Genomic DNA, 72,089 nt, shown 5'->3' with positions numbered 1-72,089 from the left:
AGGATAAGTTCAAATCAACTATGCGATAAAGGCTACTTCCTAGTTTTAACGATTGGTGCCAAGGCAAGCTTTTGCTTCCAACGGTAAGCTGCTAATACCACATGCGTCTACCAATCTACTACTCTTTTTATATGAACTCCCGCTAATAATCATGCTATACATAACTTACACATATTATGCAATTTAGTTAACAATTTATCTCGTATGAATTCACAAATTCTCGCTCGCATACTCATCACATTCCACATATCAATTACAACATTTTATCAATTTTTACAATGACATGCCATCAAACATAATCATTAATCTTATATGTACATCATGCATAGGGTTCTTCATTTTTTCAAAATGATTTCACATATGTAGAACATGCATATTATTTACAATCATTCAACACAACTTTTAAAAATGCCAAATTTACATCAAAGAGTTCAAAATATCAATCATGTTTTCAAAACAATAATTTCAATCAATAAATAATTAATATCTAACTATACAAGCTACGCTTCTCTTAGTTACCTCAAACTTTGAAAGATCAAAGATTTACCCTTTAAAAAAAGTTCTTTACTATCAAATGTACCAAACCTTGAATGGTACATAAAATGATTAATTTATAATTAATCATATCAATCATCATTAATATCATTATAAATACTCTTCCAACTTTCATAAATCAATACTTTAATGACTCAAAATTTCAATCTCTTGTACTCAAGCATAACCATTACGTTTATTAACTCTCATTAACTCCATCTAGCTCCCATTAACTTAAATAATTACTAATATAACACCCAATAATCTAAAATCACACTTTCAAGGTCTAAAGTTTGTCCAAATAGATGACCTAAGCTTATAAGCTTGTAAAGACTTCTAAACTATGTGTTAAATGCTTAAACAATTCTCATTAGTCCATTTAGACTAATGGGTTGGAACCTATATTTTTAAATTTGAAAATCATCATCTCCCAACCTTAAATCTCACTTTCAAAATGTGTAGAGGAAAGAATAAGAGATAAAGAAGGCATATATAGGCAAAATCAAGATTTAAACACTTTTAAAACATCCAAATGTTAATGCCTTAACAGACAAAATAGTCACTTATTCAACCCCTTACTGTTTTTGGTCTTACTCTCCATTTTTTTGAATTGATTTTGCGTTTTAAAAAAAAACTAGTTTAAGAAATTATGCTACGGCATTTTTATGTTGCAACATAACACATAATGGGCTATAAATCTAATTTCTCCCTACAATTTGAGCTCGAGTGACCCAATTCACTTTCAAACCTAATCAAAAGGCTAATAGCCGTCTTTAACTATCATTAAATCTAATTATACTTAAATCTACACAATTACCCTTTATTAGATTAATAAATCATGAGAAATTTTTTTTTAGGATGTTATAAGCGGCATTTACAAGACTTATGGCTAGTGGCTGTGAGATCGAAGAAGGAGAATGCTGTAGCGGTTGTAGACCCAAAGGCCAGTGACTGCTAGTGTAACATCCTGATTTTTAGATAATAAAAAAATTATAAAATTTAGGTTTTATTGAGGATAAAAAAATGATAATAATAGAAATTTATATTATTTGAGGTTATTCAAAAATAATAATATAGTTAGGAATTTAATTATAAATTAAAAATTTAGGTTTAAAATTACATAAAAAATATTTAGTTAAGATATAATTTTAAGATTTAGAATATATAAATAATTTTTTGTGTGTGTGTGTAAGTAATAAAAAAAAGAGAGGTGGAAAGCTTTTTTTTTAGGTCCCACATCAGTTAGATGTGGGAAGAGAAAAGGTCTCCTTATGTATAAAAGGAAGAGGACACATATCAAGAAACAAAGAAGTAGCTACGATGCAATTTGGAGAAAATTATAACTAATAGCTCAAGAGTTTGAATAGTTAAATTCAAACCTATAGTCTTTTTTTAATATAATCGGGGGGACCCACATTCCTATTTTTATATTATGTTTTCCAATTTCTCTCTCTCCCTCTCATGTTGCTCTATCCAAGGGTGTTATTTTTTTTTTTCAGGTATGCTCCAAATTTTCTGTTTAGATTAGCATTTAAAAAATTATTTAATTGCAAAATTAATTTTGTAGTTATTTCCTAAATAATATTAAATTTCTAATGATGTGATTATTTTGTAGAATAAAGCAAATATTTTGATTAAATTTTTTTTATAGGATAGTTAATCTGATGATATGATAGATTAAAAATATAGGTTGAAGTTGTTAGAGATATAATAAATATTATATAATACTTTCCTGAGGTTAAAATTCATGTTTAAGAATTTTTGAGTTAGACTCTAGATCTATATGATTGAATTTATATTGAATTTGAGATATAGGAATGAACCTCTAATTATTAAATATTTATTTAAGTATGAATAGGTATTTCTAATACTTTCTAATTCTTTAAATTAGAGTTATTTATCAATTTTAATGACAAACTAATATATAATATTATGGAATAATTATATAGATTGTATTGATAAAGAGAGTGGTGAAAGAGGAGTTGTGAAGGGAAACTTGTTATTCGAGATACAAGGTAAACATTATTAATGTGTTGTGATGGGTGTGTATGTGATTGGTTATGTGTTGTTTTGTTGTTTGAAAAAATTAAATTTTGAATTATTGAAAATAAATACTGTTATATACTTGTTTGAAATTATTTTCAAGTGGGTTAAAAATTTATATTTTTTTATTATGATGAGATATTATTATTTGATTATATTCCTGTTTGGATGTTTAAATGATGCATGACTTGTCAGGGTATTTTAATATATAACATTATTAGGGATTTTTGTCTGGTTAAATATTACCACGTGATAAGCCCTCATTGGACCCAATGAGTGGTGTGTAGCTTAGTCCAATTCACCTTTGACTAGGTGATTTGGTATTTAGGCATGGCGAAAGGAGGATATGAAGTGTAATCATGCAATTAAATACTTATTTGTCTTGTTTGGAAATATTGTTCAGTTAAATATTTTTGTGTGTCTACTTAATAATCGCATGATTAATTATATCCATATGCATCATTACATATTAATTTTTAGTTACTGGAATTTTTAAGTCTCATTCTCCATGGTTAATATTTTTACAAGAGCGAATCCGGCTAAGAAAGCATGAGAGGCATAATTTTGGTGTATGAGACACCATTTTTTACGTTGCCTCTTATTTTAAATTATGCAATGTATATAGTGCCAACTTAGGACATATCTTATTTTATGGAGCATATAGACTTTAATCCTTTTTATTAACTGCATTTATATGACCAGGAGGATCATGTTTGTCCCTTTGATTGTTGACTTGATTTGAATATCATGCCATGAGAATTCTGTATGTTCCTCATAGTTCTAATTGCTTTTTAGAATATTAATAACAAAACCAAATTTACTAAGAAGTATTGAGTATTGATTAAAAAAGTATTCATAATATGAATAAGTGTACATCTGATAATTATATTCTGTGAAGGATAAGTGTTGGATTATGGTAAATGTTATGCAGATCCATTTTGGGTATTGTTGAATTAGTATTCTTTAAAAAGTGTCAGAACTTAGTAGTTAAATAAGACTTGTAGTATATTGTCTTGGATGTATGCTTGGTTCACATAATAACATCAAAAATTTGTATTTAGAAATTGTTTGAGATTCTGCCACCTTAGGACAGGCTTTTGCACCAAATGCTGATTTGGAAATTATTATTTTCTTTGATATGAATTGGTTTACATTGTTTTTCATTGGGTAAAATTTTATTATCAATGTATTTTTAATTATCATAGTAGAGCTTATTCATTATGGTAAATTATTTCTACTATGGTAGGCTTTTTGTAAAATATTTTATTTATATATAAACTCTTTTCTCCCATAGTAGAGTTTTGAAAAGAAGTTTTGTTATTTATTATCATGGTAGATATCATGGTAGAAATTTTTCTATCATGATAAAGGTTCAATGATGTAAAAATGATTTATTGAACTAATAATTTATGAAAAATTGATTTGAAAATTTTAGGATATTACAGCTAAATCGAAGAAGGTGAAAGCTGTGATGTTTGAGAGATACAGAGGCCGGTGGCTGTGAGATCGAAGAAGAAGAAAAAGGCATCGAAGATGAAGGTGGAAGACCAAGAGGGTGTGTACCAAAAATAGAGGGTATTTTGGTCTAAAAAAATTTAATCTCAAGTTTAAATTTTCAATACCATCTCCCCCTATAAATTTCATTAATCTCACCTATGTGGGTTTTATCTAGCTCAAAAATTAAAGAATTTATCATACCAAATATTATATTTTTGAGTTTCTTCAATACCAATCTCAATCTTAACCTTATAATGCTTTCTAATAATCATGGCCTGTATAATTTGACTTTGTGACTCTTTTCCATGTTTTTCGAGACTGACACATGATATTGCAATTATGAGCCCTTTGATGACGTTGTGTTTATTTCTTTTTTCTGACTCAAATAAGTACAAACGTTCCCCATCCCCCTCTCATTACCCAAATTAAGATTTCTGAGTAATTATTATTCTATTTTTAATTGAACCAACAACTAAATCAAAGAATATATTTTAAAATGCAAAAATTGAGTTGATGATAATAGAATTTTAAACGTTAAGTTGATGTTGTTATGGTAAATATTTTAATTTTAAATATTTAAACATGGATTACAAAAATTTCACTTTTGAGAAAAGGTAAAAATGGGCTAAATCGAGCTAGACTTTAACTAAATAAATTTGACCCCATGTGGTAAGTTTGAGGTCTAAAACTTGTATAAGGCTTTTCTCATGGTTTAGGCCTAATCCTATATAAAGCCTAACTTAAAAGTCTAAAAGCATACTTAAAAGTAAACTGTTTAAATAAGCTCACATTTTAATTTTAAACGTTTCAAATATACATCAGAACTATTAATATAAATACATAACAAATAAAAAGACTTACAAACTACAATATAATACAATAATAAAGTATTAACATGAAAATTAATATATAAGTCTAATCTGATTAAAAACATAACTAAAAATAAAAAAGAATAGATTAATTAAAATCAAATGGTGAAATTAATGTGTGTGTGTAAATAGGCCAGCCTATTGAACTTATAGTCAAGGCTTTGAAAAATTAGGCCTAGCCTATTCAACTAAACAAGCCTAATTAAAAGTCTTGAACTTGACCTAAGCTTATTTAATAAATAAGTTGGGCTAAGCCTATAGTAGATCAAAGATCTGCCCTATTTTCACCTCTACTTTTGAGGGCTTTCTACTTATGAGAAATTTTTAGACAAGCTTGATATATCAAGTCATCCAAAGATCCTTCAATAAAATCATACCAATTTAATTAAATAAATTATTACGTGTCATTATTTTTAATAACTTGTTTTAATAATAAAATAACTATTTAATTTCTTACCTTTTAATGTCGTATTTTTATTAAATGAATGATCAATAATGTGTATACCGGACCTATTTAAGAATTTTTCCATCCACGTGGGCTGACAAATTTCATGTCCATGCTGACTTGTTTGTGTTTGTAGTGTAGGTAAGCCGGCCCGGTACGAGAAAATAATTGACGGCAGTGAGGGCAAGAGAACGTGTACAAGAGAGGGACGGTATCACTTGCGCATCCCGGATTTTTCTTGAAACAAAGGAATATAATCTTAACAAATTGTTGAAATATACGGCAGCGAAGTTAAACAGCTTCCGATAGACGTAATTCGTCCAAAAGAAAGAAAGAAAGAAAAAAGCTGGTTCTTCAATCGAAAATCACTCCTAACGAACTGGATCAGAAGGACCGACTATATATATTTGTGTGCGCGATAACCAGCTTCAAAACAGATTCCACGAACTAAGTATAGAAAATCCCATGAGCACCCCGATCATCCACTTTCTAATCAACGAGCTTAGGCCCTTCGATCCGTTGCAGTGGAGCTTGTGGTCATGGTACGTGCACACTTGTTGCTTCCTGCAGATTAAGTGCCCATGAGAAAAAAGTTGATGTTTATTTTTATCGTAGTACAACGAATAGAGCTTCGATATAGATATCTTGTCACTACAAACCTGGAAGAGCAGAAGGCAACGACATAGTCAGGACTCGTGCAGGAGAAAATACTGGTTGGATCGTCGTATGCATAACTATAAGAATTAGGGCATGCTTCCTTGAACTTCTTGGAGTAATACGTAGGTTTGCACGTAATGGGGTTCCCATAATTCCCTCTGCAGCAATACTCATCGGTGTTAAACACGTCGCAGGCGCTCCGGCAAGCCACTACTTTGCCCTTGGATTTCACGGCGAGCTCCGATGGACACTTTGGTCTCATGTCATAGTCGCACCCAACCGTAGTACAGTTTCCTTTTCCATTTATGGGCAGGACCGCCACTGGAACGTTGAAGCCATCAACGAGGCTGACGTCGTAATAATCCGACGCCACGAGGGTAAATTCCGCAAGCGAAGCAGGAGGCTTCCCCGAGGCAGCGCATTTCAAGGACGACCCACAGGCTCCGGTCACGCATGAACCGTTTCCACTGGAGTCGAATTTGCATCCCGTTCGTGCCCATATCCGACCCGACCACCCCACAGGCGCAGTGAACACGCGGGACTGGTGTGGCTTTAGGGAGAAGCCTCCACCGTCGAAGTTGTCCCCCGGCGTGACGGCGGGCCAGATGGTGTCCTTGCAGTTGTTGACTATGGTGAAGACTCTAGCTGACTCGCAGAGGGGCAGCCCTGTCCTCCATTGAAGCAAGCATTAATTAGAAGCGCGAGCAAAAAATGAAATTGAAAAAATATACTATCAACATAATAGTAATGGCATATGGCTATAGGATTTATTACCTGATGAAATGATGGCTAGAATAATGGAGATTGATAAAAATATGTGGAGATGCGATGCCATGGTGCGTTTGGGGTTAGATAGAAGGGGCGGAAATACGGTGATGAATATATACGAGAGGGAGAGAAGGGGATGGATGAGAGAACAAGAGTGGAAAGAAGGTAAGTGAATCAAGGAAGCAAAAGGCTTGCTTTTAGGGGAAAGAAGGGAAGATTCTTTTCCTAGTAGTTATTTGCAAGTTTATGCAGGGTTCTATTCCTCATCACTGTATAGTTGTGGTTGTGGAGCCTGTTTGAGTTCCCAGGGCTTTATCAATTGGATTCTTTTCCTTCGCCTGCTGCAGTTTCTTTAAACGGTAAGAGATTCAAGCTCACTCAGTTTCTTGATCAAGTCAAACTGTACGTTCAAGCCTGCTGCAAACACTAGAGTAATGCCATGGCTTTGAGATACAGACCAGACTTCTGGGCTTAGCATTGTTTATATTCTAGCCAACCCAAACAGCCTCAGCAAGTCAAAAAAACTGTCCGATTCTTCCTGTGATCCAGCTCTGGCCCATTTTTCCTTTTAGCTTCCTGACTCTTGTGTTGGGCTTTGAAAATTCCCTGGCCTGTATTTTTAGTCATTTCAGACTCCCAGGTCACAGTCTACCTATTATTATATTAAAAAAGAAAAAGAAAAAAGAGTTGTGAGTAAGCGCGCATACCTGGCATTGATGATTTACCAACGTCACTGAATGATCACATGAAAAAATTAACGTGCCTGCACTAGGGAACCAAGCCAGTGCGATACTTCATCTCTTTTAAAGCCTTGTATGGGTCCCCTGTATATATATTAAAAATCAAGAATACAAGGCAGTGGCATTCTCATATTCATGTATATCCCCTGCCATGGTGGGGGACTGGGGGTTATAACTTATCCATTCGCCGATTCAAAAGTGACGATTAGGCTATCAATGCCCTGGCCATCAAATTCAAATATCAACCTGGCTTTCCACTGATTGACAATCACCATCCAATTGTTTGATCAATCGTTACCTCATTCAAAAAGAAAAAGAAAAAAGGCTGAACAGTTATTGTTATTATGTAACTATCTAGGCAGCATGTCATGGAAAGCAATGGTCCACGTGGTTTTCGTAGTGTGTTATGTTCAATAATTGTCCATAGGATACGATCCGATTTATTCAGCCTGCGCTACAAGAAATAATAAAGCTGGTTCCTTTTGGTTTATCAGATTAAAGTTGAATCATTCGTCATCTTTTTTGTGACGGATGCATCAAGACTCGTGCTATCATTAAAAGTTCTCCTCTCAATTCATCCTATCCAATCCATCACCATTTGCGACTTTAACCGCGTCTACAATTCAATTATTTATCCTCTAAAGCCATATGTGTTTAAACAGAAAACAAAAGCACTCGCAACAGTTGTATTGTTCATAGTCACAGGCAACGCTTCAGTTTAAGATTTGGGACAGCGATAGCTTCTTGTGGTTGTGGGGTTTCTTCTATGATTGGAGTGCTAAACATTCTTTTATGATTTTTTTCAAATGACGATGAAAAAGAAGAAGGACGTAGAGGGGGGGGGGGGCTTATTGTTTTAAATTTAGAACTGGGCCTCGTGGATCTGTCGAAATTGGGCCATGCTGACCGCAGTTGACCACCTTACCCAACAAGATGCGATATTTGCCTTAAGAAACATAGGGCATGTTTGAAACCTATTTTAAAAATAATTTTCTATTCTTCAAAATGAGAAAAAAAAATTTGTTTAATAATATATTTTTTAAAAAATAAAAAAATAAAATATTATTTTGGAGAATAGAAAAATAAAAATAACTTTTAAGTATTTTTAAGATTATTGTTTTAAAGAATAAGGAAGAATGAAAAGAGAATCTATTTTTATTTTTTTTATTTTAAAATATGTTTTACAAAATATTAATTTTTAAAACAATAAAATAAAAACAACTGGTGTCTATATATTTTTTTTTTCTCTCATCCCCGGTTGACGTTTCTCTTCTTCTGACTACAAGATAAGGATCATCTCATTATTAAAACCGAAAGGATTAGAACTCGAGCTATAATTAATCGTTTTTGTTAAACCCGTGAAAATACTCGCAAGGAACTATGACCAGACGAATGCCTTTGACTCTGCCATTATTAAAGCTCGGAAATACTCAAATGAAAGGAATTTCATTGGGAGACAATGGCAAATATTTTCCCAACTTATCGTGACTTCACAAGGCACTCAGCATCATCATTAGCCCATACTACATCGATGGCCCATACATTCAAAATATTTATGTCGTTTCAGAAAGCAAGTAATGGGGAAACGGAAAGAAATGAATTTTAAACAAGGACGGGTCTCAACTCTCAAAAAAAAAAAAAATATATATATATATATATATATTATATATTTTAAAGCCAGTTGGAACACGTGTGGTAATAATCATGATTAGCACCAACACCCCCTGCGCCCAGGGGAGAGCAATCATTCACTCCATCTTAGTCTCCCCTGCCTAGACGCCAACACTCACACTAACTTTTCCAATCTTCTCGACAGAAAAATTTCTCTTTTTTCTGCTTTTTCTCCATCCATATTCATGATCGATCGGTATGCATGAGCTCTTTCATGCTAAAGGAAAAACTTAAAAAAGAGTTGGCCAGTAAAGGGCCATCCTGCTCGTGCAATGCAGCTAGCCTGGCCACATCGAAACCGCAAGTAACTATTAAACTTAAAAGTAACTAGTGGTTGAAAGTGAAATATCGCCCTCAAAACTGATGCCGAAGCTGCACCTTGGTGATAGAAAAATTACGAAGAAGGTTGACTACATCTTATGGTTACATGTATTACTTAAGCTTGTGGTGAACAAAGCGAGGCCCCCACAAAAGGGTTATTAAGTTTATTGGTGACGAAAAAGTTTATATAAGGAAAGTGGAGCTGCATAGGATGTGAAGGGACAGTGAAAAGAAAACTTCCCCCGTTCTCTCTTTACTCTCAAAGTTCATCTCTTCTTCTCCTTCACACACAGTTCTTGAAGGTACAAACTATGGCTTCCGAGAAGGTAGAGACTGTGGTTGCTGGAAACTACTTAGAAATGGAGACAGAGGGTGAAGATTCTAAGTCAGCTAGGAGCAAGATATCTAGGTTCTTCTGGCATGGTGGCTCGGTCTATGATGCATGGTTTAGCTGTGCTTCTAATCAGGCACTGATTAAACATTATACACCTCAGTTTATTTCATGTTACAGTTCGACAGAAGCAGTGTCTCTATTTTCTTTTTCTTTTTCTTTTTCCCTGTTAACTAATTGTATGTTGTAATGAATGCAGGTTGCACAAGTGCTATTGACATTACCATATTCGTTCTCCCAACTGGGGATGTTATCTGGGATTCTATTTCAGCTTTTTTATGGGTTGATGGGGAGCTGGACGGCTTACCTCATCAGCATCCTTTATGTTGAGTACAGAACCAGAAAAGAAAGAGAAAAAGTTGATTTCAGAAACCATGTGATTCAGGTAATTGTGTTCAGTAGTTTCTTGACTCCTTCATACTCCACGCGGACCCTTTTGTGAATACTAATGGGTTGCTTTAGGTTCTCCTATTTGATCCTGTTTGTTTTGCAGTGGTTTGAAGTTCTTGACGGACTCCTTGGCAAACACTGGAGAAACATAGGTCTCTTTTTCAACTGCACTTTCCTTTTGTTCGGATCAGTGATTCAACTAATTGCCTGCGCAAGGTAGGCCTTTGATTATGACTCTGGATGTTTAAATTTGTTTAGCAACTCTTTATATGATACATAGAAGCTAAAATCTGGGTATTTCGTTTTGCTAATAATAAATGCTTCAGTAACATATACTACATAAACGACAATCTCGACAAAAGAACCTGGACTTATATCTTTGGCGCCTGCTGTGCGACGACAGTGTTTATCCCTTCTTTCCACAATTATAGAATTTGGTCATTCTTGGGCCTCATGATGACCAGTTACACCGCATGGTATCTCACCATAGCTTCCCTTCTCCACGGACAGGTGAGTTCCCATTCACATAAGCATCATCATCATGATTTTGGAGGAAAAAAGAAGGATAAATCGTACCACCATAACCTGGTATTCAATAATTGATTTTCCATATATTGATCATGGGATATACTTTTTGAAGGTTGAGGCGGTGAAGCACTCGGGGCCAACCAAATTGGTTCTCTACTTTACGGGAGCTACTAACATTCTCTACACTTTTGGTGGACATGCTGTCACAGTGTGAGGCCTCGAGATTGGCTTTATCATAAAACACACAGATTTTATTATAACTGTAAAGCATGAACGAACTTGACTCATTATATTGCAGGGAAATTATGCATGCGATGTGGAAGCCACAGAAGTTCAAGCTGATATATCTGTTGGCAACATTATATGTGCTGACTTTGACTTTACCATCAGCAGCAGCAGTGTATTGGGCATTCGGGGACATGCTTCTTACTCATTCCAATGCGCTCTCTTTGCTGCCAAGGACAGGCTTCAGGGATGCCGCTGTTATTCTCATGCTCATTCACCAGGTCTCTCTCATCATCATGATTAATATAAATATCTTCGATCTTCTCAGGTAAGAAAAACTATAGGGGCCGTCTATTAACAATTGAATGGTGGTTTTTGCAGTTCATAACTTTTGGATTTGCCTGCACTCCTCTGTACTTTGTGTGGGAAAAATTCATCGGAGTGCACGAAACCAAGAGCTTGATCAAAAGGGCGTTGGCTAGACTTCCTGTGGTGATTCCAATATGGTTTCTTGCAATTATCTTCCCTTTCTTTGGGCCCATCAACTCAACTGTTGGATCTCTCTTGGTCAGCTTCACTGTTTACATTATTCCGGCCATGGCACACATGGTCACTTTTGCTTCTGCCCCGGCTAGAGAGGTTGGCCACCTTTTAATCACGCTTCATTTAATTTAATTAGTTCTTCTAAATTATACAAAACAACCAATATCTAATCATATATCTGTTTTTGATCTCTTGACAGAATGCTGTGGAGAGACCACCATCGCTCATAGGAGGATGGGTAGGAACGTACTCCATGAACGTGTTTGTGGTGGTATGGGTTTTGGTGGTAGGATTTGGGTTGGGAGGATGGGCAAGCATGCTAAATTTCATACAACAAGTCAACACATTTGGGCTATTTGCTAAGTGTTATCAGTGTCGACCCACTCATAAGGCTTAATTACTACTATATTCACTTCCCTCGTGGCACTCACTGTGTGTAAAGAAGAGATTGGCTTTTGTAACTTTTTCCCCTTTTATTTAATTTCCCCTCTTTCTTTGTTTTTCTTTTCTTTTCTTTTTTTCTTTTTTTCACTGTAAGAGGCCATGGACTACCGTTGATTGTTTCGGCAGAGGGTGTGATGGCAATCACGGCCACCCCCCATGCGGATTTACAGTTACAACTTTGCTGTGTGAGAATTAATTAATCATTTCTTGTTATGCAACTGCCTTGCATTTTTCAGGACCAGCTTTCATTTTTTCTCTCTCTATTTTATAATATATAATAACTGGGGAGGTTATAAGAGGCTTTTCAACAGTTCTCTCATGAACCATTCTTATATAATTTGATTCTGGAGTAAGGAACAACAGGTCATTGTTATATTTAATAGGAAAAGTATGCGAGGTTTATTTTGAAAGGGTAAAGTGCAATTAAAGCTAAATACACAAAGTGGTTGTACTCCCTTTTCCATTTAATTTAACACTAATCAGAATTTCAGATCCACTTTAGTTTTCCAGACAAGATAACCTACTTTGAAAATTTAGGTCTACTGCGATATCTGCGCCCCCATAATTACTGTCATAAGATGTATTAAGGAAAGAAGACAGGAGAGGCTTAAATGGAAGATCCAAGGTGTTGGAACAAGAGCTAGCTGTGAGTTCAATTCTCATGCTGAGGAGGTTTCCATCAACTAATCCTCGAATCTTATCGCAAGTCCTTTGCTTGCAAAGATGGAAAGAGGACTTGACCCTCTCTTTGATGGCTTTCTTCTCACAAGTCGGTTGTCAGCTTGGCTTCGGAAAGTAGAAAGCAAGAACTAATTGCAAAATCTTATTATGGTACGTTGTATGGACCACGGGCCATCTAGTGATACCTATCAACAGACGTACTATTCAATCACTTACCACACAACTAAAATGGATGTCCTCTAATTTGATGTATCTTCTTTGTACGCTATCGCAGACGACAACCATTATGAACATCAGAAGTTTTTGAAGCTTTACCTGCTACTTATTGTCTTCTATCCCCTCTCTTTCTCAATCCATTTATTCATAATTTCTGGAAATGGCTACATTACTTTACGCTCTTATCTGACAGAAATGAATCTAATAGGTGTTAAGAGAGAGAGAGAGATCATAATTCTACCAACCAATAGAAAAGGAAAAAGGGCTTGCAGGTGGGAGAATGGACCCTACCATTTGATCTTTCAAAAATGCAGGAAGAATTATATTTAAAAATCACTCAAGTAAACTATTCCCATATGAGAGCCAACAACGAGTTCTATTAAAAAAAAAAGTCACATTTTATTTTAACAACAATCGATTTTATATCAGTTTTTATTTAGAAATAAATTTTTTAAATGGTTTTGGAAATGGTTCTCTCTAAAAGCTAAACTATGATGCTGGAAAAGAAAAATCGTTACAGCTTACAACGTAAATAGCACCTGATAGCAATCACATGGGGATGCTCAGTGCCTCAGTTGAAGTCTACGAAGCTAATCAAGAAAGCTCCCTTCCAGTTCTCCACATGACTACACCTAACACACAAAAAGACTTGAAGGGTATGCCTAATCTCGCAAGCAGAGGTGGCTGGGAAAAGAGAAAGAAAAGTTCCAATAAAGGTAGAGTTTTATTATTGAGAGTGAAATATAGCAAACACGAAACTTGTGCATCATTGAAAGGCAAATGGAGGAAGTAATGGGCGAAAGCAAATCTAGTAACATGTGGTAGGGTACAAAACCACAAATACTCGTTTTCTCAAGAACCTTCCATCCAGGATTGTCTTGCAGTTTTTCACAGAGATGTCTCAATTATTTCTCTTGGGGATCATTGAACCTGACGATCCGTTGAGACTTGGTGCTTTTTGACCAGCCATCCAATCTCCAATAAACAAAAGGGATGACCCCACTACACTTCAATTGCCAGCCAAAAAAGTCACTTTCGAAAAGGAAAAATATACAGTTCGTTGTTCTAGATTAAATTGTCAGAACACAGATCGATAAAGTAAAATAAGTAAAGATCAGCACAGTCAGCAGCAGCAAGTGAGAAAAGTTTCGCAATATTGACACAATGAACTTCAAACAATATCAGACTGACAACTTCATGAATAATCAAAATCCAAATATAAAATCTTGTTTAGGCAAGAAAATTAATATAAAATTTATGACAAATTTCACTGTTTATAAGCTATAAATAGCGTGCATTGCGCAAGAGTTGTGTCTAGTTATTAAAATAACACAAAATACAGTTAGTTTGAAATAAATCCATGCATGTGGGTTTCGTAGACAACTCAGCATTCAATTTTTGCTTTCTGGGGCAGAGATTTTCTGGTATGGTATAGATTTTACAGAACATGGTGTGGATATTTAGGGGCACTGTTGTCTTTACTTTGGATATGCAGTGCTAGGAAGATTTCTGATAAAGAACAGTTCACAGGAGCAACAGCTCATAATATATAAGGACACAAGCAAGATGACGTTGAACAGTACGTTGAAGTGCTTCCAATAATTATCAAAGCGATTGGCCCACACCACACTCATGAACCCTTTCTTCCAAACCGCATTGAAAGTTTCATCATCTACTAACGAAGCTTTATACTCTTGACTGTTATCTCATCTCTCCATAATGCTACGTTGGTCGAGAAAAACCTTGCATTTGAAGTTTTCTTGTTGGTTTTCCTACTCCCACACTTGTCCATTACGGCACCATGTTTTCAGTCCAAATCAAAAGTTACTTAGATATCCTATAAATATCTCGAGCGGATATAATGAAGCAATCTTCCTCTCACCCGTTTAAAGTAACAGCAACAACATAGCTCATAGTGATCTGAGACACGCCAAAGCAACTTTAATTTGGTATGCTTTCACACTTTGAAAATTCTTGAGCTGGGTTACATTAATTCCACTTGAGCTATATTAGATACCTCGTTGACAACACAAATGCCGTGTGTTAAAATTGTCGTGGTAAACGTAACATGCTGGAAACTTGCTCTAAAGAAAATGAGTGTGAAACAAGACGCAAAAGTCATGGTAACAGTTGAACAGTTGCATTTGTATTTTCTCACTTGATCATGATGTTTTTGGTCCTACTGACAGAGATCATTCAATTCAAATAATTAAACGTCCAATTACTATCACTGTCATGGAGCACATATCAGAAGCGTGACAACACAATACCGCCGGGTCTTGTCCATTCATGCATACTTTTTTTGAATCACAATATTCAATTTTCTTCTTTTTCCAATGTATATGTTGTTGTTCATAAACAACAATAGCTAGAATGCAGCTTAAGTGCTGTATTTTTCCTCCTCCCTCATTCGTCGACATTTAATTACAGCTGAAACTTCTACTCGGATTCAGTAGAAAACATTTACGGAGAATATGTAATTCAACTCCCGTCAGGTGCAGACCAAACACTTTTGTCTCTTTTGACGAAAGACAAATCGACTATGCTGTTAAAATAAGTGTAATTAAGTAGGTTGATTTTGATTAGAATAATAGGCTAGGGTTATTCCATTGTAATCAATCTACTAAGACCATTTCACTACTATAAAAAAACACTTTTAGCATCGCTTTTTTAAATCTTTTCACATCCATATTGAAGAGGACATAATATTAATAAAGAACATAAAAAGTTTACTTATTCATATTACTTATAGTAGGAACGTGAATAGAACTTTTTACGTTACTTTTAGATAAAAAAAATGACGTGGTTTCACAACTTTTTACATCACTTTTATTTAAAAAAGGCATAGAAAGTGGACTTTTTATGTTACTTTTTTTTAAACAAGGTAAACAGCCTAGATTTTGATTAAAAAAAAGACATTTTTTTGTATTGAAAATGATTTAAAATCACTCTCAATCTAAAAAATACCCTATATTGTTGAAAATATATGAAGAAAAATAATAATTGATTACACAATTTCCAAAAAAGTGATATTTTATTAATAAAATTAGTATACAACCACTAATAGTTAAAACAAACAAAAGAAAGCAACATACCCTATAAATACAACCTATAATCAAAGTACAAACAAATTTAAGTTTGTAATGTTGAACATCTTCCAAAGCCTCCACCTTATGCAGCAAGTATGGCAACAAGAACACAAAATTAATGAATATGCCATTAATTCATTATACATACTTCTGCAAAAGTTGAAAAAACAAAAAGATAAATATATTTACTGCATTACTATAAGAAAAAGATATTTGTGAGATAAAGCAACTTTAGCACTAATCTAAAAGCTTCAAACAAACTCTTTTTTGTAGTTATAACCCAAACAAAGCTTGGCTTGGGTACAATGTTTTTTAGCCTACCATGTTAAGAACAATTTCTACACTTCTAACAATGGCAGTTACCGGCACTATGTTGAGAATAATATTTGCCACAAAAAATACTTTATAATGTATCAAGTTACTCTTTATATTTTTATATGTTTTGAAGAGTTTTGTTAATCTTTTAGAGAGTCATCTAGTTTTTTTTATTTGTCTTGTATTTAGTATTTATTTTAATATTAGTTATCTTGTTTTGTAAATATTGTGTTTTAATTTTATTTTAGAGTTTTTTTTATTAATTTGAGTCATTTTAGATTTTAAGAAAATCTATAAGAGCTTGGAAGAGGTGAAGAAAGAAAATATAACAAATTTAATGAGAAAATTAAATTGTTATGATCACCCGCCATAACATGTTAGTATTATAAGGCAAATTCTGAACCAGAAACAAAGCCGATTACCCTAGGCGCTTCAATGGGTCTGGCACTAGAAACACATAGCATCAATTTTTTTGTCTGATAAAAGAGGAAAACTAAGATTTTTCATAGGATTGGAGACTTTGTTTTTTACATTCTCTAAAAATCCATAGGCAATTTTGGAGAGTAAAGGATGATTTTGGAGTTTGAGAGCAAGATAACTCATCACTGTTCACATTTTCATTGAATTTTTCTTCACTTTTCTCCTTCTTTCTCCTACTTATATGATTTGGTCCAATTATTCTGCTATTTTGAGATTGTATTTAGCTATGTGTAGCTAAATCTTGATGTTCTAGAGTTCTATGAATTCATTTGTTCTAATTGTATCTTGGTTTATTGATTATTTTGTGATTAATGGATGTTTTATGTTTTTAATTCTAATTTTTATTTGTGTTGCTTGATGATTGATCACTGTTAAGTGATAATTGGAAGGAATAGAATGAACTTGGGAAAGGAATTTTTGTTTAGACCATTAGAATTGAATGCTTAGGATTAAGTATGATTAACTTGCCTCTAGGATAGGAATGTACTTAAAAGGCTTAAGTGGTTAAAAGGGATTTAAACTTAATGCTCATAATTTAATTTTGGCAAAGAATTGTTAGATTAGAATTAAGTAGGATTTTGGATAATTGAAAGATATTTAATATTAATTTTAGTATCCTAACCCTTAAACTGAAATTAAAAGTAATTTAATCGATAGGTTGAGTGCAATGGAGCAAATAGAGATTAGAACTTTAGGCAGCTTTCCTAATCATTTCTTGACTTTAGAGTGCTTTAAAATCTTATTTGCTTACTTTATATTTTATTTTATTCTTAATTTCAATCATTCATCACTTTAAATTGCTTGCTTAACTTGAATGAAATTGAGAATTGAATGTCTATTTGTCAATTTACTTAATTCTCTGTGAGATCGACATTGATTTACCATTAGTTATAATTGCAACTCGTACACTTGTAGTATCTTTTTAGTTTTTGTGTGCATCAAGTTTTTGACATCACTGTTGAGGAATAAAATCAACTATTGATTAGCATTAAAAACCTTTAGTAATTCTTGATTAAGCATTTTTTTTAACAGACCAAACATAGATTCAATATTAACACAACATGCATATTACAGACATAGATTCAATATTAACACAACATGCATATTACAGACACAGATTTTAATATGGACACAAACAGAGAAAGACACTTGCTCTGTGATATTAAGTAATAGCCATAGAAAAGTCATCCTGCAAAAATTACAATGGCTGACCTCATATTAACAGGATGTCAGGAGAAAAAAATTGGAAAGAGAGTGGTGAAAAATACATGGTAAGAATCAAGAAAATTGAAGTGCTGAGGACGTGACAATAAAACCAAAGCTTGAATTCCTTTTCTTCTTTTAAATCCATGCTTGACACGTAAGCCTTAGATATCAAATTTAATTCTATTGCAGTCATGTAGTTGAAGAAAAATAAAAAAGAATTGGCAAAAAAAAAAAACTGATTAGATTATATAGCCTGACGTTGCTACTTGAACCACTTGAACAAAATAAACCTCTGTTTCTATATTATATCTATATAAAAAAAAAGAACTATTATTATAAGTAGATTATGATGAGGTCACTTTAAAGAGAAGTCACCACCATATCATGCAGCTAAACCTCTGTTTCACTTGCTTTGGATTTTCAGTTCGATATTGCGTCGCCATGTCTACAAATAAATAAATAAATAAGAGATAAACAAAATTACAAAAGAAATTGAAAGCAAGAAATTTAAACAAGAGGATCACAATTCTTTAAAATATAATTCTAAAAGGCCTGTACTCTTTAAGTATTTCGTAGACACAAGCGTTGCTTTTGCTTATTACTCATCACAGGCCATCTCTAATTGATTTAGTCCCTTTCATTTGGAATATATATTGTACATTGCTCACAAGAAGGTATAATACACTATAATTAAACGACCAATGCGTAAATTAAAGCTTGATTCACAGAGCAAGATGATATGAGGCTGGGAGTGATTAGTCTGGGATGTACAGGCAGCTGAGGAATTGTAATTGAATATGGTGGGAAGGGGGATTTCTAACTCGGCCCAAAAGGTCAGTGTTTGTTCATGTGGTGAGTCAGGATCAACACCACTTAGCACCTGACTTCATGCTGGCATTACCAGGTCTGTGTCTTCAGCCCCACGTGGCCCTGCTTCCATAAAATCATTAAAGGCACACCCATGTTCTATTTTTTTTTTTCTCCGTCCAACTTCGTTCTCCAATATAATTGCTCATTTTGGTACTAATAGGTCAAGATCAATATCATTTATAATTATATTAGTTTGTTGCAGCCAAAATAATTTATGAATTTAGTTGCTAGAAAAAAAAATATCATTTCAAATTTCTTACAAAGAAGGCTTCAGCTTAACACGGTGGCAACACAATGGCAAGTCTTCGACGAGCAGCAACAACGACTAGCTAGGGGGAGACAACCGGGGACGAGATAAGAGCAACGACAGCGAGTTTAGTGCCACAGATCTGGTTTGGGGGGAAGCATCGAGCTTCGGGAGAGACGAGCTTGAGCAGCGACAGTGAGCTCAGTGCAACGGATCTGGTTAGAACAAGGGCGCCCGGGTCGCTGTCAAGCTGGAGGAGAATGGCGATGACTAGGTTGCTTGGAGAGAATGAGGATTTTGAATAGAATGGCGAATTGATGGAAGGAGGAGATATAGAAGTAGAGCCTAGGACAAAGATCAATGTCGTTTCTCACAAAATAAGGGACGTGGTTCTTATTAATTTTTTTAAAAAATATTATTGTTTTAAGTTTCCAAGTCAATCGTTCAAAAAGTGATGTGGATATTGTAACTTAAAGGAAAATTTTAGTGATGGACCCTTGACTAAATATAATTAAAAAAGGGATATTTAAATTTTTAAAATTTTAATGAAAGACTCATATTAATTTTCGTTTGAATTTGTTTGAATTTGTGACATAAATGATAAAATTATTCTCATTTAAATAAATAACATAAATAATTTATTTATTTTCATATTGTATGTTGTTCATTTATTTGCGAAATGTTATTTATTTCTCTACTTCACTTGTTTATAATTCTACTTTCATTTAATTTCATTTTAGAGCCATAAATGAATGAAGTAAGTAAACAAATAATATTTCATAAGTAAATGAATAACATACAATATAAAAACAAACAAGTTATCTTATCATGAAATTAACACTTGGAACGAAATTAAGTAAAATTAAAGTTATAAATAAGTGAAGTAAGGAAACAAATAACATTCATTAAATAAATGAACAACATACAGTATAAGAATGGACAAGTTTTTGTTGTTCGTTTAAATGAGGGTAATTTTATTATTTTCAATACAAATTCAAACAAAAATCTGTACGAGTCCTTTGATGAAATTTGAAAAATTCAGGGATTACTTTTTTTATTATGTTTGGCCAAGGTTCCCTTACTAAAATTTTTTCCATAATCTAAGTTTTTTCTTTCCTTTCAAAAAGTGATATTAATAAGTGTAGTGAATCCATGTCCTTTTTTAAAAAGCGACGTGAATACAACTAATCACATTGCTTTTTTCAAACGATGTAGATATGTTTTCAAATTCACTATTTAATTATAAAATTTACCACCACTTTAACCTTTTACCTCTTATTTTTAAAAAGTGATGTCAATTGAAGAGTGGCTAAATGTATATTTTATAGGAGTGCTTCCATGATAGTACTCAAAGAACGTGAGTTATTCTCATCTACTAAAAACAACTCATCTGGGTAAAAATTGGGTTGTTTAATATACTACAACTATGAAGAAAAAAAGAGTGTTAGGGCTTTTAATGTGTCTTTCTTTAATGTATCTTATAATGTCTTAATTTTTCATTTTTTTTCAAAAATAAAAAAGTGTAATTGTAATTTTTTTAAAAAAATACAAATATTCACCAATTTGATACCTTAAGATATTAAAATGTCTCTTATTTTATATAAAAACTAACAATTCAAACAAAAAAAAAGAAAATTCAAAAATTGAGACATTATAAAGATATTAGAGAAAGGTATGTCAGAGGTGGCTGGCCTAACAAAAATTATGAATACTGCTGAACATATATAATAACTGATCAAAATTTTAAGTAAATATCCAGTATGAGTATAGAGGACAAGCTTGCATCCAATAGGAGGCCATCAAATAAAAATTAAAAGACCAAACCAAAGGACGGAGACTCAAGGAACAGACAGCCTGAAGGACACCAGTATTCAAGGATTCTAATTTCGTGATCAAAACCAGGTCTCATGCATGGACCACCGAACCGATCACGGGCCTCAATGAGTGAGACAATAAGTTTTGTCTAAAAACTAGCAAGAGCATTTTGTCCAAAAAAAAAAAAAAACAGAGTAGCGAGAGCATGTGATAGGGCATTGGGCGATGGACAGAATTGGGGTAGTCGGGAATGCGCGAGCTAGTCTTGCCTGGTGCGAAGCAATAGGGAACCTATGGCTACCACCCACCCATGTACGTACGTATCGAATGCGGGTGACGTGATTGGTGCCATTTTACTGCCTTTCTAACAAGGCATGTTTCGCGTTCACTCGTTTTTTATTCTTCTCCATTACAATTTGTTTGTTTCGTCTATTATTTTCTTCCAAGAGATCAGCCATTAAATTTGACAGTTGAAGCTGAGTCTTATATTCGGTTTTTTGTTGATAGCGATGATGTGAATAAGAATTTTGGGTCCAGGCCATAACATCTGGCACACCCTAGTAGTAGTAGAAAGGGGTAAAGATAAATGGTATCTGTAAATAATAAAGCCCTTTAAAAACGAAGGCCCTCTTGAAAGTCTCACTTCCACGTATATTGTAGCCACTTTTGAACGGAAAAAAGTTGGGATGCGTAAATAAACATTGCACGAGTTGGGGATGGGGAGGACTCTGAAGTAAAAAGTACGTTGGGATTGAACGAGAGGCTTCCAAGCTTTGGTTGCCATTCTCTTAGCTTGTTTCTTGTTTGTTGAGCGTGCGCCTCTCCATTTGTTTCCCCCAAGGTGCTCATCTTTTTTTGTGTCCATCAAGCAACTATCAAAATCCAATAATTGTGATTACAGAACAACTTTATCAAAACTATATTATCACTTTCCTTTAAAAGTTATCTTGATCTTGATTCTCTTGGTACGTTGAGATGTTTCTTTGCCAGATGATTCGCAGTGATGTAGGCCATAAAACCCTTCATCCATTATATATGTATTTTTTTTTTGTCAATACTTCATTCATTATATTCCTTCTATTTAAAATATTTTTAAACAGAATCTCACCCTTCAATAAAGTGGTTACTTACTTTTTAACTAATATTATATTTTCATATTTACCCTTATTAAACACCCTATAATAAATATAAAATTATTATTAATAGGGACACTTTTAAAAAAAAGGTAATGATTACACTCAAAATACTAAAAATGCCTTACATTTTTAACATTAAAATCTTTAAAAAATACCTTATATTTTTGAACAAAGAGAGTATTATTTGTAAATAATACTACATGAGAATATCAATGAAGAACATGTGAAAGAATTTAATATCTAATATGGATATAGATGGGTTAAATACTTTAATTATTAATGTTTACTTCCTTTGGATTACAAATAAGGCATATTTTAGAGACCTTATTTGATCTAAAATATAAGGCGTTGGATAATTTTATAATTTTTTCAATGATACCTATACTGAATTTTAATTATCATTAAAACACTTATATAGAGTATATAATAATCATATAATTAAAAAGATGCAATTTTTTAAAATTTAATCATAAATCAGTTACCAATATTTTATATTTTGGTTTGGAGGAAATATTTGTTAACCGTTCTTTTATGAAAATAAATTACTTCCAAAATCTTGATATTCTCCCTAAAACTATTTTTTTCAGATAATTCAGTTGTATTCTATTGTGAAAAACAAAAAATAGGTTCAACTTATTTAATTGATCATTTTTAAATTTTCAGAGTATTTTTTACTTCACTAATTTTTTTTTGGTCATATTAAATTTTTTAAGCGACAAAAAATTTGGCCCAATTAAAAATTGAAGACGAAAGTTAACAAGTGGGAAAGAAAAAAAGAAATTGGAAGACATGCAGATTTGTGGGCCCCGCTTTTCTTCCTTAATAAAAGCACGAGAGTCATGCATGCACTCCAAGCCTAGGGAGGAGGAAATCGCCACAGCCACCGCCTGCATTTCGGCCGAGTTCCGAGCCCGTTCGCCTCCGCTGTTGGATTCCATGTCCTTCTTGAGGAACCGTACCTAACCTAACCCTCTTCTCTTTTTCTTCCCGCCCTCAACTTCCTCATTGATGCTGTGTTTCAATATTTCTCACTGGTTTGGTTATAAATTCTAGGGAGATATAAACTCATAAGTTATTAAGTTCATAAGTGTTTTTTTTTAATGAGAAGTTGCTTTGGATTTTTACTATAGCAAATATAAGCTAATATTCACCTAAATGTAACACTTTGTTTCGTTCCATGGCAGAGATAATGTTATGAATGGCGCTTTGTTTTTTTTTTTTTTGCCAAAGACACTTTGGTTATTTTACAGAGAATGCTACAGGATTATAAAATTTATTAAAAAAATAGAAATAGTGTGATGTAAGGTCTTTATAGATTTTGAGTGGGATGGGAAAATGGTGATATCATAGCTAGGGCGCTGGCACTTTTATTTTTTAGATGATATACGGATACCAACACAGCAGAATTAGGTAACAGGGTATTAGTATTAAGATGATACCAAACTTCTACTCTTAACTTTTTTGTTTATTTGAAATGCCCATGAACGGCTGGTGCACGGGTCGTTATGGTCCCGTCAACCTCTGATTCTATTTTGACAGCCACCACAGAAAAGAGAAAGAAACTGGTCAAGGTGACTTGTGAATATTCGAAGTTTGGACTTCTACCCTTTCCAGTATGGTACTAATAAGCGTTTTGATTTATCAACTGCATGTTTTAAATGAGCGAGTTAATTAATTCATTTTAATGGTTAGCAAATAAATTAATAAACAATTCATTTTAATATGCTATGTTTCGTTCTTTTTGGAGGATAGAATTGTCTTTTGATCTCTCTTGCATGGAGACAGGAGACTTAATGTCCTTGCAAGTGTACTATTGCTTCGTATTCTTCTTTTTCAGTTGAAAACTTTTCTTTTTCATTACTTTCTAAGTTGCTGGTAGCAGTGATTTTGCTTGCACATTGCTAGCTTCTTCGAGGTGAATAGTTGTCAATCAATGATAATGAATAAATGATGTGATCTTGAATTCATCCTTCCTTGTCAAAAAAGAAACGAAAAGGAACAAAGGAATAAAAAAGACTTATGGTGATGGTTGCTGGATATTATCCATGCTGATTTTTACTTGGCTTATCTGGCGCATTTGTCTCCATTTTCAGGAATCTGACCAAGAGTTGCCTAAGATATTGAACTATGCTTCATGTCTAATTCATTTAGCTATTTTTGGAATTCTCGTGGTACATTTCCGGTTCCAAACTACTAAAGAATTATTGACAACCTCTTTCTTATCGATTTCAAGTTATAATGTGCAGTATTTACCCTGATCCTGATGCACCATGTACCATTATCAATATGCAGGTCTCAACAAGATATCTATTGCAGAAGTTATTTGGCCTCAAAGTTACTGGTGTGACAAGTGACCAAACAATTCTTTACCCTGACCTGCCTTCGAATATGGTCCTTCTCTCCCTCTATATCGCATGCACGAATTATCATACATAAGCTTCTGTGCTACTGAAATGGCATTTTCTTGATGTTAAAACTATCTCTGAAGCTAAAACTCGATAAGATTCTTTGATAAGCAAAACTCAATAAGATCTAATAGAGGGGGGAAATAGAAGAAGAAAATAAATTGTGAGCTACTACAGTTAATTTTCTTGATGTTAAATAACTTGAGAATGCTATTTCGGAATTTTCTGCTAGTTAACTACAGAGGGTTTTCATGTCGTGACATCATTATTGAATTATGGATTATAAAACACTGAATCGCATATTGCAGAATCATTTCTGTGGAATGTGAGAAATTTAAAAATGCTTGAAACCAAAATGTTTCATTGCGACTTATGCAATTATTTTGTTAGTTTCTTTATTAGTTTATGTTTTTTATCTTATTATTTCCTAAGATGTATTAATGGGATTGTGCCTGATTGGGAGCTTTTATATTGTGATACATTCCCTATGGCACCCTGAGGTATCCTAATTTTATCTTGAGGTATCCTTTATTGCATTAGGTCTTAATACAATTGCTTCACAATAAACACTAGTTTAGAAATGTTGTCTCTATGACATGATTGTTCAATTATTTGACCTATAGAATTTGCAAACTTATATAAGTTTTTACTTACTATTTCTCCCTTGCTGTTTAAGTGATAACGTTGTTTACATTTAGGTTGTTCTGGGGAATCCCATTCAGAGATCATGTCAACATAATTTTTTTTAATAAATTCTTCCAGGTTGGTTCCTTTTTAATGGGATGGTTTGGCGTTGTATTTAAAGAAGACATATCCAATGTATCAGAACATCTAGCCATTGCGCTAACTACTGGCTACTTGGGGAGCCTAATAACCTTCAGTGGTTGGAATCAGGAAGTGCTTGAACTTGGTGTTTCTGAACATTGGCTCTTCTCTCTGTGCTTGGCTTTTTAATAGGTAATCTGGCACATTTGATATGAATAATTTTCTAGCATTTCTTCTCACTCATCGTTTCTCTCTTTTCCCCCCTCTCTATTTTCTTATCCTAAATAGTATGGATTAAATTTCTGCCTTATTTCAGTATGTTCTAGTTTATAACATGAATTTATGAACGATTGGAGCATGCCTGTTTCTTGTTGCCTTTTCCATCATATCTCCCTTTTCTTCTGCCATACCAAATTATCCCCGTTCTTATATTGTAGGCATACTTAAAGTTGGTAATATAGGTTAACCCACAACCCATGGGGTAGCCCATCAATATAAAATATTTTTTATATATATTTTTTTATTTTAAAAATTATAAATTCATCATAATGTTAGAAACTTTATCTATAATTAATTATTAGCGTCACTCAATTAAACATGAAATATAATTAACATATAGAAGTATAAAAATAAAATTAATTTAACATTAATTTGAGTAAAGGTTAGTAGGCTAACCTTTTTCTTTTTTCCTTTTTTGCTAGCTGAAAAAACCTGAGTTCATTAAAGCAAAACGTAATAATGAAGATAATATGAGAAAAAATAAAGTTAGGATTTGTCTATAGTTTGACAGTCCAGTAACTCATAATTCAAAAAAATAGAGCTATAATACTCATACCTACTTGAAAATATTCTACTCAAATTAAATTGTGACAAAGTTTTTGGTTGGATATCTATGTGCTACACTAATACATTTCACTAGTCATGAATTTATAGCTATCTCAACTAATTAAATGTGACATGTAATAACAGTAGTAGGTAATAAGTATAAAATTTGAATTATTCTAATAATTTGAATAATGGCATGGGTTTGAAAATTGAAAAAAATAATCCTGCAATTTCTATCTTTTTAAAAAAATATATATATATATAAGCGAGCTTGCTGTAAATTAATCTGTTACGGATTAAAGCTATGTAGTAGTGCTAAAACTTCCTGCATAGAAATGAACTACTTTTTTTTTTCAGCCCAATTCACCTTTTTTTGTGGATTGGCAGGTTAAGCTCACTAGCTCTAGGCATGCTGCTTTCGTGCTTTATAATTTTGACTGGTATTAAATTCTTTAAATCACTGTTCTTGCCCTCCTACCCTTTTATTGTTTTGCTTTTTTGTTTTTGATGATAGGGCCTTGTTTTCCACTTAAGTCTAATAATCTGCATGATAAATGTGAAGGTGCTGAGCTATATATATGGGGGCTTGATGCAGGTGAACACCAAAAACCCTGCCACTGTTGTAACAAGCATACAGTTTGGCTTACTAGGTTGTCTCAGTACGATGTCTGCTTTTGCCGCTGTGTTTAATGCCACGAGAGAAAGCATGCATCCTGGGAAAGCATACTTATATAGATGCTATGATTACAATCTGCGCTTCATTCTTTTTTGGGATATTGCTACACTGCATAACTGTTTGGAAGATGTGAGCGGTCTTGGCAGTTATTTTTGTGCGTATAGTTTTACAAGGCGATAAATCTGATATCTGAGATGGCTGTTGGGCCAATTGATTGGGAATTAAGATATGTGGGCAGAGAGATACAGCTTTCGTTTCATGCATCTAATACTGATATCCCTTCCGGTATGAGGTGATGTTTGGTTCCAAGAAATGGTTACTTTGATGATAAAGTTTGAGACCGCAGGACATAGGTCACAGGATTCGTAACAACTGGTTCTAATATTAAGTTTGGTTTACTTGTTCGCTCCCTGATTTCCATTGTTGCCAACGTTGAGAAACTTCTCGATCTTGTTCCTGGAGTCGGAGTTGCAGATCTCGCTTAAAACTCCCATATCAAGCCTTTTATAAGTAAGGAAATGCTGCTGCTCTCTACCAGGAATTTAGGATAGACTCCGCAAAATATTTTCAATTGAAATTTAAAGTTCCAATGTCTAGATAAAATAAATTTTAGGCAGACTCGTTTAGATTTATCCTTGGATTCGTGTCATTTTCTGGTGATGATTGTCAAGTTAGACTGACATATCCCCCCCCTTGTTGTCATTTTCAAACTTGGGCACTTGTAGTAAGTAATACACTAATCAGCAGTCACTGGAAACAAATAAGTTTGACTGCAGATGATTCTATTTTTATATAAAAAATATTTTTGCACAAAATTGGGAGGCGTGAAGTGATAATATATATATATATATATATATAATGTTAAAGGTCGAAAGTAGGCAAATGTGTGCTTCACGCGTTAAATAAGTACATATTGAAGAGATACAGTCAAGTCAAGCGTGCGCAGGGGCACCCCAAGCAGTTGCCAGCCCGTGGTTCACGGAGTTGCGGTCAATTAAAATGAGAGAGAATCGAAAGAGAAACGAGGCGGACCCTTCGTTGGTTGGTGGCGGTGCCTTGTGAATCTCAAAGTCGTAATCTCCTTTCTCCAAAAGCCACTTCCAATTCACGGCGTCTTTGAACAACATGAATAACACCCCATCCATATTTGTCCTCTTTCCCCGCCTGCCTCAAACTCAACCCTGCCTGGCTGCCTCCCATGTGGGTTGCGTAAGCGAGTGTTCCCTAGCCATAAAATATTGCTGTGCAATCTATTTTCCACCACGTAATATTTACTCCTTCAATTTAATACTCGGATTGAATTGCATTTTTAATGAGTCAATTATTTTTTTAAATAACATTTTTATGTTTATTTTCATTTAATTCACAAGATCTTATTAATTATATTCTTTAATTAAAGATATATTTAAAAAAATTTCATTACATCTTGAAAGATTTAAAATATCTTATATTTTTTAATAGCTTTCCTGAAAAATGTATTATATTTTCTGAGAACAAAAACGTGGACCAAAAAAGAGAGAAAATTCTTGCTTTTTATTTAACACCAATCATTTTAAATTTTGATTACTTTTGAAAAAAAATTTAAAGGAATATCAATGAAAATAAGTTATTATTATGATTATAAATTTAAAACGGGACAAATATTTAGGGAAAAAAAATGAAAAGGCAATATAGATAAAAAGGAAGTTAGGAACAGGGGAAGTATGAAAAGCTCTTTTTCGTTTTACTGATTTTTTATTTAATTCAACTTTCGAGATTCGCTTTTATAAGTCGGCGCGTAGTAATTGACTTGCCGAGACCAATTTGTGTTAGTTTTCTGGAGATGGATTAGTTCAATCTCGATTATTAAACTTGCAGGCACATGCTTTTGTCGAGTCATCGTGGAGCCATCCCATCCCATCCCACCCCTACCTATTAAAATTAAGATAATGAAAACAAGGTCAGTTACGGCAGCTGCATTCTGCATGATGTCAGTTTGGTTATATTTAATTTAGCAACGAAGCTCTTGCGTCAACTCAGCAGAACCAACAGCCTTTGACCGGCGTTTGTGTTGCTCTCCAGATGGAGCAAACAGGGAGTGGAAGTTCTTCGCAGAGACGATATTCATTGAGCATGTCTAGTCGTAGAAGCCATCAAACACAGGAAGACGATGAAACAGGGAGTGATAGTGTTTCAGAGGCCGGAGATATTGGGGATCGAGCTCTTCCCAGTAGGAGGTACGGTGCCAGTAACAGCTTCCGCTTGTCCTTTGATCGCCGATCGGAAAATGGGATTTCTGCTTCCATTACCGACAATCTCAAATCGCAGCCGCACCCTGCGTTTTTGCATTCCAATGCCCCTGTTACTCCTTTACCGCCTGACACCTCATCACCAATCCCCACCGCTGCAATACTGGCTCCTGAGGACTCAAAACAAGTGAGCTTTTATGGTGGATCTTTCAAAATAATTCTGATATACTTCTGCTCAAATGAATCCACTTAAAACTTGCTTTGTTATTTCTACTTCTTCAGGAATCTGATAAGGGATTGCCGGAGTTACTTGACTATGCCTCATGTCTTGTTCATTTAGCTGTTTTTGGAATTCTTGGGGTAATGTCCTGACCCTTGATTAGCATTGCTATTCTTTTTGGCTATGCTTTAGCCATTTTTCCCCAACTACAGAACTTGAACTTGTACTTTGCCGATTTTGTTCAATTACATCAACTGCAAGCCACTTGTTAAACTTGCATGTGCATGTCAAAATGTTAAATTTGTATGTGTGATTAAAAGAGTATAATTAATTTTATTAAAATTTTCTTTGATTTCTTGAAAAGAGGATATCTTGCGCGTTTGGTTGGTCAATGATTAGTTCATTAGTCTCTGTTGACATTTGATAGGTGGCCAAAAAACAATTGCCATTTCATTGTTCTATCACTATTGCTTCATATGAAAAGAAGTTGGAATTGTACTTTCACCTACCTTCTACGATTCAATGAGCCATACAATTACCAAGTTATCTTGCAGAACAGGGGTTAACTTACTTCACTTTTATTCACGTTTTCATTGCAATTCATGCTCTGTAGATCTGCACTATGAAAGTTGATCCCTTAAAGGCCCAGTCCATTTTTGAGTTCACTGCGTGTTATCCTTATAATGATCAAATTTCATGTCGGGACTTCTGGTGATTGGTAAGATTCTAATGTACTTCTTGTCACAGGTCTTAACAAGATACTTACTGCAAAAGTTATTTGGCCCGGGAGTTGGTGGTGTGACAAGTGACCAAACTATTCTTTACCTGGACCTCCCCAGTAACATGGTCCGCCCCTTCCTCGGACTTGATCAATTTTTGTGTCATAGATGCATAAATTTAATTACGCATGCTGCATAATAAGAAAATGTTACAGGTGACTACAATTTTTTGTGGCACCATTCTAAAATTTTTGTGGGCTCAAATATTCATGCTCTTTAGGCTAAAAGATTTATACAGGTGACTATAATTACTGGATGTGAGCTTGAATAATTAATTTATTTTTTTCTCATCGAAGACTAAAAAAAGTTTTCTTCAGTTGAATTGCGCCCTTCAAGGTTTAATTCGAAGGGCCCAGGCAGCAACTATTAGAGTTGCGCAATTTGAAAATAGTATAGTTTCTTTAAAATGGCCAATCTGATAGAAGTCTTGACCTTGCTGTTAAATGAATGACACTTGACTTCATGTTGACTCGATCAACATGGCTTTGCTGAAGCGAATATTGTACGTATTCTGCCAGGTGGGTTCTTTTCTCATGGGATGGTTTGGTGTTGTATTCAAAGGAGACATATCACGCGTGTCAGAGCACCTAGCCATAGCAATATCAACTGGTTACTTAGGAAGCCTCACGACTTTCAGTGGTTGGAATCAGAAAATGCTGGAACTCAGTGTTTCCGGGCATTGGCTTTTCGCTGCGCTTGGCTTTTTTATAGGTAAGTAAAATAGAGGCATGGCTGTGCCATTTTGAAACCCCTTTCCCCATTTGCATTTTTTTAACCCCAAAAAAACAATGAGTGCGATTTTCAGGTCTGTTTCTCGTTGCATTTTCCATCATCTTTGGAATAGAGACAGCCAAGGGTTTCAGGTGGCTTCTCAACAGGAGTTCAGTATGTAAAAGATGTGAGATGAAGTGGAAGGTGAGTACCTGCAAGCGTCAGTTAGGAGTCATGGCGGTGTTGGTGGTGGTGCTAGGATTATTATGGGGAGTGTTTGGCGCACTGGTGAAGGCTAAGTTCAAGCATGGCGGAAGTGCCGCTCAGTTATGGTTTGGCTGTATGGTCGGACCTGTAGGTGTATGGATTCGATGGTTCTTAGCACGCCTCAATGGAAGAGGACTGGGGAGCTCAGGCCTCATGAAATGGATTCCATTTGGGACTCTGATTGCCAATGTTTCTGCTGCTGGTGTCATGGCTGCTCTTGCTACTGTCAAGGAAGCAGTAAGTTTCTGCAAAATCATCGTTGGTTTTTGTTTTATTTTGGAGATGGTGATCAGTATTGGGCGGTTGATGCAGGTGAACACAAGGAATTGTGATACTGTTGTGGCAGGGATACAGTTTGGTCTGATGGGGTGTCTGAGTACAGTGTCAACATTCGCTGCTGAGTTCAACGCAATGAGGGAAAGCAAGCATCCTTGGAGAGCATATGCATATGCCGCGATTACTATATGTGTGTCTTTCTCTCTTGGGATCTTAATCTACTCCGTGCCTGTGTGGACTAGAGGCTTTGATGTGGACACATAGCAAGTGAGCATGGAAAGAAGACGACGTTGTGATGGAAACCTGAGGAGGACCACGCGGTTGAGGGTAAATCTTCATTTGGTTCTTCTGTTGACGAGTAAGCTCCGACTATATTCAAACTGAGGTGGCAATTAGCGAGTTAGCAAGCTCATCGACTCTTCTGATAGATATTGAGTAGCTAAAGAAAATGTGTCAGGATAAAGAGGTTGTGGCTTCAAAGAGTGCTCTCAAACTCCATGAAAGCATGACGTGCGATCACAAAGGAATCACGTTGCCTTGGGTCGCTAGTAAACAGTGTTCAATTGTTTTGGTCTTTTGGATCAGGGCGTATAAAGTTCTACTTTTGTCTACGATGAAGGACTTTTTGGGGCCTATCTTATATACGTGTGTGTGTGATGGCCACGGACAAGTCCGTTTAAAAATCAGAAAGCAAAGAATTCGTGCACACCGAGTACCATGATCATGATCCGAATTCATCATTTTATTTGAGTTACCGACCCTAAATGACTGGACTAAAAGCAGGTGGAAGGCAGAGGCTTCGTCTTATCTCTTGGGTTGGGCCTACTGCTCCTTTGGGCTTTATATTAAACCCGTCTTGGTGATTTATGAAGTCCATATAATGATCAAATCGTCAAATGAAATGCACACCTAAAATAAAATGGAATCTTGTACCAAAAGGTAAATAAGTAACTAAAATGGAATCAAACATAATCCCAAGAGTAGAAATTGTAGACTTGTCGTGATTGATATTCTAACATCTCTGTGTGTGAAAAGACAAGCGGGAGTTCAAATTTTGCTGATGCAAAAGTGGACCAGCTAGCTAGATAGTATTCAACTATTAATGATAATGATAGCAAGATTGCGGTTCACTCGTTGTCTTAGTGGTTAATATTCACTTTTAGCTTTATATTGCGATTCAGTTGAATTCTACATTCATTCAATGAAAATTTTGAATTTGTCAAAATGTTATTAATAATACCGAAAAATTGCAATAAAACGTTAGAACATGAGAATTTCTGATCTTCTGGTCGGTAAGTGAAGGCTTTTGCCTTTTAGTCTGTTTCTGACTTGCCCGCAAATTGACATTACGATGAATTCCAAAAAATATATTTGTATATTTATATCATCAGAGTATGTGAAAATTATATGATCTTTTTATACAGAGTATATCATACATATTTGACTTTAACGAATATATACGGGAATCTTAAAAAAAATTTAATCACACAGTTGAATTATTGCGCTCAACTTTAAAAACCTGACAACATCGCACAGACGAATCCGTGGCCATGCTGTTTTTAATAATGGTGCAGGTTCCCCCAAAAATAAAACCCTTACAATAATATCACTAAATGGATAGATATTGAGAAGTACTAGCTCCACCGATAAGAATGGGTCTTGTGAAAAGGGTTTCTCGCTCCTTAAAAGAATAAATATTATTTTTAATAAAAAAATATTTATGAGTATTAAAAAAAGTGCCCACTTCATTTTAAATTATAAAACATTTTTAAGAGAGATTTGATGTCTCAAAATATAGGTACACTTTGATAAAATAAGATTTTATTAATGATATTTTTTAAATATTATTATTCCCAGTATATTCTTTCTCTAATATACTTTTAAAAGTTAAGTACTAAATGAAGGACATTTTTATAAGCTTATATTTTTTAAAAAATAAAATTATAAAGTATATTTAATTAATGAGATTTATTATTATGTTTAATTTTGTCTAAAAGTATCTTATAAATTAGGGTGAAGGAACTATGATGGTAAAAATATGAAAAAGTTATATTTAATAAAAAAAATAACTTGAGAATTTTCAATCATAAAGTTAAATTACTAGGCTGGGATCAGCTTTAAATCCCCAACAACATCACAGTTCACAGGGAATCTACTATCACACTCCTTCATTTCTATTTGTAAGAGAAAAAAACTGTATTATACAATTTTAAAAATTAGTTAATTATATTAATTGTAATTGAAAATAAAAGAATTAGATTACAATACTATTTATTAATTGTATTTATCAAGTTTTTATTAATTATTTCTTATAATTATAAATGATAAAATTATAAAGGATAATTTAAAAATTTGTAATAAATGTTATTAAAAAGTGTGAATTTACTTATATAAAGAAACAAACTAAAAGTGATAATTTTTTTTTTATAAATAAATTCTCCCACGTAATGCTACGAAGCCACCTCACGGTGCAAGTTCAGCATTCGCCCACGTAATGCTATAAAGCCACCTTATGTTACGTTTTTGGACAAACTTCTCTCCATTAAGACAGCAAACCATTGAATCATGCACTGTTTGGTTAAGTTTGAAAGTTGAAATTTGAAAATTTTTAAAAGCATAAATCAATCCATATGGATAAAAGTTGATATATTTTAAAAATTATAATACAGAAAAATGCAGTAGAAAGAAACCTTGTTTTGTAAATTTTTATATAATATTTTCTTTGCATATCTATAACTTCATATAACCAAGAAGTACTGTACTCATGCGCAAAAACATTGACTATGTTGCGTAAATAATAAAGGGCCATTAAAATTTTTTGTCATATGCTACGTGCGTCACTTTATCACCAATATATTCAGTTTAGAAAAATATAATGGAATTTGACAATATTCATCACTATCGCAATGAAATAAATGAATCGTTGATCATTTCACACCTCCGGAACGCGGATATAACGGTTTGCGTACGAGCCATGATGACCATATTTATGTTTGTCGCGATAATGACAAAAACTTGGGTCCTGTTTGTTTATTAAAAAGAAATAGAAGGAAATATATTAAAAAATAAAGATAAAAATAAGATTATCAAAGAGGGTAAATAAATACATTTATAAGGATAAGGGATAATTTAATTTATGATGTTGAAATTTAAAAATTATAATTCATAAAATTTTTAAAAAGTATGGTGATTTTCACATTTTTACCATATGTATTAATGAGTTTTATTATAATTCTCATAAAAAAAGTAATTTAGTTTATTTTTATCTTAATTTTTTTAATTAATTCTATTACAATCCTTTTTAGTAAGTAAACCGGACTTATTCTTATCTGCCCACTTTGTAGTCAAATATATAGACATATTTAAATATAAATACACACACACACGCACATTTATAAATTTTTTTTCTCTCAATTAGTCAAAGCTTTTCTCTTCAACCGACGAAAGCAAAAGGATATAATACGAAAACACGGTTTTCATTGTATATTAAATTTGCGAAGTCAAAGCGGAAGTTACATATGAGTTACACTTATTGTGCAATCACAAAGCAAGGCTATCCATCCAAAACAAGGGCCGGGACCACCATCGTTATTCTACGTACATAAAAAGTTTTGTAAAACAAGGAGACGATGTATGTGAAAGGGAAGACCACTTAATTGAGTACGTGTGTAGTAACACAGAATGTAAAGAATCACTGAGAAATCTTGTTGAGCTTGCAGTAAGCATAGTCACCGTAAGTCTTAGACTTGAACTTGGGTGGATTCTGATCGTTAATAAGAGCAGGGAGAGGCCCCACGACATGATCCGAGGGAGGCTCCAAGAACACAGGCCACGACATTCTTGTCTTGTCACTCACCGTTGTCCTATGATACACTGCCTTGTACTTGCCATTGCTCATGATCTGACGTTAGTTCCAAAAGCAGCAAAAGCAGCATCAGCCATTGATCGTGATCATAAAATCAAAGCAAAAGAAGAAGACGCTAGAAGACGTAGGTTGGTACCTCAATTTGATCGCCGATGTGGATGACGAGGGCGTTAGGGATGTAGCTGACATTGTACCAGTGGCCATCCCGGAAGGCTTGAAGACCTTGGACCTCGTTGGGGACGAGAATGGTGAAGGTGGACATGTCTGTGTGAGGTGGGACCCCAAGCGCCAGATCAGGCCGAGGGCAGGGAGGGTAGTAATTGATCTTCAGAAGGTACTCCAATTTGTCACCACCCGCCGCTTCCCACAGTTCATTTCCCTGCAGCCCTAACCCTCTCGTCAAGCTCTTGAACAGCTTCTCTACTACCCCATGCAGCTTCTTCACGTATTCCTCGTTCGCCGCCCTGCCCATTTCATGCATATTTTCCACTCATTCATAACCACACATATATAATATTGATCTCGTCTTCTTGTTCAATTTAATATACGTGTCCCGTCCTTGAATTAGTTAATTACTTATCTCATTGCAACATAACTCCCATAACAAGGGCTTTCCACCAAGCTGCCTTTTCTTTTTCCAGCTAAAAACGTCTATAAAAACTAGAGTTAGGCTATAATTTAATTCATCCTCATCGACCTCGTTGATTTTAGCAAGAGACGACTGGCTTTTCCTAAAAGGATGATGGCATTTATGAGAGATGCAGATTTCCTGATCTCCTTTGTCTAGCTACCACTTTCCATCAAAGCTCCCATGACCCTGCAACATCCACGTGACATATATGTTTGGGTGACCCGAAATACTCATTCAAGACAGCCATGGCATTAAAAGTTCAAACTCAGCCCAAGTTTGCGGGTCAGATCAGTGAGCTCGACGACCGGGTTTATGTTTATTTCTCCTCCTGTATATTATTGAGCTGGGAATAACATCGTCTTGTGTCAAAAGAAAAGATCAGTCCATTGTGTGTAATTTATACATGAATGTTTCATTTACTTATAAATACAATTAATGCCTTTTTATTTAAATATTACTCTTTTTAGGATTATGTAATAATAGTTTTATATGTTTTAATTAATTATATTATTTTACCCATGACTAATTAAGTTGACCCTGATTCAATCAGTCACTAACTCTTACATTACTATCAATCGGTTTGGTGTTTCAGTCATAGCTTGAATAAAATTCCATACTTGTCATTAAAATAACATTATTGATTATTGATTATAACTATAAGATGTGTGGTGGAGAATGTGCGGCACCGTGAAATAATATTAATGATTTCGACTTATAGATTGACGTGGACCCTGACCAATTTTCCAATCCCTTCAATTGGGAGGGATCAAATATTGAAAGATAAGACATTAAAGATAATCTTTGATCAATTTAAATCCACTCAATTAAAACAAAAAAGTAGCATATTGGATATGGATTTGTAGGTTTTATATAGAATGGAATGTAAAGAAAGCGGAAGAGGAAAAACCTGTAAGAAGGAGGATTTATGGGCCAGAAGCGATAGTTAATGGCGGAAGGAGGCCAGACCTTGTGGAACAAATGGTCGACCCAACCCTTCTTGCCTTGAATCTCCTTCTGAAGCAAAGTGCCGTAACCTTCGACAGAGCCAGGAATCTTAGCAATGAGCTCCTTCTCTTGTTGAGGGAGCTCGAAGAAGGCCTTGCCCACAGCCTGCAGATTGGCTATAACCTCCCGAGGAATCCCATGGTTGACGATCTGGTACATGCCCCAATGGCTACTGGCATCCACGATCTGAGACACCAGCTCCTCCTCGTCGGGGTTGCTAAAGTCAATGGTGGGAACCTCCAGCTGAACCCCCTGGACGGTGGTGATGCTGGGCTGCTCCGTCTCCGACCGAATGAACTCCGGGGGGATATCGCCCTGAGACAGAGAGGCTATGTCCTGCACTCTTATCACCTCCATGGATTCCGGAACAGGGCAGGTAGTTGGGCTTAATGTATTGTGTGTGTGTGTGTGTGTGAGGGTATGAGCCGCATGAGGGGGTGGCGTCGGAATTTATACACAAAATTAGGCGGCCTCAGCCTTCATGGCGCAAGAACGACGACATTTGCTCCCACCACGTGCTATTCACCAGCTTTCTGCTGTATATATTACGTGCACCCTAACTTGTTCCTTCGCATATTTTTTTTTTTTGGATAAATTTTTGTAATATTTTCTAAAATGCTCTGCTTAAAGCTGTGTTTTCCATCCTTTCGTGACTAAATTTTAACTTACACCCCTCGTCTAAGGAAAAACTATTGATCCTCTGTATTTTGGGTACATCCTTAATTCTAGGAAAATATTTATATACATTAATTTAACGTTTATACTGTATTTGTCTCTTTCCAACCACTTCATGCAATTTGGCCCAAAAAAAAAAACCACTTCATGCAATGGGTGGATTTTAAATTTATAAAGGCGTTAAAAGTATTTTGAATGATGCACACGCGCATAATTAATCATGTATTTTTCAAATGATTGAATAAAGCATTTTAGTTATAAAAAAAAAATCTTGATTGGGTCAGACTTCAGAGGGTAAATTCATGACTAATCTCTTTCCCGTTGCCGATGTAAATATTTGCAATATTTATTTATTTATATTTATTTCAGAGTTGAAAATTTTCTCCTCAAAAGGCTACAGAGGCTATAGCCGCCCCAACATGCCCAGTGGGCAGTGGCACACTGGCATATCCAAGGGAAAATCAGGAATCGCGGCTAGAGCTGTCAATTAGAGTCAGCCTGATCCTAAAGTCGGCCCTTCTTTGAAAGGATCAGGGTCTAAACAGATTAGTTCTAATAAGTTCGATTACATGTCAGGGTTTTATTTTTTAAGGCCCGGCCCTCAGGGCCTCGGCCCTATTTTTTTAAAATTATTTTTTCAATTAAAAATTTAAAAAAATATATTTATAATCATAAAAAAGTTATTATTCATAAAATTAAGTTTAAGAAAATAAATTTAAATCAATTTACACCATAACAATAAAGAAAACTAAAATATTTAGGTTAATATCAAATAGTAACATCAAAGTGAATACCAATAAAAATTAAACTTAGTTAATATTATCAGCTAAATCTTAATAAATAAATGATGGATGGATGAATGCATTTAATATGTTCATTTCTTTGAGTTATGTATTAATCTTTTAATTTTTTATATTATAATTTTAAAAAAAATTATAAACGGGCCTAAAAGGGCCGGCCTTTTATTTTCGAGCCTAAAAGGGGCCCTTTTAGGCCCGATTTACCTTTTTAAAGGTAAAATAGAAGCCCGGCCCTCAATTTTTTTCAGGCCTAAAAGGGCTGGCCCTACGGGTTCGGCCCTAATTGACGGCTCTAATCGCGGCCCCTAACCTGTTAAAAGTTTTTGAGAGAATTACAATTAAGCTTTATGTGGAAAAATTAATTATTATAAAATTTATTGATAATTAAATTAAACTATATTAATAACTAAAAAATTATAATTAAATTTTACACAAAAAAATTAATTATTATAAAGTCTATTAAAAATTGAACTAAATTGCATTGACAAGTTGTCAATGCAATTTAATTCAATTATCAATGGGTCTTACAATAATTAATTTCCTTGCATAGAATTTCAATGTAATTCTTCCAAAATTTTTTTAATAAAATATAAAATTTATATATTTTTGACTCACACATATATTTATTAGTTGTATATACTTGATATGGTTTGACTATATCTAAATATATACTAAACATACAATGACAAAAGTTATTACAAAATCACTTATTTAAAAGTTATGAAATTATGTTTGGAATGGTCTCTTTTAAAAAAAAAAAAGAAAAAGAAAGGCTTCGTTTTTTAAAAGCTGAGGAATTGAAATTTTTTTTATTTTGATATGATCGTTTGATCTCATCTATATGATAGTTGAGCATTATTATTATATTGATATATCCCCTCTATCTATTATAAGATGCTTTTGGAGAAAATTTAATATCTCAAAATATAAGACACTTTAAAAAAATTAAAGCTTCATAAATAAGCTTATTCTAATATTACTCTTTCTTTCTCTCTCGAATTTCCATCCCTTTCTTTTTAATATATTAAACGAATTATATTTTTAAAAGTTTATATTTTTATTTTAAAAAGATAAAATTTTTAACTATATTTAATTAGGTTTATTAGTATATGATATTTTATTCAAAAATCTTATAATTTAAGATGAAAGTAGTATTTAATTTGTGTCATGGGTTATCAATTGGAAGAAATAAATAATAGATTCAATGCTCAGGCAACAAAACTTCTTAAATCGGCCACAACTTTAAATCACAAAGATGAATTTAAATCTTTTAATGTTAGGAACATGGAGGATCTTGTGGATAAATTTCACTGCTTAGATTTTTCTGGCAAGAAAAAAATTCAATTAGAATATGAAATACAACATCGCCATCTTGACGTACCCAAAAGTCCTAATTTTAATAACTTGACTATTTATAAGTTAATTATGTCTGGATGGAAGTTGTAAAGTCTACTTTTTAGACTTTAGTCGATAGAAGACTAAGGCCTGTGCTATCTCTTTTAGTGCCAACTACGGCCATTGAACGAGTTTTCGTAGCTCTAAAAATCATAAAACAAAGGTTTCACAACAAGATAAGAAATAAATTTTATATTAATTTAATGATAGTTTAGACTTTAGATGGAGTAATAAATTGCTTCAAAATTTACTGCAAACATGATGGTGATTATTTTAATTACTACTTCATGAATCAACGGGCAACACTTAAATAATGAAAGTACATGTTTATTTTATTATTTATTTATAAATTTAATTGTGATTATGTTGAAGCATTTGAGTTATGTTATACTCCATTTGTCCTTATACGTGAGATATTTTTAACTGAATCATATAAATTAATACAAGTTAGTTATTCAATTGAAAGAACAATAATATTTTAATTTTATTTTTAATTATTATAAATAAAAAAATAAATATTTTTTAAAATAAATTAATGAGAATGCTCATTTTTTTATTTTTAATTTAATAAGATTATAATAATTTATTTATTATAAAATATGTTAATAAATTTTTATATTTAAAATAAAAAATTATAAAAAATATTTTATATATAAAAACGGAAGAAGTATATAAATAAATATATAATATTTTTTTAAATTATTATTATATATGATTCATAAACCCCATCCCCTGAACTAGAAATCCTAATTGATCCGTTCCTGCCCCGAGGAGTCTACTGGGACCAGGATAGCGTAGGGGCATAAATAATGAAGAGTGACTTATTATCACGTCATCCTTGAAATCTCACTGCGTGTTTGGATTAGTATAATAATCAATTTTTTAAGTTAAAAAATTAATTTTTCAAAAAATTACCCAAACACCAATTTAAGTGGGTAATCAATTTTTTTCATGAGCTACCTCTGTGAGCTTCTGCGTTCAAATGAGAAGGGAAGAGAATAAAACAAAATCTGATAAAAAACATGTGAGAAAATTACAAAAAAAGCCTAAAAAATTATAAAAAAAGTATAAAATTTAATGAAAATAAAATTAAACTCTCTTCTTCTTCTTTTAATAAAATTCAAACTTTAAATTCTCAAAAAAAAATTATTAACATAAGTTCCTGTTAACCATCATCCTTCACTTAACATTTATTATAGAACTAACTCAAATAAAATATTAATTGATGGAGAAAAATTAATTTAATTTAATTTAAAATTGATAGTAATTATAAAGATTATTATAAAGGTTCAAAAAAAGAGAAAGAGAGAGATTGTGCATCATTTATTACTTTTTTTATGTTGCCAAAATTTTTAGGCATTGCTTAATATTTTCATTACATTTGACTCATATTCGTAATGTTATTAAATTAACTTATATATTATCATCTTTATTGACTATTATAAAATTAATGTTCAATATTCAAGAATTAAATATTTTTATTTTTTTAAATTTATTTGAACTAAGATATATTAAGTTATTTATTTATGTAAATTAAAATTGTTAATATTAATATAATTTAAATTTTTATAATTAATCAAATATATAATTTAAATAATATATTTTAATTTTTAAATAAAATTTAATAAATTTAATAATATTAGATATAAATTTATTAATAATTTAATTTTAAAAAGCAGTATCCTTTATGATAATTTGTATAACTAAAATTGATTCTAATTAAATTATTCAAACACCTTCAATTTTGTTAAACTTAATTTTAAAAAAATAGCATCCAAACAGATTGTATTATAACATGATCAATTATGATTAAAATCTATCATATTAATTAATTATTTTTATAATTAATCATACTCAATTGAAATTTAAAAGGGCTCATATTCATCGGGGCAACGCTCTTCCTTTTTATTGATTTTTTTAATATTTTGTGTCAAACTTTTTTACTTGAGAATAATTTATAAATCATATTTTCTTTGATTCGTCCACATCAAACATGTCTGAATACATTTACAATAATAAATAAAAAGATTACAATTGCTAAAGCAGCATACGTGTCCATGTAAAATTTTTATGCTTTGAACGGGAAGTTCAGGTCAGTGTGATTGATTTTATTTTGGTCAAACAGTCAATGTTTGACGTATTACGCTTGTGGGCGTATTTGTAAATATTAAATACAAATTGTCATGATAAATTCGATTTTAATATTCAGCCTGAAATAGTCCAGTTTTAATATAAAATAAAACAATTAAATATATTGCATCAATGACATATCCTTTTTTAAAAAAATTAACACGCATGCTTGGTATGAAGCTGCGAATAAAACAACGACCAAATAAATGGAACCTTAATCTACCTAGGCTCGATTATATTGAATATGGTTCCATGAAAATGAAGCCTTTAGACCATTTAATTCTTGCACAACACAAATTTTTTTTTTTTTATAATAATGCATAACACAATTTGGAACCATTTTGTCCCTGTCTCCCTCCCACTCTTCTCTAGAGGAACGTGAATAATAGTTTACAAAAGAGAAAATATATGCGCAAATATTTATGGTTCTTCTCGATTTTTAATTAGGTTCCCATAATTTATTATGTTTTGATCAAATTCTAATAGTTTATAGAAAGTTAACAGTGAATTATTCTCATAGTTTATACATTAACCACTAAAGGTTATAATTAACAATGAATTATTAAATTTCACAACAACAAAAAAACATCCTCTTGGAATTTATAGAAAATTTGATTTAATACTTTTAGCCAAAAATGGAAAAAAATTAGTTTAATACACTATTTAAATTTTTTAAATTTTTTATAAAAATTATACTTCTTCTGTTAAAAAATATAAGGCATTTTTTTAAACAGTTGGATATTAAAAAATATAAGATATTTTTAATCTTTTGATATGTAATCATTACCTTTTTTTTCAAAAGCGCCTTTATTGATAATAACTTTATATTTATTATAAGATGTTTAATAGAGATAAATCTAAAAAAATAGGGTTAGTTTAAAAGTAGGTAACTACTTTATTGGGGTGAGATTTGATTAAAAATACCTTACATTTTTTAACAGAGGAAGTGTTTGTTTAAAAAATATTTAGAAGATAACCTAAACATATAAATTTTGAGTTCATAAAAATTATGTAATTAATTCTAAAATTATATAATCGCTTAATAAAGATGTAAAAGTCCTTAATTTTATTTTTTGAAAGGAAAAAATTGAGAATTTTAATTTTTATGAATAAAAAATTAATTAATCAAACTATAAGAGCTGAACTTAAACAAAATAAAATGCAGCAGTGAAGGATTGGAAATTTTTGTTGATGGGGACAAAACATATATAAATAAATATTAATATTTTTAAAATAATTTTTTCTCTATGGTAAAAAAAAGAAATAATTTTTTGCTCGGATAAATTTTTTTGGAATATAATTATAAATATTTAATTAATTAATAAAAAGCAAATTCCTTAAAATGAAATACATGTGAAACAATAAAACAACTATTAAATTGTAATAACTTAAAAAATAAATTTATTATAATATAAACAAAATTTGTGTTGAAAATGGTTAAATAAGTAGTATAACTATTAGTATCACATGCCAACACTCTTTCTTTCTATGAAAAGAATCATACTCTTTTAAAATAAATACTTTCAATATAAACAGTTAAAGAACATGATATTATTATTGTTTACAAAATAAAAGTTTAAAATTAATCCTACCCTTTTATTTTTTATTGTTGACTCTCTTACTATTATTTTTTTATTTGTTTTACCAGCAGAAGTTGTCATTTATATTAAGAAAAGATGCATTAGTTACTCATTCATGTCGAAAGGATTAGTGAAAAATTATATTATTTGGGTTAAATATGACACGTTACTCAAATAGATCACAGAGTTAGTTGGCTAAGTAATTAAAGCATCAGGCCTAATATAAACGAAAAGGGACGGCCTTGAGGCTCAATAAAAGCCACAATAAGTAAATATGCCAAAATGCCGTCAGCTGCAAATATTAAATTGTTGGCACGAAGACATAATCTTAAGTGATGCTGAAATCTACACCCAAGTATTTTGATCAAACTAGCTAGTTACCAAAATAAAGATCATGGAATAAAGACCATGCCGTGAGTTTCGCAAAATTCTTGATTCTTCGACAAAACGTGATTGGTTTCGAGGAAAAGGTTACCGCTACTCTGACACTATAAATAGAAGAAAAAATACAGAAGAAATTAATCAACACTCAATCAAAGACTCGCAACTTTTACATTCATTAGCCCTTTTTAGTTTTTAATTTTTAATCTGTAATCATTTCATATTTCAATAACAATTAAACACTTGTTATACCAAAGCTTTATATCTTGTTACATCCAAGTAAATTGTGGTAAGAAAGCTTTAGAATTTTTTATTATCAATTGATATTCATCATCTCTGACACGCCTGGTATTAATTGTTCACCCACGAACACATATCTTTATCCTCCTTCCAGTATTTCTTTTTTTTTGGACCCTCGTCCACCTTCCAGTTTTACCCACCAACTCTCATGTCTATTTTGGATAAAGTCTAATATAAATATATACAAATGTTTTTGCAATCTATATTATATTATTAAAATCAACTTTGCTATACTTCCTCCAAATAAGCATACAAAAACTTAACTACATGAAAAAAAATAATTATTAAATAATCAAAAAATTAAAAAATACGTTAATGTAATTCTTAAATAATTTAAAAAAAAATTGTGTGAGTTGAATATCGATGTGCTTCTGAACTTAAATGGCACTTATAAAGAAACCTACAAGTCGACTACCGATAAGATTCTTTTCAAAATATTATCATTTCTACATTTTAAACATTGATTTTCGTTATTTTAATATGCATGTCAAACAAGCTGCGTAATCAAATATGATTTTTGACTTAAAAAAATTAATTTTATAGGGACAAATTCATATCCATTTGAATTGCTTCAAAAATATTTCAAACAACAAAATCAAAGAGCTTAAAAGTCCAGGGAGATATCGGAAAAGTACCAAGGGACAAACAGAAATCTCGACGAGGCTGACCAGAGTTTTAATAGTCAAATTTCGCCCGCAGTTTCAGATTTTTTAAAAAATACTCGCGTAGTGCATGTATCATTATTTTCTATAATAAATTTAGAGAAACAAATGCTTTTAGCCGAAACTCTTGAACAGAAAAATCCTTTAGCTTGGAAAATGTCAAAGCCTTTTAATATTTTATTATATCGTAGTATACAAATACTGATTTTTGAAATATCAAAATGACGTCAACCGGATAAGTGGAAACGAAATTAAAGAGTAGTTAGAGTTTTAATCGTCACGAATGGAGAAGTTATGTGCAGCGTAACGAAATTGACCTTAACACATAACAATGCATAAATTAAAGAAAATAAAAGTGGATGTATTGGAAACTGGAAATAAGAATGTAAGAGTGAATTCAGTTACGTACAATGGAAATGTGAAAAATGTTGTTAGCGAAGTACATTCACACGCGAGTGTGTGAGAGAGATAATAGCAGTGGAGCTATGGAGAGGTGAAGACTGAAAATCATACTCCTGTGCATGTGCTAGTCCAAAAAATATGGACTTGGTTTGTCTTCACTAACGTTTTCCTCCCCTTCTCTCCATTTACCTAAAATATAATTTAAACCGTCCAGAATTAAATTTGGGTGGTTTGGACTTGGAATCTTTATTTTTTATTTTTATTTTTATTTTTATTTTATACATATTAAAATTAAAATTTTTAATAAACTCATTTTATCACTAATCACCATAGTCCAGATTTAATTTGGATAGTTTAAAAATTAATATTAATTTTTTTATAATTTTCTTAAATTGATTATCCAAATTTATCCTAGAATGGATGGTTCAAAAATTAATATGAAGTTTTTTATAATTTTTATAAAATTTTCAACTTATAATTTTTTATAAAAATATTTTTTTGAAAAATTTCAGTTAGAAGATTATCTTCACTTTTAATACTGTATTTATTAAAATAAAAAATTATAAAAATTATAAAAAAAATTAATATATAATCAGGACTGTTCATAGAAAATCTAGATAGTAAATTTATGCAAATTATAAAAAAATTAATATAAAATTGTACCATATTAAATCTGCATCATATAGGTTGGTGATAAAGTAAATTTATTACAAAAATTTACTTCTATTTTGATAAGTATAATATAAAAATAGAAATAAATAATTAAAAATTTTAAATATCAACTATCCAGATTTAATTGGAATGAAATTTAGATAGTTTAAATTTTATTTTTAATAGTGGAGAGTAGGTGAGGAAATGGGCTAGTGTCTAAGACTCTAAGGCCTTGTTTAGTACACATACCTAGGTTTGGAGGGATTGAGATTGACACTAGCATTGATATTGGGATTGAATTTGAGATTGAGAATGATGCTTTAAAATTATGGTCGGTACAGAGTAATAATTATAGGGAATACTTATCTTTATTTTATTTTATACTTAAACATAAATCATGAAAAGACCAAAATACCCTATATAATTAATAAAAAAGTTGTAAACCTAAAAACCCATTAGCTCCCTCTGCAAAATTGAACCCATCTCCCTCACTCTCCCTACCTACTTGCATGATCACTCTCTGCTCCAAGGATGAAGGCTTGCGATGCTGTGCAATGATGGAGATTCAATTGATGGAGATGAGCGCCTGCAATGAGATCAACAAGGAAACGAAGAAGAGTACGATGGTGTTCAACAATTTCACATGTCACTTCGAAGAATTTTTGAAGCAAATGTGTCATTTTTCTCTGTAATTATTGATATTTTTTTCTCAAAATTATGAAATTTTTGAAGCTCTGTGTAGCTTCTGTAATGGTGGAGATTTGAGCTTTAGCACTATGTTTTTCTCAAACAAGAAGCTCACTTCTACAATTGTAAATTTCTTGTCCATTTTGTCATTTTAGAATTTGAATTGTTGAAGGTTTTTTGTGAGATTGCAATTTTTCTTTTTAAGCTCGAACGTCATTGCTGTACTATTTTTGGGTTTCTTTGTCTTGGATTCAAATCTATTCCTCTACAAAAAGTGTCATCGATAGAGGAGATGCAAGGTGGATGGGTGGAGGTCGTTGATGGCGAGAAAGGAAGGTGGAGTGTTGGAGGTCATCAACAATGGAGAAGGAAGGTGCTGTGCTGGAGTTCTTTGAGGGAGGAGAAAATCAGGGCATTTTAGTCAAAAAAAAATTTATCCCAAGATAAAATTTGCAATATTAAGGGAGGTGGTGGGTTTTAGTATTCCCACTTAAGTGGGACTAAACAAGCCCATGAATTGTTAAATGTTTCATATCAAACATGTTAAAAGTGATATTATGTAAATCCAGTTCCAGTCCCAACCTCAGGTGTCATGCACCACACAGGGCTTAAGTAAAAAAGAGCGAAGTCCAATAATCATGCGAGGTGCAATCTAACTACCGTTGTTTATTTATTATATAAATAACAAAATACTCAAGTGACTATCGATATGAATTTTGAACATTGATGATAGAATATTACTAAAAAAAATACTCCCTTCATTTCAAATTATAAAAACATTTTCAAATGTGAAATACTTTGAGAATATAAAAGATTTATTAAACATATATTATTTTAATATTATCTTTTTTTCTGTATAATTAATTTTTATCCTTCTCTTTTCAATATATTAAATGATAAATAATTTTTAGAAGTTTATATTTTTATTTTTAAAAAGATAAAGTTGAGTGTATTTCATGATGTTTATTGATATATAAAATTTTATGTAAGAATAACTTATAATTTGAGATGGAGGAAGTATTATTGAATCGCAATTAATTTGTTAATTCTGCTCCCCAACATCTCTCGATCTCAAGAGACCAGTCCCATTTATGGCTGCTCTCTAAAATATTTAAAACAATTGTTTTATATTTTTAGATATAATGATGTCTTGTTTTTAGTGATATGCTTTTGAAATTGTTTAAAAATAGTTAAAATTTAAAATGTGATATTAAATGGAAGGAAAAATTGAAAAATAAAAATTAACTTTTACATCATTCACGGAAATGAAGAAAGTAACATATAAGTGTGGTGTCTGCTTTGGAGGAGCTACGTACGTTCATGGCCCCTGGCTCCCTAACCCAAAAAAAAAAAAAAAACTTCTCTCCCTTGTTATATTGGTTAATACTTCTGATTTTTTAATTTTATATAAAATTTTAATTTATTCTTTTAATTGTATGAAGTATCTTTTTAATTATTTAACTCTAACATTATTAAATTCAAAGGGCTTTCTTACACCACTCATTATTATTTGAAAAAAATTAAACTTAACATAACATGTTAACATTTGAAAATATTTTGTTAATATTTTCAAGTTTAATGTAATTTTTTTTGTGATGAAACTAATAGCGTTTGAATTAAAGAACTGAAAAAATACTTTGCAAAATTAAAAAGTTAAAAAAACATTATATAAAGTTATTAAAAGTATCCCTTAACATTATCAAATATGAATATTTTCTTTTAACTAATTTTAGTTTAAAATATAAGCAGCTTAATACTTATAATTTTTTTTTCATTTCACCTTTTATATTATTAATTTAAATAATTGTACTTGTTAGTTTATGACTTTCTTTTCACCCGTCATAAATTGAAATAAAATGCAACAAGAGAAAAATTATAATATATTTTTACAAAAATAAATATTTTATTAATATGTGAATCATTGCTAAAAACATATATTTTGGACAGGTGAAAGTATCAGGAACACTAGATGAGAGGCTAGACATAAACGGGCAATGGAAATGTAACTCATTTGTTATTTTGACAGTATCGCTATTGTAAGACCCATTATTATTAACGCGTACAAGGCCAAATACACTGATACATATGGCAACAACCCTGCTCAGGTTAGCCTCTGTGAAATAGTTTTAAGGGAAATTAAAATGACAATAATTTTTTTTTAGTTGTATAAATAACAATCTAGCTCCTCAAAATATTATAATTTTACATAAATTTTTAGAAACTTCTGTGTTAATAAATTTTAAATTAAAAAATTATTTTACTTTTATTAATAAGTTGTGATTTTTTATTTAATTTTTATGATTCTTTGAATAAAAGTTATTATTCTTTAAATAAAAATTATAATTGGGGCTTGTTATTTTAAAAAATTATTTTTAAATTATAAAAATTATATTTGACAAGTTGCGATCTCTTGTTAACTCTTACAATTTATAAAATAAAAACTATTATTCTTTAAGTAAAAGTTATAACTGGGGCTTGTTATTTTGAGACAAAAATTACACATGATAAGTTGTGATTTTTTGGTCAATTCTTGTTATTCATATAGCAAAAAGTTCTTCAAACAAAAATTGTGATTGGGATTTATTATTTTCAATAAGAATAAAATTTTATTTTCACTTTAAAATTTATTAACATAAAAATCTCTAAAAAATTTAATAAAATTATAGTATTTCAAGAGATTAGATTGTCATTTATATAATTTGGCAAAATTTTATTGTCATTTTTCCTAGTTTTAATTTCTTTAATTTCCTTTATTTTCAAAAATAATTTATTGAGTGACATTTTGTAACTTTTGAGTGCTACTGGAAATTAACATAAGAAAAGTGCACGCCACAAATGCATGTGTGTATATCTTTTATATATTCTTTATGATTTTCTTAAAATTAATATATTAGATATATGGATTCAGATTTTGATTTTTAAATATTATATAATTATACATGATTCATGATCTAAATCTTTTTTAATTATAAAAAATAATTATGATAAATATTTAAAAACCAAACCATGTACTATATATATACATTGTTAAGAACTCGATCCCCGCATTAGTTTCATGCTGGTTCCGCCACTAGGTGTAAGGTCATGGGCTCGGGTGAAATTAAAAGTTTATCCCATTTTCATTTAAATGTAATGCAAATTAAATTTTATTTTTTTTACTTAAATGGGGGTAAATTAAAATTTATTTTATTTTTAAACAAAATTAATAATTTAATCACTTTTTCATGATTCTGGTAAAATAACTAGATATGCTTTATAACATAACATGAACGGTGGGTGCAGCATAAGGTTAACGGCAATCACAAAAAAGCATGAATGAAGCTGGAAATGAGTTGAGGGGAGTGCTGATTCGAACTGATACAATGCTTGAGGTGTGATAAGGTGTAGCGCACTAGTGTGATGTACGCTCCAAGGGAGGCGTTTAGATCCATTTTTGGGTTTAGTTTTATCAGGCCATGTCTTGATTGATTATGTATTAATGCCCTATTTATTGAAATGCCCGCCGTTTAGATCCATTTAATGCCGGCATCGATTTCTAATGAGGTTACAATTCACAATGGGTTGGTTCAAGCTGAGGTTGCTAAGTCCGTTACATCTAAATCAATTAAGTCATAATATCATTCAACTCTCGTACGTCCTTTCAGCATTTGATGAAAATTAGGCTTCTTTGTTCAATGTTGGATAAATAAATAAAACAATACGTGGTCCAGCATGCATCTCCATCTGATCCATACAAGCCAAGCTGCTGCAAATATAAATAGAACTCGAGAAGTCAAATTTCAATACTCACATATATCACAGACTTTGATCGGCCGGTTACAAGAGGTGGGCCAGCAGTTCTTCGCTCTCCCTTAGAAAGAGAAAGAGGCATACTCAAATGATCCCTCCACTGGGATCTTCCAAGGCTATGGCATCAAGATGACCAAGAATCCTGAGCACAAGTCGGAGTGGATTGACTACTACGTCCATATGATGGCTCCTCCTTCCAAGGTCAACTATAATATGTGTCCAAAGAACCTCCTTCCTACAGGTTTGTTAAACAGAACTTATTGATGCAGATGGATGCACGAAACATCAAAAGCGGATTTTGACGAGTCAGAATAATTAATTTGTTTTGCTGTGGGGGTTATTATAATTTATAATCATTTTAGGGAAGTAACCGAAGAATACAAGCTTAAGAGACAATGTGCTGGAGCTTCTGTCGGAAGGGCTAGGGTTGGAGCGAAAGGCATTGAAAAGCAGCTTGGGAGATGAAATATTGAAATGGAAATGAAAATAAACATGTATCCGCCGTGCCCGCAGCCGGAGCTAGATTTAGGAGTTGAGCCTCACGCTGACATGTCAGTCCTCACTCTGCTCGTCCCGAACGATGTTCCCGGCCTCGAAGTTTGGAGCCAATATCAGTGGGTCGCCGTCGATTACTTGCAAAACAGCCTCTTCGTCCGTGTCGGAGATCGGCTTCAGGTAATACAGACACATTATATTTGTAGTCTAGTTCCTGCAGGCAAAACAAAGCCGCCTTGTTATTATTTTGCGAACATGATTAATTTAATTAATATTTATATCGGGGCTGGCTGAGGTGCTGAGCAATGGCAAATACAAAAGTGTACTGCACCAAAGCTTGGCGAACAATGAAAGGATGCGGATGTCGTGGGCGGTATTCGTGGCGCCACCACATGAGGAGGTGATCGGGCCTCTTCCGGCACTGGTGAACCAAGAAAACCCGCCCAAATCTTCAACAAAAACCTATGCCGAGTACCGAAACCGCAAATTCAATAAGCTCCCTCAGTGAGGATCCCGGACCCCGCCACTATAGATTTCTTTTATGGTCACGGCTCTTTGCTTTGTCTTCTCTGCATCTCCTCTCCTTTGCATTCTCTCACGAATAATAAGTACTTTTTTAGAAAATAGAGACAGACCTTTTATTATATGGCAAAACTGTGAGGAGACGGGGATAACTCCCATTTCTGTGTGCCAAGCTAGGGGAAAATTTTTAAGTTTTCTTGAAATTCTATAAACATTCATCTCTCAATTTCGACCTTCCTCTTTCTTTTTCGTCTGTTGATCAAGTATACAAGTGCCTTGATCAGTTAATTCTTCAGATTTTCGTACTAAACTCTCCCTGTCCCCCCCATCTCTCATCACACACACACGATCATCCTCTGTCATCCTTAAGAGGACATCTGGACCATCCAAGTAAAAAATCTATATAATCCAGATTTAAAATATTATTATATGTTATATTTATTAAATAAAAATATAAAATAATTTTAATAAATGTTTTATTTTAATAAATATAATATATAATAATATATTAAATGTGGACCATCCAGTTTAAAATCTAGATGGTCTAGATCTCATCTCAAGGATGAGCATAGAAATTGGTTCTTAGATAAAGACATGTATGTCTTCTGTGGTGATCACCATAATACCATCTGTATTGTTTAGATTTTAATCTGGATAATCTAAAGTTAAAGTTTTTTAATTTATAATTATATTTATCAAAATAAAATTTTATAATTTTTTTAATAAATAGTTTATCATCGATAGAAATCAAAACGGTATAGGATTTAATCCAAATGATTCAATTAGTAGTAAAATTTTTATAATTTTTATAAATTGACTATCCAAATAGGAACATTCTAAATTTAATATTGACTTTTTATAAACTTTTATAATAATAAATATAATATTAAAAATTAAAAATAAAAATAATATTCTAACTAATATCTTTAAAAAATATGTTTTTTAAAAAATGTGAGTTTGTTATGAAAAATAGAAGAATATAAAAGATTGAGATGAGAGAAACAAAAAACGCAAGAAAGAATTAGGAAAGGAAAATAGAGAGTGATTCTCATTCATTACTATCTTACAATCACTTGACACATGTCTCATATTCATAAACCACGAGTTCTTAAATTTTATTACAGGAGTTATATACAAAGAATATGTCTACACAATTCTTATTCCTACCTATTCATTACCTATCTCATCTTTCTATCAATCAACAATATTTTAGTGCATTTTATTTAGAATTGGGAATAAGAGCCGGACTTAAAAGTTCTGTTTAAATAAAAATTTGGGCTTTAAAAATGAGTTTTTTTATAATAATTGGGCTTGGTCTTGATAAGTCATGTAAAAAAAAGTTTGAGCCCGAGTAGCCCTTCAAATCTTGTTATATTATTATTAATTCTTTTTCTTAATTAAAACACGTATTTGAAGTTAATGATCTGCTCACCTAATCCTTTATAACAGCACGAAGCCACCCCTTTGGCTTAGACTCAGTACTGGGTGTGCCTCCCCTCACGGGACGATTGCCAGCTTTTCCATTGGTAGTACAGTGGTTATTCCCACTCCACCCTCACGGGAGTCTTTTGGAACCTTCTCAAACTCAAACCTCTAACCTCTATCACCTTAATAAAGTTGAGGTTAAATTTGATACCATTAGGTTATCATGAGGATGGGGTGAGGAATGATCACTGTACCATTAGTGGGAAAGTTGCCAATCATCCCGTGAGGGGGGGCACGCTCAGCACCAAGTTGAGGCCTAAGGGGTAGCTTCGTGCTGTTACATAAAAATTGTCTTTTATGTAATAGTCCTTACCTCATCCCACCGGAGGTTTTTTGGATTAGGCTCCAACACTCCTCATAGAGCCCAAGCAGATTTTTCCTAAGGTAGTAATTGGGTTATTCCTCATCTACCTTCACGAGAGTTTTTTGGAGCCTTCCTAAACTCGAACCTCCAACCACTACCACTTTAAAGAAATTGAGCTAAGTCTGTTTAATTTTATAATGATTAATTTTATATTAATTTTTTTATTTTTTAAAACAAAACTTGCGACTTGACTTTGAGCCCTTCACACAAGAGTTGGGCTTGAAAAATGAAGGTAAAAATAAAAAATTGAGTTTTAAAGTTCAAGCTCTTAAAGATTAAGTCCATAAAGGTTGAGTTCGTCAGTTTTTTCAACTCTAATTCCATTTCATGTCAATGCATGATATTCCATTCCATAAAATTAATGTTGTATTATATGGGGTAAATATAAAAGTTTTAATAGAACTTCCGAGACACAGTTATCAAAGCACTTTAAATATTTAATTAGACTGGATATTACCAAACTAGGTTCGCAGAAATAGGCATCCCTGGCTCCATGGCATAAAGTGTACAGTACACGCACACATATTTTGATATTGTCACCTCTGGCAGACTGGGCCAGAAAATTAACACGGGTAAAATCTGAAGAGGAAAATTAACAGATGCACAGCAACTTTTTTTGTAAACGACAACATCCAAAAATCATTGCTCAAAAATATAGGCAATGGTTTTCAAGCATGAAGCCCGTTCCCGTTACTTATAATCCAATACACTGATTTTTTTACATTTTAGGCCACGAATTATAAAACTATTACTCATTACTCATTACTCGTAGTGAGACAATAGATAATGGTTTTGGATTGAAATTTGAAACAAGCAACGGTTTTAGCCCGTTGCTAGTAATATAAGTACAAGCAATACTTAAGGATTTTTGTGAAAATATTAAATAAGTAAAATTTATAAATATTTTCTTCTTCTCTAAGGATTTGAATCTTGATCCTCTTAAAGAGATAAGATGACTAACCATTATATATATATATATATATAGATATTCTTGAACTAAATTTTAAAATTTTATAATTAATAAATAAAAAATAAGAAAATAAATGAGTAAATGGATAAAATAATATAGATAAGTTATAAAAATATAAATATTTATTAGTATAAAAAAATAAATTAGTGACTAGTCTGATTTTCTTAAATATTGACAAATAATGTGATTTATTAATTAGAATGTTATTAAAACTATTTTGTAATCAGACATCGATTACACAGTCCTCAAGGCATAAGAAAAATATTAATGATATTAAAAAGCATTACAGATATGATTACCAAAAAAAGCATTATACACATTGTTCGCGTTCCGAAAATGAATCAACCAACCCAATCAAAGTATCAAACATGCTAGCGATACTGAGTCTCACATAAATGAATTCCATAATATGCATGTTAAGATAGAATAGAACAAGTTTGATTGAAATAGTGTGTGTGTGCACGAATTATAACGGTGTAAATTAATAAGCCAAACTAAATAGAAAGATAAACTAAGGTTAAAAGCTAATGATTGATACCACTCTTGAGAGTTTGTATGAGTTTCTATGTGATTTTTGTGATCCCTTCTTTGTTTCTCTTTTCATATTTATAATGTGTGCAGGCCATTGTTAGTCATTTATAACTGCTAGCTCGTGTTTATGAAATATCTATTGATAAAGGTCACGATCTTATGAGATTCGGGGCTTGTTGATATCATGGTCCTATGTGATGCAATGATCCAATTAATAGTCTTGAGTTTTAAGAGATTCAAAGACCTATATCATTAGACTTGTTATTGTTTGATTTTTCATTGGACCTTACGCTTCACTCACTTAGCTCAATTCTTATTTTAACCGTTATACCCTTTTGAATATATGTCATTTTAATTTTAACCCAAACAGATTTATAAACTTGAACATCTAAGATCTATTCGGTCATAAAACACCAAACATGGTACCTACCTCCAAAAAACAAAACTAATTAATTAGGAGCAGGCAAGAGGAATTTTGCTTTTGAAATTATAAATAATAATTTTGGGATTAAGTTAATTTGAATGATCGAGTCGAGATAGAAACGTGAAGCAAATACAAGTTAGAGCAAAGAAGAAAGTGAACACGAATGAGCACCGTGTTTCGAAGGTTATCAAGCATTGCAACTTTGGCGAGGGCATCGAGATGCATGTTTGTTTCGTTGATAGCGCCCTCCTTAACGGCACTCACCCATTCTCACTTATTTATTTATTTATTTTTTAAGTTCAAAGTAACATTCTCAATCAAGGTTTAGCCAAATACAGCGAGGACCTCCTCTCATCATCATCACATTCTCATTTTAATTAAATAAAGCGTAGCCTCTTCCTCAACCAACATATATCACTCAATAAATGCTAATCTTGAAAACAGTAAGCTACTCAAAGACCAAGTTAGGATTCAATAATGACAAGAGTCTCGAGATTGATCATTGAAACAATTTGCATAAATTTTAGTAGGTGGCAGAGCGCGTATAAACACGCGCACGCATGCACAAGGTTTTGTTGAATGATAATTAGTTAATTACATATACGCAGCCACTTCCCTGTTTGGCTGTTTCGAACAAAAATGATAATACGGGCATATAAGTAGCTAGGTGTCAATGTGTGATTGGGTGTGCATACATGATCAAGCAATTGGGCTGGGGTCCAAAACATTTAATAATTAATTTACGAAATATCATTTAGCAGCGGCCGAAACATCGAGCACGTGGCTGAGTCATCAGCACTCAAATTTGGACGAATCAAAATGACACCCGGTGAGGAAGCAGATCCTCTCTGCAGCGCTCCCCTGCATCCCTCCTCATCCTTCTTCTTCTTCTTCATCATCTCTGTCCTTAAATTAATAAGGAATATTCGTGTCAATTCAATTGTGTAACAATTTCATGGATATTTTAAAAATATCTTCATTATATTTATTTAATATGACTGCATATTTCAGAACTTAAACTCAAGATCACATGATAAGTTTATTCAATTTCCTAAACCAGTTGAATCAAAACAAATAATTTTAAATTCTTAAAATTTAACCTGAACAATGTATAATTGCAATAAAATAAATAAATATTTAAATTTTTTTGATTTAATAACAACATGCAAAACTGTGCTCTGCAGATCAAATTCTAACAGTTTAAATTTATTTATTTATTTTTATATGATAATTATTTTATAAAAAACTAAATTGGTTGAGAAAAATAATTAAATCAGAGCCATTCACTTTATAATTTAATGGTGAAGATGAGATGAGGAGAAGAAAAGAAGAAAGAGGATTAGGAGAGGATCTGGACCCATCAGGGTAACAAGGGTTGTTGGGTTTATAGATTAATGGGTATATTGGTGGCCGGGAGTCAAGTTCTGCCACCTCGTAGCCAGTAATTAACTAGCCTGTGAAACATATTTGCCCTCCTGCAAAGAGATTTGCACCGGTATTAGCACTGCAAATTACAGGTTATTACTTTATAAGTTAGGTAAAGAAGGCCAGGGAATCTATTCTTGGCTTATGCGAGAGATTTATAGTATATTTTACTTGGTATATACGAGAGGATATATCTTATAAATTGCATCCTCTCTGCTTACATTGCTAACATTTTCAATTGATAGTGATGTGTTCATCATGCTATTAATAATATTCAAAATAATATTTAAACCCGAGTTCGTTGGGTTGATCTTGTAGCTTTTGTGTTCCTTAAAATTAAACAATTCCAGGCCACGCAGTTTAGTTCCAATGAAATGACGAAGAGGAATATGTTAATATGAGAATTGTCTTTTTCTAATATATAAATATCTATATTATTCAAATGAAAATTGTGAGAAATAAAATTCATAATGTTTGGACTTAAAATGAACCGTCAAACTCAAAATCACAGAAAATATATGATCATTAATTGTCAAGACTGTTAAGTAGACATGGGATTGTTATCTAATGTATCCCAAATATCGTGGAGTCATGTTTAGTAATTACAAATATTTTACATACAGGTTAAGGGCAGCAATCTCAGGCATGTAATTATAAAACGAGCTCAACTGCCACAATTAAAGAGGGGACAATCTACATGAGAAACATACTTCAACTTATTTTTCAAATTCAATTTTTCTTGTAATGTACAATTAGACTTAAGGTTTTTTATAGTTACAATTGTAATAACTAGTACTCCATTGTTATTAATCCAATCACCTTTACATTAGTTTGTTTATATCTTCACATCCAAATAAATTGTAAGGGCGTTCGAAAATCCTTTATTCATATTTAAAACTCTACGTTTTTTAAGCACTTGATACTTTGTTATTCAAACACAAGTTGTAACAAACACATGATTTTTTTTTTAACATGCGTGTTGCCTTTTTTAAAGCTGACCGATTATATGCGTGTCAGTCAATCCTTCATAGAATTGGATGTGCATGTATAACATTTTAATTAATTTACTCATCAATGAACATTATGGAATCCATTTATATTTGTAAGAAGATATAGAATTTGATGCACCGCGGTTGCTGAACATGTGTTCCGTATTGAACTTCTTTAGGTTAAGGTACGAGAATCGGATCGTGAATACATGTTAATTAAATGCTCACTGCAACTCGCTAGGGAATTACATTACATTGCAATATTTTCTACAGCGCGTCGATCCTATTCAGAAGCTAGCTACCTTAAAATTTCGAAACTGCATTAACCTTTGATCCCTCCTCTGACTATTAGCTGTTGCAGTCACCAATATGGCGTAACTAAGCTTGGAGGTTCAGAGGCAAACTAATAGAAAATAGAAATTCATGAGCAACGCAGTATATATTTCATTACCGCCGCGTTTAGTATTACGTAAATTTCACGTACGCCTTATGCAAGTTTTGAAGAAACCTGTTGATGTGTTTGGACTCAAAGATCAAGGGCGAAAATGGGTTTATAAGCTTGACTCTTCATTAAGAAGCAGATGATGGATTGTCGGTGGAGTTTTGTGAACTTGATAATGTTTATAGCCAGTTTTAATACTGGAATATGAGTGGACGAGGATGACAACACAAAATCAATATGCATCCTTCGCCGTTGTCAACATATGTGCACCTTCCTTATCGTTTGGTTAGAAACATGACTACCATTAAGTGGGCGCCAAACGTCGGGGATACGTACGATAAGCAAAATGATTTTATACTTATTCGGCCAAAAACAAAATGATGTTATATTTACAACTGAACAAATTAACCAAATTGAGGGAGCTCTTTCTTGACATTTTCGAAAACTGAGCTTTCATTTTGATGATTTCGATCTGCGCTTGCGTGGTCACAGGCACTTTTATTTATTAAACAAATTTATTTGACAATTAATTTACTCCTAATCAATTTGTCCTCGCTGGTCTTGTTGGCATTGCCGAGCGAGAGAGAGAAAAAAAAAAACATTTTGCCTGTTCTCGCCATTTTCATGAAACAAATTAAAATTATAAAACCCTGACCACAGTTCGCGACAATAACCACTGACCTGTTTGCGTTTAAGATGGTCAGCTGATGAATGATGATTGACTATTGGCAGAGTCGGATCCAAAGCCAAGGCGTACCAGGGCTTAACAGAAATTAACACTTCCTTTATTTAAAAATATAAAATATTTTTAATTGAATCTCAACTTTCAATAAAATAATTACTTACTTTTAAACTAACTCTATATTTTTATATTTATCTCTATCAAACATCCTATAATAAATATAAATTTATTCATCAATAAGGACACTTTAAAAAAAATCAATGATTACACCTCAAAAGATTAAAAATATCTTATATTTTTAATGGAGAGAATAATTTTTTGTTTCCTAGAAATAAAAAATATGTTCAAAACTAAAAATTAAACCAAAAAAAATATGCAAGTAATTCCACTATAAATATGCAAATAAATGCTTGTAACTTTTAATGACAAAATATATTTTTATAAAATAAATGTAATGAATATCTCAATTGTATTGCACGTGATAAAATCATAACAGATACAAAACTAATGAAATGCCTGCCTTCCCAGCCACTTTCTACTCTTTCGTATATTTATCACATGCTATATCCCAAACAGTAACGCTCCTATTCTGGTCCAAATTTGTGGGTAGCAGATCACCATGCTCATCTCTATCCCCCAAGAAGTTTGTTTCTTCCGTTCTTTGACTTTCTCCCTCTTCGATCGGTCTCTTTCATGCTCTCTTTCCCTCTCAACTTTCTCTCTCCTTCGGCTCAGGGATTCTACCATGCATTGCTAGAAAATTAAATATAGATTAAGCGAGGGGCAAGTTCCTAATTAAATGACTTTTTTCCTTGTTCAATTGAAATTAAATTAGCGAATGACGAATTCTCATACTAAAAACAGCTCGTTAAATTTAGCGAATAACTAGTCTTTTTTTTCATTAAATTGATGAGAAAAATGTAGGGAGGCTTGTTTATTCCTCACTAATTTTGTTGACCAACAAAATAAAATAAATTAAATGATTAATGTGCTACATCATCCCTTTATACGTGTCACATGGCACCACCCCAGGCCTCTATACGTGATTGTATGGAATTCATTTAACATTAACCATCAAAGGTGAGAACCTTATTGAGAATTCAGGAGGGTGGGTTTACTGTCTGCCTTTCGGATGGACCCCACAGCTTTGCGATGAATATAATATAAAAGGGCACTAAACTAGACTTTGGATCGGCAAACCCCATCTCACTTCTTACCTTCATCACACCCTTGATTCACTTCTTGGACCTCCCCTGTCTCTTCCTCCAGCCCCTTCCTCTCCCTCTCACCCTCCCTCTTCTCCACGCTCCATCGCCGTCTTCATATATCCTTACGTCTCTCTCACTCCACTGCAACGTATACCGGCTCACACTACCCTACAAACACCCCACCTCTCTCATGACGAGCTTGCACACCTCAAGCTCTGCTATCCCCATCATGCACATCTGCCCGAGTATGGACTCCGTCTTTGAACTTGAATTCTCCGGCGACAGCACCACCACCACCACTCCCACAGACCACGACGATTGGAACCGTTGGTCCCCCCTCGTCAACTGGGAAGCCTTCACCGGCGGCCAAGATGACTTCCAAGACCTATTAGAGTCCATGATGGACGAAGCTGCCGGGATCCTCGGCCCCCAACATGGAACGGAAGAAGCCTACAACTCGGCGAACTCCTCTTCGACGGAAGTAACCGTGATGGGCGAAGAAGCAACCGACGGTGTCGAGGATTTCAAGGGCCTCAGGCTGGTGCACCTTCTGATGGCAGCCGCCGAAGCCCTCACCGGCGCCAACAAGAGCCATGATCTGGCTCGAGTGATATTGATTCGGCTCAGGGAGTTGGTTTCCCCCACCGACGGGTCCAACATGGAGAGGTTGGCGGCGTATTTTACGGAAGCCTTACAGGGATTGCTAGAAGGCGCAGGGGGTGCACAGAATAAAAGCCACCACAAGCATTTCATCGGCAGTGGACCCCACCGCGAGGACCACTCTCCACTGGACATGCTGGCCGCCTTCCAGCTCCTCCAGGACATGTCCCCCTACGTTAAGTTCGGCCACTTCACGGCAAATCAGGCCATCCTGGAGGCCGTGGCCGACGAGAGGCGGGTTCACATAGTCGATTACGACATCATGGAAGGCATCCAGTGGGCCTCCTTAATTCAGGCCCTCGCCTCCAAAGTCGATGGCCCACCTGGCCCACACCTCAGGATCACCGCATTGTCCAGAAGCGGAAGCGGAAGAAGATCCATCGCCACCGTTCAAGAGACGGGTCGTCGTTTGATGGCGTTTGCGGCTTCCGTGGGCCAGCCATTCTCATTTCATCAATGCAGGTTGGACTCGGACGAGACATTTCGACCTTCGGGCCTGAAGCTAGTTCGGGGAGAGGCCATGGTGTTTAACTGCATGTTCCATCTTCCGCACCTCGCTCACCGGGCACCCGAATCGGTGGCGTCGTTCCTGAAAGGAGCGAAGACGTTGAATCCGAGACTGGTGACATTGGTGGAGGAGGAGGGCGGGCCCAGCGGGGATGGGGGGTTGGTAAGTCAGTTCATGGACTGCTTGCACCATTACTCGGCGCTTTACGATTCGCTGGAGGCGGGAATACCCATGCAGAGCGGGGCGAGGACACTGGTGGAGCGGGTGTATTTGGGGCCCCGAATAGCGGGAGCGGTGGCGAGGATATACAGAAACGGCGGGGACAAGGAGAGAGGGTCGTGGGGGGACTGCTTAGGGGAGATGGGGTACAGGGGAGTGGCCATAAGCTTCGCCAACCATTGCCAGGCCAATCTGTTACTGGGACTGTTCAACGATGGGTACAAGGCAGAGGTGCTGGGTTGCAATAGAATGGTGTTGAGCTGGAGGTCCAGGCGTTTGCTTTTCGCCTCTCTCTGGACTTCTTCTTCCCCCGTGGCTCCTTCTCAATCATTATTCTAGTCATATCCGTTGTCGCTTCTCTCTTTTAATTGGTTTGATCTTCTTCTGCTTTTGTGCTTGGAGACGCTACTTGATGAATCGTGAGGTCTTTTTAAGAGTTCTCTATTGAATAATGAATGCTTCGTCAAATGCTTCAGGAGATGTTTGGCGAAGGAGCTAGTATGGTTTCATACGCCCACCCAGCTGCTTTATTCATGTTTCCCTTTAATTTCTCCTCCGATCCTTTCCATCAGTATTTCCAAATGGAGGCACGTGTTGAAGGCTTCCCATTGCTCAGTGCCACTGATCGTAGGGGTACCTTTTGTTCTCTGGAGTACCCTCGGATCCGTCTGAGAATTTTTATTTCCCATCCACGGAGGCTTTTGCACTCTCGGATTCTTCAAATCTTATTGTTTTACAATCGATCCATTTATATGTACTTTACTTTGCCTGGAAAGCCTAAATCTAAATCTTTTTCTTATCAAGAACGTAAAATGTATAAAATATTTTTAAATCTCAAATTATGTGCATTTATAACTTGCTAAAATGCGTTTATAGTTAAATAACAGTTATTTACAACTTAATTTCTCCAATTTCATTTATCAGTCATATTTTAAAAAGTTTATTTTTTCATTTATAAGTAATAATGTGACTTTTTAAGCAACATTTAAAAAGTATTTCTTAAATTTCCCTTTTATAAGAAAGAAAAAATAACATGATATTATTTTTTGAATTTATTATAAAGAGACATATTTAAAATTTTATACACTTTTATTCCTTATACATTTTTGCATTGGTGTTAATTAAGTAGGTAAAAATGACCTACAAAAAGAACCAGATGAATACAAAGGAAAACTATGGGCCTATTTGATTTCTATTCTCATTTTTTTAAAAAAACTATTTTCTAATACAGTTTTTAAAATTATTTTTAAAACAAAATAGAATACAAATTTATTTGGTTATGTCAATTTAAAAATAATTTTAAAATTAAAAAAATAAATTAATAGTGATGGTTATAGACAGTCAATGGTGGTGATTAATAACAAAAATTGATCAAAGTAAATATAATTTTTAATAATCAAATGTAATATATTTAAAAACAACAAAAATAGAACGAAAACAATTTTAAAATAAAATGAAAATAACTTAAGGTTGTTTCTATTTTTTATTTTTAAAAAAGTAAAAACAATTTTGAAAATGATTAAATGAAAAGCATTTATTCAAATAAATTTTTAATTTTTTTATTTTTAAAGACAAAAAATAATTAGAGTGGTCGTGTATTTAGGGGTGGACACAGTAATTTGAGGTTCCGCACTGCCAAGATGATAAGTTTGCGTGTTCGTCATACATGAGATTGGATCAGGCACTGAGGCACGCATGATACACTACTATTTGTCCAACCAGGTTCACAGTCACACAAATATAAACCTAACGGCACGTATCCATAGCAGTGCCTATTATAATATTAATAGGGCCGGGGTATGAGGATTCCCGATTCCCTCTTCTGGCAGGCAAAATTATACTTCCTTCAATCCTATTTATAAATTATTTTTATTAATTTTATCAATATTAATATAATAAAAATAAAAATAAATAAAATTTTAAATATAACCCTCAAATAAAAAGTAAAAAATAAGTCAATTATACCATATTATTTTTTCTGTTTTTCTTTTTCTTGCTTTTTAAAGGTAATTTAAAAATTTTAATTTAAAATAAAACAATTGTATCAACAAATAATTTATAAAGATAACTTAATTTTAAAAAGTAATTTATATACTGAATCAAAGGAGTAGCGTATATGTCATGTGTGTGTGTTTTCTGTCACTGAAAGAAATGAAAAGGGGGAGCGTCAACAGTTTGGTAGGCGGCATTTCCCTCTCTTGCATGCGTGTTAGCCAGTGGAGGAAGATTCCTGGGAATGTTCCCATACATGTACATCACTCTGTTTGGATTTGCATAGTAAACAAACAAATTAATAACTCATTCTATAACTACTACTGCCACTACTAAACAATTGATTTCATGCTCTTGCTTTTTGGATCAGAAGCAGCGCCTTTTGTCTTACCTCTTGCGCAGGACGCAGGCTGGTGGCTAACTCCAGCTCGACCAATTACTCAAGCAGCGTGATCAGTGATCCCCATCCACATACATTAACAAAGCATATTAATCAGTGCTGGATCGGAATTCGGAAATGGTAATGAAACTGACATTCTTCCTTCTACTTGTAATTAATGGACAACCAGAGCTGATTAATTATATACAGTCCTGGATCGGAGTTCTTTAGCATCTTTCGCTGAACAAACTCTCTATCATGGTAACGCGCGTATATTTATAGTATTCTCAGAGGGGAGGAGAGAGACGGAATCCGACATGATCATACTTTTCCTTAATTAACATCTTGCCAGCCAATTGTATTCTTTTTTGGATTTCAATGGTTTGATCAATCTTTCGCGGATATAGCAATTTTATTTTGTTGACAGGTGTTGTATATTGTCGTATTTGATGCCTCCTGCGAACGCTCGAAGCTGCGGCATGAGAAGCTCAAGGGACAATCATACGAGGATGTCGTCACTTGGAGGTATCGACCGTATGGCGTATGCATCAAATTCAGGGATTGATGCGTAGACGTCCGTTGAATGTTCCATAACCTCTATCAGCTTTTAATTATATAGTACTCCTTCCGTTTGCTATACACAAGAATAAAACTGTATCACATATATAGTTTAAGAAAATTAATTAATTATAATAATTATATTTAAGAATAAAATAAATGAACTAAAATATTCTATATTAATCAACATAAACAGACATTAATTATTTCTCGTTAATGTAAAACATGAGAAATGATTTTGAAAACATGTAATAAATGCTTATTGGAATGAGTAATTTTACTTATAAAAAAATACAAGTTAAAGGTGATAGTTTCTTTAACAATAAAAAACAAAGGAAGTACATGGTTAGGGTGAATATGAGCAGTCAATTTATAAAAATTATAAAAACTTTTAATATTAAATTAAATTATCCAAATTAAATTTATATTATTCAAATTGTTGATAAGGTAAATTTATTAAATTTTTTATAATTTTTATTTTAATAAATAAGAAATAAAAATATAAAATAAAACATGTAAATCTAACACCCTAATTCTAACAATAAGTCTATTTTTTCGTGAGCACCTAGTGTCATAGCCTGCCCCACTCAAGCTCTGAAGACTTAATGGGGCTTGGATCAAGCCATAATAACACCACAAGGATGAGCGTCATTTGATCACTTACATTAGTGCATTTCTTAGACTAGAACTTAACACCTTTAATTAAGAGAAAACAACTCTTGTCAATTAATTCAAGTACTAATAGGCTAATGGTGAGTCCATTAATTCAAAATGCATTGACAGAGGCACGTACAGTCATATGCTGAGTAATAGAATCTCTTTATTCTTTAGCCTGGTCATCCTTCTATTATAAATAAGTTCGATGTCAAAATGAGGTGCACCCTAGACTCACAGAGGTCTTCTCTTTTGCTTAAAATAAAAGGGCTGTATAGCGAAAAGGGCTATTTTGGTGGAAGGATTGAAGGCTGTTGGTTTCAAGGTATTCCCAACCAGTGGAACATACTTTGTGGTTGTGGATCACGCGCCCTTTGGACTGGAGAATGATGTTGCTTTTTGCGAGTATCACATTAAGGATGTTCGAGTGGTGGCCATTCCTACCAGTGTATTTTACTTAATTAATCCAGAACAGGGAAAGAACCTACTGCGATTTACATTCTGCAAGGACGGACAAACTTTGAGGGCGCCAGTTGAGAGGATGAAAGATTAAAGCAAAGTGATCACTGATCAGAACTGAAACTAGTTCTTTTTTTTTTTTTTTGGGACTAGGAGAACTGGAACTAGCTTGAAGCCCGATTAGTCAGGGGATGAACGGTCGTCGAAAGTATCACATTTATATATTGAAGGCGATGTCGTTTCTAGAAATAATCATGTCATTGAAGTTATGGGGATTTCCTGGTTGCTGATGGAAGCTAATCCGCCTCTTCAGAGTTCATTAACATTTTCGGCCCTCTAGCACTGATCCAACTCCAAAGCATTGCCCCCCAATCCCCAAACACCCCCCTCCCAAAAAAACAAAACAAAACAAAACAAAAAATAAAAAGGACCCCAAGCCCTCTTCTCTTTTCCTTTATAAAGTTAACGTTTTTTTTTTTTTAAACTCCAGACGTGATTGCATGGGATAAATAATGACTTTCTAACAACTTTCTAAATTGAAAAAAAAATACTCAATTTAAGAATATATTAATTTGGATGTCATTTGAGGTGAGAGATAAAATAACAAAAAAGAGGGAAAAGACGAATAAAATAAATGATGATGATGGGACAGAATGCTTGATGGAACTATTTTGCTTGTAAATATTGCGATTTGTTTTATGTTTTGTGAACAATTATTATATGCGATTTGATACTAATTCATATTAGGTATTATTGAGTGAGGTGAGACGTGATTCTTTCAATGTGCTTTCTTTCTTTTTGAAGTATTGACCTTATTTGAAGAGTATCAAGTTCATTCTTCTTAATCTAATCATTATTGTTGCCGTACTTTTTATATTTGATAGTTAGATTTATTTCTGGATGGAGATCAATAGCAAACCTATGCTCAACAACCAACATGCACAATTGTGCAAAGATTATGCGAGGAAGAGTAATTGACGTTAAGTACGGTAAATTATTGAGCTTGATAAAATAATCATAAATGATAATGATAACTCAACCTGAATAAGCTTAAAAAAATCATAGAATCAAGATTTGTAATTTAAAAGATTTTCTTTAATTCGAACTTATTCAGGCTGTTTGAATAAAATTTGAGCCAAACCCAAGTCCAAATAAGTTTAGTATGAATACCCAAATTTTTTTATTAATAAAATAAGATAAAAATTGTAAATATTACCTTTTTAAAATAAAAATTAAAAATGGATAAAAGATATAAAATGGAATAAAATAATATTTAACAATTTTAATATTTGGGCCAACTCAAAAGTTTGGATAGATAAGGTCAAGCTTGGCCATATGGCTTTTTTATACATTAAGATATTTTAAATTTAATTTGAATAAGCTTGATTTGAATGAAGACTGACTTGAATAAATTTGACCTATTCAAATTGCCGACTTTAAGTAATTGGAGGAAAGATGCTGGATATCAGAATGAAGATAGAAGACTTCCTTGGGACGAGAATGGGTTGATGCAGACTAGCCCATTCAGCTATCAACAGTTTAAGCATGACCCGTGGGTAAGATAAGCCAGTCCACAGTGTCGACAAATTGGAACGTAGAAAATAGTGGATTAAGCTACCAAGCCCTTTGAACGTGTTTATCTCAATTTTAAGAATAGGCCGAGGCATTGAGCTCACTACACCTACTTACGTGCTGGATCGACATATACCTAACAAGTAATAACCGATTCTTAAATACAAGACATTAATAAATATAAACATAACAATGATGGTTTTTTAGAGTGTTTCACAACAAAAACTGCGATTTAAATGTAAGAATAAATAATAACTGAAGGTCTGTGTTCAATAAATATGGATTTGGATTGAACTGTGAATTGAGATGGGTGAAGAGATATGATTGATTATTGAATAAGGTAAGCAAGTGTAATGAGGAATGGCAAAAATACGGTAGCCTTTGCCAGAGAGAGGCAACAGTAGGAAATACTTAATGCGGTGGTCAGAGAACTGGAGTGCTTTTCTTTTATGGTTGGGCATTTACTCATTGGGGGCAGTTGATCCAATGCCGTTATCTGTGCTTGACATTGTTGACCCACTTTGCAAGTGAATTCAATTGAGATATTCTCAATTTCTCAATTCTCCTCCATGATGAATAATGTTGCTGCTCCTTTTTCCCAATTCCGAAAGCTACTCTGCACATTTATATGTGTGGATATGTAACAATACCTCAAATCATGTGTTACGCATGTGTGTACGATAATTTTTTTAAACGTTCCATTCCACAGACACTGACAGCTTAAATGACTGCATCTGATGGAATAATGATGGTTAGACATCTGTGTCTACGTATAAAATGAAAACGCGTGCTCCAGAGATAACCTCGGCCCCTGTCTACCTTAGCTCAGCACCATGCTGTCAATACTAGAGCTATACATGAAGAGGGTCAGGTAGGACAATCCATTAACTTGATACCTTACCCTAAATGTCTTTAAGCAAAAAAATCATGCCTAAAGCCCAACCCTACTTCAAAGATGTCTGACTTTATAGGAGTCGAGTGGGCAGGGTCAGGCACCTCAAGCATGGTCTCCAGCCTCACCCTACGAAAACAAAGAATCAGAACCATCCATACAAATATGATATACATTGTAGTAGATTAATTATTTTCATTAATAAATCCCTTCAAGCTCTTATTTTAAAAGTAACAGATTGTTAAATATTGTAATATCCCAATTTAAATTTTAATAGTTAATTTAGATTAATAAAAATTTAAAAAAAATATTTAGAGATAAATAAATTAGTAGGAGATGATTATTAAATCTAACTTAAGATATAATTTTAAATTAAAATTTTTAAAAAATATTAATTAAAAAAATTAATTAATTAAATTATTATTATTATTATTAAAAAAAGAGAAAAAAGGAAAAGGTATGAGGAGGAGGAGGAGGAGGAGGAAGAAGAAGAAGAAGCACTTTGGACGTCCCACGTGCTACAATCATTATGTATATATAATAATAATAAAAAAATGAAGAGAGAGAAAAGAGGAAAATAATAAAAAATTATGGGACCCACATTTATTTTTAAAAACCACCATTCTCTTCTCATTTTTCTTCATTTCCTTCCTCTTTCGTGTGTGATCAGAGAGAGCGTCTGTGAGCGTGAGTCGCCGGTGCGAAAGATCTGAATTTTTAAGGTAAGAGTTTTTAATAGGATATTTAGGGTGTGATTTCAAGCTTTTCAAAACTAAGTATGTATTCTAAAATTTTTTCTTAGTCATCCTTCCTCTTTGGTTTCTGATTTTATGGTGGTAGAAAATTTAGAATCTATAAGAGGGATGAATTTATGTTGAATAAATATAATTTTTGAGGTTGTTAGTAGTATAATAAATACTCTAGAGTATAAATTTATTGATGATTTTTAAATTTGTGGCTTATGGATCAAATTTAGACTAAATTTTTATTAAATCTGAAAATATGTGTTGATTTATTGAGGTTTAAATGATTATTTGGGATGAGAAATGAATTATTATGGCTATAGGATTATGATTCTAAGCTAGAGACTCAATTTTTAATTTTTGGGTATTTTAGATATGAATTTATGAAATAAAAAAAAATTTTGATAATAGAAATTAGTTTAGAAATTGATTTTTAGATTATTAATGTTTATTGATGAGTAAAAAAAGAGTTAAAAATTTCACTTAATAGTATTAACTCTAGATTTGTATTAAGATTTAAAATTAAGAATTATGTTATATTTTTAATTCTATTATTAAAATTATTTTATTAGTTTCAAAAATTGAAACTAATATTTATAAATAATATGTTATTTGTAGATTGTATTATTGGTGAAGATTGTGGTGGGAGAGAAATTGTAAGGAATAATTTATTGAAAAAGCTACGAGGTAACCATGCTTTTAATTTATGATTAGTGTTACTTCATGTTAATTGGGTGATGATTGAGAAAATTATGAATTTTTTTAATATTGTATATTGTGCAATATTATTATGAATTTGTTTGATTATTGTGGGAGGTGTTGGGAGACTTGCTATTGTTATTGTATTTATGTGCCACGTGGTACGCCCCTATTGGAGCTTAATAGGTGGCTTGTAAGGGCTTGGGCTAATCTACCTTTGGTCGGGTAATTTAGCACCGAGTGAGGGTTACGGCTCGAGATTAATGGAGGGATATAAGGATGGTTATTTGTGTGTATTGTAATATTTCTTATATTTGTTGGAATTATATTATTTTTAATTCTCACTTAATAAGCACACACTTAACTGTTTGTATATACTATCATAAATTGGCTTTGGTTATTGGGACTTTTGAGTCTCATTATGTGGTTAACAATTTCCAGGAGAAGAGCCACGAGTGACACGTGGAAGAGTCTCAAGGCTTAGTGGCATAGATCCACTATCTCTTTTGGGTATTTGATTTATGATTTATAATGTGTTATATTGCCAATAGTAGGACTTTTTGTTTATTGACAATTATATGAATATATAAATGTAATCATGCCTTTCAAACTATTTTTATTTTTGGTACACTTTGGATGACTGTAATTTTAATATTTAGTTTACTTTAGATTTGTTAAAATGGCATGATTATGAGGTCAAATAACTAGCTTGTTTTGAAAATTGATTAAATTATTTATTTTACTTGTTGGGAGTATAAGAATGGACAAATGTAATTTAGTTTACTTGTTGAGAGTATAAGGATGGACAAAGGTGATTCAGCCTAACGGCATGTGGGAGGTAAAAATTTATCTGAAATGTTATATTGTACGAGTTGAAACCAATTGTAAAATATTTTTATATTAAAATTATTAATATAAAATGTGTTGGGTGGCTGTAACCCAACTATAGTTGAGTTAAATTATTAAAAAAAAAATTTGGTGTGTCACAAATATCATTAACAAAAATATTATGGTGTCATCAAAAAATTTAATGGCAAAGCAAATATGAAAGGAATTTTTCACGCAAGTCACTAGTGTTGTCCAATTTCAAATTCTAATGAATATAGAAATATTCAACCTAAAGTTTACAAACTTGATCATCAAGGCACCTAAAAAAAGGAATGAGTAAGGAGTAAAGTGAAGGTAAACAATTAAACATATTGCAATTACAAATCCAAAATTGGCAACAGGTCCCAAAAGTGTGTTCTAGGGTGCACGAAAATAGGCTATCTCTTATCTAATGTTGATGCTTAACTGCTTTAGATATCAAGGCTAACTAATTTAAGAGAACATGATAAAATTTACAAGAATACAAAGGGATTTCTCTAGGAAAAAAAATGAAAGAAGAAAGCTGGCATGTATGATAATTGATAAGTAGGAAAATGAAACATTACAACATCATGTTCAGTCATCCACAAACAAAAATAACCTTTAAATAGGCCATAGATCCATCATCCACATGCGCTAAACATTATCATCACGGCATCAAGCATCACTAAGCTTCGAAGAGATGAGCCAACAAACTCGACTGAGATTAAGGAACTCTGAACTCTAAAGCTGCTAATGCGAGATAGAGGAAGCTCGAAAAGATCAACCTCATTGGAAACTATAATAAAGCTCAAGGGATAGAGAGCGGCAGCTGGAGATGCAAGTGACAAAGAGAGACAAAGACCAATAGCCGAAATGCAAATGACAGAGGGAGACAGAGAGCGGCAGCTGGAGATACGAACAACAAAGAGAGACAAAGAGCGATAGCTAGAGATGTGATCGACAGAGAGAGACAGAGAGCGGTAGTCAAAGATGTGAATGACAGAAGAGATAGAGAGTAGCAGCTGGAGATGTGATCGACAAAGAGAGACAGAGAGCGGCAGTCGAAGATATGATCGATAGAGAGAGGCAGACTGAGATGTGCGCCTGTGAGGGTGAGAGTGAGACCACAAATGTGAGACTGAGATTTTGAGTAACTAAGTGTATCGGTTGTGAGTTCAGCCTTTAGGGTTTTAATATTTTTATTTTCCATTTATATCCCCATCAAGTTAACAAATTAAATCTTATATTATCTCAGGGGGGGCAGGGTTAATTGGTTGGATACCCTAGCCTTAAACCCTGTCCAACCCAAATATTGGGCTTAGTTTGAGCATGCCCAAACAGTATTGAAAAATATTTACAGGGCTCGGGTTGGGCATATTTTGCTTGGGTCAGGTCGAGTATCTTAAGCTTATAGGCATCCTGCATGGGCCTACTCAATACCAAGTTTGATTTCTAACTTTGTCTTTTCAGGGGTGGTGCCTTTTTATTTGATTACCTCTCCTTCATCGAGTCACCAGTGCAAGCCTGCTAATGAACTAGCAAGAGCAAAATGCTATTTATCAATTAGCTCTAATTTAAAATTAATCATTGCCGTAGCTAACTCGCTTTGAATCTTTGAGGTGAATATATATTATTATTACTACCTCTATTTTAAATTATAAAATATTTTTATATAAAATTTCACATACTAATAAAGCTCATTAAATACATTTTATAATTTTACTTTTTAAAGTAAAAATATAAATTTTTAAAAATGTCCTTCATTTAATACTCTATTAATAAAAAAATATTAAAAAAATATATAGTAAGGGTAATATTAAAAAAGTATTATTAATAAAATTTTTTTTGTCAAAGTATCTTATATTTTGAGATGCTAAATCTTTTTTAAAAATGTCTTATAATTTAAAATGGTGATAGTGTTTCATATAATTAGGAGAATGCAAGTTAATGATTTCAATGCCAAGGATACTCTCTTCCCCCCACATGATTCATGATAACTGATAGTAATTTTAAAAAAAGTTTGAAGACTACACCCATTTTTTAATATTAAATTTGAGTCAAAATACACAAAAATATTTAAACAATAAAAAAAATACGTCACACAGTTTAAAAAATGTGCAGATAAAAATTGAAAATTGAAAA

The 72,089-nt window shown here is 32.9% G+C and overlaps 5 protein-coding genes and 1 pseudogene across 5 annotated transcripts; 4 read left to right on the top strand and 2 right to left on the bottom strand.

Moving 5' to 3' along the window:
* Positions 1–5,582: 5,582 nt before the first annotated feature.
* LOC129294803 (pathogenesis-related thaumatin-like protein 3.5) lies at positions 5,583–6,905 on the bottom strand. Its single transcript, XM_054933297.1, has 3 exons — positions 6,820–6,905; positions 6,048–6,711; positions 5,583–5,952 (listed from the first exon to the last, which is right to left on the bottom strand). Exons 1-3 carry the CDS (start codon positions 6,878–6,880, stop codon positions 5,817–5,819), a joined length of 861 nt encoding a protein of 286 aa, XP_054789272.1. The 5' UTR covers positions 6,881–6,905; the 3' UTR covers positions 5,583–5,816.
* Positions 6,906–9,747: 2,842 nt separating this feature from the next.
* LOC129294448 (auxin transporter-like protein 3) lies at positions 9,748–12,279 on the top strand. The gene is made up of 8 exons (XM_054932836.1): positions 9,748–10,012; positions 10,136–10,321; positions 10,430–10,542; positions 10,653–10,836; positions 10,967–11,064; positions 11,153–11,360; positions 11,461–11,718; positions 11,822–12,279. Exons 1-8 carry the CDS (start codon positions 9,857–9,859, stop codon positions 12,017–12,019), a joined length of 1,401 nt encoding a protein of 466 aa, XP_054788811.1. The 5' UTR covers positions 9,748–9,856; the 3' UTR covers positions 12,020–12,279.
* A 16,454-nt stretch (positions 12,280–28,733) lies between these two features.
* On the top strand, positions 28,734–31,979 carry LOC129294139 (fluoride export protein 1-like). Its single transcript, XM_054932285.1, has 6 exons — positions 28,734–29,207; positions 29,303–29,380; positions 29,988–30,086; positions 30,538–30,730; positions 30,825–31,234; positions 31,310–31,979. The coding sequence occupies exons 1-6, from the start codon at positions 28,854–28,856 to the stop codon at positions 31,535–31,537; spliced, it is 1,362 nt and encodes a 453-aa protein (XP_054788260.1). The 5' UTR covers positions 28,734–28,853; the 3' UTR covers positions 31,538–31,979.
* Positions 31,980–34,730: 2,751 nt separating this feature from the next.
* LOC129294605 (flavonol synthase/flavanone 3-hydroxylase-like) lies at positions 34,731–37,211 on the bottom strand. Its single transcript, XM_054933019.1, has 3 exons — positions 36,677–37,211; positions 35,275–35,602; positions 34,731–35,174 (listed from the first exon to the last, which is right to left on the bottom strand). The coding sequence occupies exons 1-3, from the start codon at positions 37,129–37,131 to the stop codon at positions 34,965–34,967; spliced, it is 993 nt and encodes a 330-aa protein (XP_054788994.1). The 5' UTR covers positions 37,132–37,211; the 3' UTR covers positions 34,731–34,964.
* A 12,937-nt stretch (positions 37,212–50,148) lies between these two features.
* LOC129294564 (flavonol synthase/flavanone 3-hydroxylase-like) lies at positions 50,149–51,229 on the top strand (annotated as a pseudogene).
* An 8,536-nt stretch (positions 51,230–59,765) lies between these two features.
* LOC129294696 (protein NODULATION SIGNALING PATHWAY 2) lies at positions 59,766–61,889 on the top strand. The gene has a single exon (XM_054933156.1). The coding sequence runs from the start codon at positions 59,954–59,956 to the stop codon at positions 61,487–61,489; it is 1,536 nt and encodes a 511-aa protein (XP_054789131.1). The 5' UTR covers positions 59,766–59,953; the 3' UTR covers positions 61,490–61,889.
* Positions 61,890–72,089: the final 10,200 nt, after the last annotated feature.

Source organism: Prosopis cineraria, unplaced genomic scaffold, assembly GCF_029017545.1.
Source record: "Prosopis cineraria cultivar Desert tree isolate PC_DT_omini unplaced genomic scaffold, ASM2901754v1 PC15, whole genome shotgun sequence".
Lineage (NCBI taxonomy): Eukaryota > Viridiplantae > Streptophyta > Magnoliopsida > Fabales > Fabaceae > Prosopis > Prosopis cineraria.
The sequence above is the reverse complement of the archived record's forward strand: the minus strand, read 5'-3'. Positions and strand labels throughout refer to the sequence as shown.

Coding starts and splice junctions, on each gene's coding strand:
- LOC129294803 (XM_054933297.1), bottom strand. CDS start 6,880: ATGGCATCGCATCTCCACATATTTTTATCAATCTCCATTATTCTAGCC. Junction 6,712..6,819: donor TCTAGCCATCATTTCATCAG/GTAATAAATCCT, acceptor AATGGAGGACAG/GGCTGCCCCTCTGCGAGTCA. Junction 5,953..6,047: donor GTTGCCTTCTGCTCTTCCAG/GTTTGTAGTGAC, acceptor CTTAATCTGCAG/GAAGCAACAAGTGTGCACGT.
- LOC129294448 (XM_054932836.1), top strand. CDS start 9,857: ATGGCTTCCGAGAAGGTAGAGACTGTGGTTGCTGGAAACTACTTAGAA. Junction 10,322..10,429: donor TCAGAAACCATGTGATTCAG/GTAATTGTGTTC, acceptor TTTGTTTTGCAG/TGGTTTGAAGTTCTTGACGG. Junction 11,361..11,460: donor TTCTCATGCTCATTCACCAG/GTCTCTCTCATC, acceptor TGGTTTTTGCAG/TTCATAACTTTTGGATTTGC.
- LOC129294139 (XM_054932285.1), top strand. CDS start 28,854: ATGGAGCAAACAGGGAGTGGAAGTTCTTCGCAGAGACGATATTCATTG. Junction 30,087..30,537: donor TGGACCTCCCCAGTAACATG/GTCCGCCCCTTC, acceptor GTATTCTGCCAG/GTGGGTTCTTTTCTCATGGG. Junction 30,731..30,824: donor TGCGCTTGGCTTTTTTATAG/GTAAGTAAAATA, acceptor TGCGATTTTCAG/GTCTGTTTCTCGTTGCATTT.
- LOC129294605 (XM_054933019.1), bottom strand. CDS start 37,131: ATGGAGGTGATAAGAGTGCAGGACATAGCCTCTCTGTCTCAGGGCGAT. Junction 35,603..36,676: donor ATAAATCCTCCTTCTTACAG/GTTTTTCCTCTT, acceptor TGAAATGGGCAG/GGCGGCGAACGAGGAATACG. Junction 35,175..35,274: donor ACATCGGCGATCAAATTGAG/GTACCAACCTAC, acceptor AACTAACGTCAG/ATCATGAGCAATGGCAAGTA.
- LOC129294696 (XM_054933156.1), top strand. CDS start 59,954: ATGACGAGCTTGCACACCTCAAGCTCTGCTATCCCCATCATGCACATC.